Raw genomic sequence first — 63,527 nt, 5'->3', positions numbered from 1 at the left:
AATTACCTAATGGGCAGAGAAGAGGAGAAAAAGAAAGCTATCAGCAGAGGAAAAACAAAGGCCCACCAATGGCAGTTACTTTCACAAACACTAATGACAGAAGATTCCAGAATATGAATGCGGCATCTAAGATGACTTTCTAAAGCATCAATCCAGTCATTACTAATAACAAACATTGTATAGTTTACAGGTCATTAAATACTCTCATAACAGTGGCCTGTGAGGCAGAATCATGAGGGCAGGGCATGGGACCTGGGTAAATGTTTTTTTGTTTTTTTAATTTTAAACCAGACCTCTTTCAAATAAACTACAAGGTAAGTATCTCCATCTGCAAGGCTAGCTTGCAATTCATCAACAAGCACCAAGTTACAGATCTGTTTGTCTTTAGTTTTTAAATTTACTATTATGTCTACTTTAACAACTCATCAAGTACCTTGGTGCTGGCCCTCCTCCAGGCCTAGAGCTTCAGTTCCCATTATCAGGGAGCTAGGAAATTTAAGAGTCCTGGGACTGATACACAACTGAAACCCATCTGTCTTGAACCTTGTGCCCTTGGCCAGATCTCCAGACAGAATCAGAAACTCTCATTCTATTCTTCCCTCCCCAGCTCCTGTCCTGTGGGCCTCCCGTCAGGACACATTTACACACCCCACCCAACCCCTGACGCCCACATCTTCCACACCTGCTCTGAGGTCCTCCCTTCCTTTCTCAGACTTTGGCACGTGGCTTGGGTTCTTGTTCTCCATCCATCATTTGCTAGTTTCCCCCCCAAGTTTCAAGATCTGTGCCAACTGCCTGACACACCCTTCCTGGGACTTCAGGTTGACAATTGTGCTGACCACCCAGATCTCTTCATTACCATAACTCCTATACCTGGAACCCAGCTCCTGGTACAGTTCTTACTCCTTGGGTAGTAATGCCAGTTTTGCTGGCTTCTGTGAGGATGAGTGCTCTGTACAGTGCCTGGTATGTGGGAGACAGTCAGGAAACAACGGGGGAGCACGCTAACCACTGGTTTATTTCTTGCTTCCCTGAACCTTCCAACACACCAAACTATGTCAAATCACATGTCCTCCTCTTTCCCAGGAAGTAAGCCACATGAATGACTGGACGTATAACAAACACAAGTTATTCTGGTCAACCTTCACCTCTAACTTCCAAACATCTAAACCTTTCACTTTTCACATTCTAAGAGCAGTTCTCAACTCTGGCTGCATGTTAAAACCTCTGGGTCGCTTTTAAAACATACTTAAGCAGGATCCACACCCGCAAGAGATTCTGATTTGACAGGTCTGGAGCAAGACCCAGGCGGTTTCACCGTATTAAAAAAAAAAAAAAAAACTTCCCAGGAATACTGGCGGTATAGCTGGGGGTCAGAACCAAGCTTGAGCCCAGCCTTACTCTACACTTGGAAAAACCCCTGCTCCCTGACCTCAGAGTCACATCCGATACAGCATCCTCAACCCCCCTTGTCAAATTTCCTCCCATCACCATCTTTTCCTTCTTAGAGAAGGAAGCCTCCTGCCTCTGTTCGGAAAGCTATCCCCTTAGCTGTGTTAGTTGCTTGGTCGTGCCGGACTCTTTGCGACCCTATGGACTGTAGCCCCCGAGGCTCCTCTGTTCATGGAGATTCTCCAGGCCAGAGTACCCGAGCGGGTTGCCATGTCCTCCTCCAGGGGATCTTCCCCACCCAGGGATGGAACCCAGGTCTCCCGCATTGCAGGCACATTCTTTACCCTCTGAGCCACCAGGAAAGTCTCTTAGAGCCCTAAACCCAAATCTCTCATCGCCTCCGTGTCCTGTCATTGTTAAATCATTCCATTCCCTCCGCTAAATCCCTGTACCACCGTTGGCTTCGTCTGCCGATTTCCAGAGCGTGGAACAGGACAGAGGCCTCGCCGGCAGCATCTCCGCACCACCAGCATACGCACCGACTTCCCCTCGCTGCCTGTGCCCACTCCGGGCGACCCAGGCTCCGCCGCCCCCAGCCCTTCCCCTCGCTCGACCCTCAGGCCCACGACCAGCTGCGCTTTCTCTTCTTTCTTCCCTACCAGCTCGGGGCCAAGGCTTGCGCCCGGGAGTCACGCTGACCAACTGGGAAATGGAAGACGCAGGAACTGAGAGCAACAGTGCGAACGGTCAGTCTCCCGCGCTCCGACCCCAGGGGGCTCGGGAGCCGGGGTCGGGGGCGTCTCGGAGCCCAGTGTACCCGGGGACTACCCCCTTACCCCCAGGACCGTTCCTCCCAAGGGGAAGGGGGGGGGTCCCCCGGCCCCGGCCTCGGAGGAGGGAGGAAAGGTGAGGAAAAGAGGCGCCACGCGGAGCCAGGCCCGAGGCCCGAACCGCGCGGGCCTGGGACACCGACCTGCCGGTCCTGCCGCTGCTTCAGATGCACGCCCGCCACGGTGGCCGCAGTCAGCAGCACCGAGAGGCCCAACACCACCTTGGAGCGTCTCGACATCCCCCTCGCCTGCCTGCCTGCCGACCGCGGCCTCCGCTCCCAACGCCTGAGGCCCGGGGCCGCCGCCGCCGAGTGCGCGTCACCGCCCGGGGCGGGGCCAGGCGCGATGCCTCGAGCGCAGAGCCCGGTCGCCGCTAGGCGCGGGGAGTCGAGCGCCGAGCGCCGTGCTTACTTCGCCGGAGAGCGTGACTTCTGGCGGGGCCTGGGGCGGGGGGGACTTGAGGGACCAGATCATTTCCCTGCCCTGCGGACTGGAGAAGGGACCACTTCCAAGAGGCCCCGCCCAGAGCTGGCCCCGGCATCACCACCCGGGACGGAGTTTGGAGGCCTGAGCCCCCTCCTCTCATCCGCCGTCCTCTGCGGCTGGAGTGTCGGGAGGCAGGATTTCGGGCTTGAGTACCTTGCAGACCCTCCGCCGCGCGTGTCCCCTTGGAGCGTGGGGCGCTGCCACGCCACCATCCGAAAACGCGGCGCTCGTTGCCCCTTGGCGGGGGAGGGCACCAGGAGAGGGAGTTTTTCTGGTGAGACGTGGCAGTCCACCTGCTTCCACCTTGACGCGGTGGGAGGGCGAGGCAGGGTCTGGTTTTTCGTGACGTCGTCGTCGGGAAACCTGGCTGCAGAGCCAGCTCTCCAGGCAGAGGTACCTCTCCTGCTGGTACGAAAGATGCTGTCACCTTGTAGCCAGGTAACCCTTGGGACATCCCGTCTACACCGGTTTCCGCGTTCAGGTGCCCGCGTTACTCAGTTCAGTTCAGTCGCTCAGTCGTGTCCGATTCTTTGCGACCCCATGGACTGCAGCACGCCAGAGTTCCCTGTCCATCACCAACTCCCGGAGTTTACTCAAACTGATGTCCACTGAGTCGGTGATGCCATCCAACCATCTCATCCTCTGTCGTCCCCTTCTCCTGCCTTCAATCTTTCCCAGCATTAGGGTCTTTTCAAATGAGTCAGTTCTTCACATCAGATGGCCAAAGTATTGGAGTTTCAGCTTTAGCATCAGTCCTTTCCTAGTGGCTCAGACGGGAAAGCGTCTGTCTGCAATGCAGGAGACCCGGCCTCGATCCCTGTGTTGGGAAGATCCCCTGGAGAAGGAAATGGCAGCCCACTCCAGTATTCTTGCCTGGAAAACCCCATGGACCGCGGAGCCTGGTAGGCTACCGTCCATGGGGTCACAAAGAGTCAGACACGACTGAGCGATTTCACTTTTACTCTTCCAGTGAATATTCAGGGTCTGGTTTTTCTTGACGTCTTCAGGAAACCTTCTGGCTGCAGAGCAAGCTTTCCAGGCAGCGGATCCTCTTCTGCTGGTATGAAAGACGCTGTCACCTTGTCTCCAGGTAGCCCTTGAGACATCCCCTCTGCACTGGTTTCCGCGTTCAGTTGCCCGCGTTACTAGGGTCAGAAATGATGGAGTGAAGTGGAGAACAGAGAAGCCCAGAAGATACTATGCCCAGCTCACGCAGATGATGTGCTTTCCAAGGAAGAGAGGTATTATGATCAAGAAATGGTTGGATGGCATCACCGACCCAGTGGACATGAGTTTGAGCAAACTTCAGGAGATAGTGAAGGACAGGGAAGTCTGGCATGCTACCGTCTATGGAATTGCAAAGAGTCCGACACAACTTAGCGACTGGACAACAATATTTTTTCCCATTGGAATTCCCAAAGGACAGATTTCCTCCTGTGCAAACAGCTGTGGACACTGTTGATTTGGGCTGAGTCTCACCCTGAGGTTTCTTCCACCTGGATCACTGTAGTGCTTTGCTATTCCAGGGTCTGTTGTGCAGTGTCAGTTGCTTGAAGAGAATGATGCTCTCCAGAAGTGTAATGAGATAAAAGTAACTTTTAAAGTGAAAATAACATTTTCAAATATTTCATCTGCAGCATTTTTCTCTGCAGAAGAGGAAGTACCATTGAGTTGGAGAATAGTGTCCCTGTGTTGACCTTGAAGTTAGAAGCAATTTAATTCAGGGCATATTGGCTTTTTCTCTAAAGAAAAAAAAAAAAGGTGGAGAAGGAAATGGCAACCCACGCCAGTATTCTTGCCTGGAGAATCCCATGGACAGAGGAGCCTGGCAGGCTGCAGTCCATGGGGTCACATGACTGAGCATGTGTGCATGAGGGTGGATGGTGACGGGTTGGTAGCAATAAACTGGTAGGCCTGAAAAAACAAAAACAAAAAAAAGTAGACTACTTTTTACTTGCGGTAGACTCCAGATATTTTCTCCCTCTTAGTGAGCCTTCAGTAAAGCTACATGTCTTTAGAATGTATGTCAGAGTGAGATCATGGAAACGGCAAGAGAGTTCCAGAAAAATATCTATTTCTGCTTTATTGACTATGCCAAAGCCTTTGACTGTGTGGATCACAATAAACTGTGGAAAATTCTGAAAGAGATGGGAATACCAGACCACCTGACCTGCCTCTTGAGAAATCTATATGCAGGTCAGGAAGCAACAGTTAGAATGGACATGGAACGACAGACTGGTTCCAAATAGGAAAAGGAGTACGTCAAGGCTGTATATTGTCACCCTGCTTATTTAACTTATATGCAGAGTACATCATGAGAAACGCTGGGCTGAAAGAAGCACAAGCTGGAATCAAGATTGCCAGGAGAAATATCAATAACCTCAGATATGCAGATGACACCACCCTTATGGCAGAAAGTGAAGAAGAACTAATGAGCCTCTTGATGAAAGTGAAAGAGGAGAGTGAAAAAGTGGGCTTAGAGCTCAACATTCAGAAAACTAAGATCATGGCATCCGGTCCCATCACTTCATGGCAAATAGATGGGGAAAGAGTAGAAACAGTGTCAGACTTTATTTTGGGGGGCTCCAAAATCACTGCAGATGGTGATTGCAGCCATGAAACTAAAAGCTGCTTACTCCTTGGAAGGAAAGTTATGACCAACCTAGATAGCATATTCAAAAGCAGAGATATTACTTTGCCAAGAAAGGTCCGTCTAGTCAAGGCTATGGTTTTTCCAGTAGTCATGTATGAATGTGAGAGTTGGACTGTGAAGAAAGCTGAGTGCCGAAGAATTGATGCTTTTGAACTGTGGTGTTGGAGAAGACTCTTGAGAGTCCCTTGGACTGCAAGGAGATCCAACTAGTCCATTCTGAAGGAGATCAGTCCCAGGTGTTCTTTGGAAGGAATGCTGCTAAAGCTGAAACTCCAATACTTTGGCCACCTCATGTGAAGTGTTGACTCATTGGAAAAGACCCTGATGCTGGGAGAGATTGGGGGCAGGAGAAGGGGACAACAGAGGATGAGATGGCTGGATGGCATCACTGACTCGATGGACGTGAATTTGAGTGAACTCCGGGAGTTGGTGATGGACAGGGAGGCCTGGCGTGCTGCGATTCATGGGGTTGCAAAGAGTCGGACACGACTGAGCGACTGAACTGAACACAGTGAGATGGTCTTTCATTCTACCATGACTGATTTTTCAACTTGTCTTTTTGAAATGGATTGTTATTCTGCTTTTCAAAAGTCCCTCATGGGGATTCACTGGCCTTTCAGGAGTTAGGACTCTGTGCTTTCACTTCCATGTCCCAATTCCTTAACATCCCTCAAGCCTTAAGGTGTGGCCTCCCCCTCACAAAATATACCTTATGAGTTAACAGTGTCAAATTCAGAAATGGATTATCTGTTTGTTTATATATTTATCTGCAACTAAGACCCAACATAGCCAAATAAATAAAAATACTAAAAACTCATCCCCATTTAAAAAAAGAGGGGATATATTTTAAGGTATGCTAATTATGAAAGGAAAGTTATGACCAACCTAGACAGCATATTAAAAAACAGAAACATTACTTTGTCAACAAAAGTCCGTCTAGTCAAGGCTATGGTTTTTCCAGTTGTCATGTATGGATATGAGAGTTGGACTGTAAAGAAAGCTGAGTGCTGAAGAATTGATGCTTTTGAACTGTGGTGTTGGAGAAGACTCTTGAGAGTCCCTTGGACTGCAAGGAGAGCCAACCAGTCCATCTTAAAGGAGATTAGTCCTGGGTGTTCATTGGAAGGACTGATGTTGAAGCTGAAACTTCAATACTTTGGCCACCTGATGCGAAGAACTGACTCATTTGAAAAGATCCTGATGCTGGGAAAGAATGAGGGCAGGAGGAGAAGGGGATGACAGAGGATGAGATGGTTGGATGGCATCACCGACTCAATGAACATCAGTTTGAGTAAACTCCGGGAGTTGGTGATGGACAGGGAGGCCTGGCGTGCTGCAGTTCATGGGATCGCAAAGAGTTGGACACGACTGAGCTACTGAACTGAACTGAATTATGATTTCAATAAAGTTATTAAAAGAAGGCAAAAAATAAAGCTGTTTGTATGTATCAATTCATTTCATTTGCACAATAGGTGCTATTATTATGCCCATTTTACAAAGGAGGAAGGTAACTTGCCCAGAGTCCACCGCCTGAAAGTTACAGAGTAACATAATTGGTTTTTAGTTTTGTTTTCAAAAGACATAAAAGATTAAACTCACCTGGTTTAAAAGTGAACTCACTTGATTTAACAGAGAACTTTTAACTTGAGGTAGTCAACAAGGAAAATGTATATATGTAGACTCTTGCAATTCTGTATTTCAGGTACTTACAGAATGGGAGGAGTGGAAAGAAAGGGAGGCAGTTAAGGCTAGACACGCAGGTGAGAGAAGAGAGAGAAAGAAACAGAAGAGAACAGGAAAGCAATGGACTGCCCATAGGTTCTGAGGTCAGAGCATTGGCCTCTCAGGATGCTCATTTGGCCTCTGACAGCTACACCCCGTTCACATGGGCCTCGAGTTCAGTTTTCGAGTATCCCATTCCTCCCTTTGTGGGAGCCTTGCTGCCCTCTGGCAGGATGTTGTTCTCAGAAAGTGGCCTCAGTGAGTGAAGCTCTACGACAAAGGGCTTCTGGCTTCACTGGGGACAGTCCCTGACCTCCGGGGGCCTCAGTTTCCCCCTCTGTACTGTGGGGACAGTGATATGTCTGCTGCCCCCTGGACATGTTGGTTGAGATGACGAATTAGCAGCGTGACTGCACCAAGTCAGGCATGTGGCAGTAATGCGTGTCATGCTGTGGCAAGTGAGTCTTCAGGGGTCCCCTAGGAGTGGCGAGATGGGGACCCCCTCGGCCCTGAAGGGAGGGGTAATCCTTGTCTTCACAGCCTTGGGAGAAGTCTGTTTATTTGCAGCTCAGAGGGCCTTTCAGCAACATCCCAGCTGGAGGCAGCGCAAGCGTTCTCTCTGCACTTGCCCCAACCGTGATTCAAAATTCTTGGTGTGGCTGGCTGAGTTCCTTTGGATTCAAAATCCAGTCACGTTGTCAGAGAAAAATGTCAACCTTACCAGTTGTTAATGGAAGAAAGGAGCTGTTAGATCCTTTAAAGACAGGCAATTTCGACTGCTGTAAATTTATGAATCATTGTGAAAAAAATAATGGCTTTAACTGACAATACCACGAGTTAGTAAAGACGTAGAACAATTGGAACGCGCTGTGCTCTGGGTGGGAGTGTCTCCTGGAACCACTTCAGCTTAATCTACTGGAGCTGAACTGGTTTAAATCCTGTGACCCAGAACCTTCAACCCCAAATGGAGGCCCCACAGAACTGCATACGTGTGTGCACCCAAAACATGTGCAAGTGTATCTGTGTATATCCCACTCGCAGAAATCTGCAGGTGCTTACCTTACTGGGGGTGGGGGCAGAGTGGGAGAGTATTTCCTGAAAGAACAGAGTGTGAGTGGGTCTTCTGGGATGCTGATGTCATCCTATTTCCCAATCTTTTTTTTTCCCCTTTAATATTTATTTATTTGGCTGTGCCAGTTCCTAGTTGTGGCATGCGAAATCTTGGTTGCAACATGTGGGATCTAGTTCCCTGGCCAAGGATCAAACCCAGGCCCTCTGCAGTGGGAGCTCAGAATCTTAACCACTGGACCACCAGGGAAGTCCCCTGTTTCCTAATCTTGATGCTGCTACTGGGTATTCGTGAGCATGAATCAAGTGGTAATAGATTTTGTGCTCATATTGATATGCATGGCCTATATATATATACAAAATCCTATATAAGGGACATCCTTGGCAGTTGAGCAATTAAGACTTCATGCTTTTACTACTGAGGGCTCCGGTTCAATCCCTGGTTGGGAAACAAGCTGTGGGGCAAGGCAAAAAAAAAAAAATCTTACGTAAAATTATGAACTGAAAAAAAAAATGGCTTCACATTTTATCATTGCCTCTTGCACCAAGAAAGTTTTTTCTCCATGATGACTATCAAGAATTGAGGTCTTATTAAGTGAAGTCAGATAAACACAAATACATGATCTGACTTATATGTAGAATTTAAAAAAAATGTTACAAACGAACTTATTCACAAAACAGAAATAGACTCATAGACATAAAAAACAAACTTGTGGTTTCCAAAAGGAATGGGGGAATAAATTAGGAGCACGGGATTAACATATACATGCTGCTGCTGCTGCTAAGTCGCTTCAGTCGTGTCTGACTCTGTGCGACCCCATAGACGGCAGCCCACCAGACTCCCCCGTCCCTGGGATTCTCCAGGCAAGAACACTGGAGTGGGTTGCCACTTCCTTCTCCAATGCGTGAAAGTGAAAAGTGAAAGTGAAGTCGCTCAGTCATGTCTGACTCTCAGCAACCTCATGGACTGCAGCCTCCCAGGCTCCTCCATCCATGGGATTGTCCAGGCAAGAGTACTAGAGTGGGGTGCCATTGCCTTCTCCAATATACACGCTACTATATACTATATAATATACGTAAAGAACAAGAACCTACAGTATAGCACAGATAACTATACTCAGTATCCTGTAGTGGAAAAGAATTTGAAAAAGCATACACACACACACACACACACACACACACACACACACACATACACACATATATATGTATTTGCTATTGTTTAGTAGCTAAGTCATGTAAGACTTGCAACTCCATGCACTGTAGCCTGCCAGGCTACGAGAATGCTGGAGTAGGTTGCCATCTCCTTCTTCAGGGGATCTGCCCAACCCAGGGATCAAACCCAAGTCTCCTGTGTCTCCTGCATCGGCAAGTGAATTCTTTACCACTGAGCCACCTGGGAAGCCCCTGGTGCGTGATAGTTCTTCCTAAGTAAAACCACTGGGAGACCTAAACACTGCCATCAGATTGAACATACCATTTAAGACAAAAATATGAATCTGACCTTCTCAAAAACCTCCCAATGGCTCCCCATTCCTTAGGATAAAGCTCCAAACTGCTTAGAATAGCAAACTACCCTTTGCCCTTCCCTGCAGTCCCTGCAAAGTAAAAGTGAAAGTCGCTCTGTCATCTCCGACTCTTTGCGACCCTATGGACTGTATGTCCACGGAATTCTCCAGGTCAAAATACTGGAGTGGGTAGCCTTTCCCTCCTCCAGAGGATCTCCCCAACCCAGGGATCGAACCCAGGTCTCCCACATTGCAGGTGGTTTCTTTACTGGCTGAGCCACAAAGTCAAAAACAAGTGCAGCTGGAGATCAGCAGCTTGGAGAAGAACCAAGCAATGGAAATGAAGTGGAGGAAGTACAGCCCCCTCCACATGTTTGAACACGGTGTTCATCAGCACTGGTTCCACCTGCACTCATGCAAGGGTGGGATTTGAAAAAATGCCTTCACCACTGAGTGTAATGTGGCTTCTGTCCTGCAGGTTTGAATCGGGGCCAGGTCCTCGAAGCTATTGTGGGTTTCCAAGTCTCTGGTAATATTAATCATCTCCTCTTATCTAGTAGGTATCCATAGGCAAGCATAGGTTCAAGGTGGAATAAATGGTGGGCAGGAGTGCGCAGGTGAGGGTGGAGGCATAGTGAACTTGAAGGTCATGTGAGGCAGGGCTGAGGAAGAAAGAGGAGGCAGAGAGGCCACTGTTTGTTTAGGAAGAAGGTGGAGGGCATCGCTGAAGTGGCGCCAGTGATCATCTTTTATGCACATGTTCCAATCTCAGCACCAAATGGTTTGGAAACATCACACCACGTGGCACCCCAGATGGCACCATTGCTGCTGCTGCTGCTAAGTCGATTCAGTTGTGTCCGATTCTGTGAGACCCCAGCCCACCAGGCTCTGCCATCCCTCGGATTCTCCAGGCAAGAACACTGGAATGGGTTGCCATTTCCTTCTCCAATGCATGAAAGTGAAAAGTGAAAGTGAAGTCGCTCAGTCATGTCTGACTCTCAGCAACCCCATGGACTGCAGCCTTCCAGGCTCCTCCATCCATGGGATTTTCTAGGCAAGAGTATTGGAGTGGGGTGCCATTGCTTTCTCTGATGGCACCATTGCTACTGCTGCTGCTAAGTCACTTCAGTCGTGTTCAAGTCTGTGAGACCCCATAGATGGCAGCCCACTAGGTTCCTCTGTCCCTGAGATTCTCCAGGCAAGAATACTGGAGTGGGTTGCCATTTCCTTCTCCAATGCATGAAAGTGAAAAATGAAAGTGAAGTTGCTCAGTCAAGCCCGACTCTTAGCGACCCCATGGACTGCAGCCTACCAGGCTCCTCTTTCCATTGGATTTAGGACTGTTTAAAAAGCAAATGTAGGGCCCTGCCTCAAGTATGGCCCTGTGTGGGCCCTAGCAGATAGTTAAGCAATAGGGTCCCATCTTCCTTGAGCTTAGCTTCTCATTTCAGCCATCCATAGTCCAAACTGTCCTTGAAGGAAGGTGGCCTGTTGGAGAAAATTGACTTTCTCTCAGTAGGTCCAAGACAGTCTTCCCTCTAGTGCTGGAATTGATCAATGGAAATGGATCAATGGGAGTTCAACAGAGGAACTATATAATTCTACACTGGAGGTGTGTCTCTTCTCTCCCACTCAGGAAATTATTCAATCATTTATTTATATCAATTTGGACTCATAAATACATGTACAATTTTTTACTTTTCCTTTTTTTTTTTTAGTCACACTGTGAGGCTTCCGGGAAGTTCTTTGACTAAGGATTGAACCCAGGCCCTTAGGAATGAGAGCACGGAATCCTAACCACTGGACCACCAGGAAAGTGCAGAAGATGACCTCTTCTTGAATGGATGTTTGCTTGGTTGCTGCTAACCTTTGCTTGTTTTCTAGAGCTCCTACAGCGTTGACTCAGACAGCTTCTAGTTGTTTTCTCAGTATTTCTATGGTGAGCAAGATTCTTGAAATAAAAAAGTAAAATTCCTAAAGCAAGGCTTCAAGGTTCACAATTTTACTGATACCACTTCCTTCTTCTTTTTGTTGTCTCTTTACACTTTCCTTAATCTCTTGTAGCTCTAATTTATGTTCTTATTTTATAAAGCAGATTTGTTCATTGAGTTTTAGGAGTCATGAGAGAGGCAAATAGCAAAGGAGAAAAGGAAAGATGTAAGCATCTGAATGCTGAGTTCCAAAGAATAGCAAGGAAAGATAAGAAAGCCTTCCTCAGCGATCAATGCAAAGAAATAGAGGAAAACAACAGAATGGGAAAGACTAGAGATCTCTTCAAGAAAATTAGAGATACCAAGGGAACATTTCATGCAAAGATGGGGTCGATAAAGGACAGAAATGGTCTGGACCTAACAGACGCAGAAGATATTAAGAAGAGGTGGCAAGAATACACGGAAGAACTGTACAAAAAAGATCTTCATGACCCAGATAATCATGATGATATGATCACTAATCTAGAGCCAGACATCTTGGAATGTGAAGTCAAGTGGGCCTTAGAAAGCATCACTACAAACAAAGCTAGTGGAGGTGATGGAATTCCAGTTGAGCTGTTTCAAATCCTGAAAGATGATGCTGTGAAAGTGCTGCGCTCAATATGCCAGCAAGTTTAGAAAACTCAGCAGTGGCCACAGGACTGGAAAAGGTCAGTTTTCATTCCAATCCCAAAGAAATGCAATGCCAAAGAATGCTCAAACTACCGCACAATTGCACTCATCTCACATGCTAGTAAAGTAATGCTCAACATTCTCCAAGCCAGGCTTCAGCAATACGTGAACCGTGAACTCCCTGATGTTCAAGCTTGTTTTAGAAAAGGCAGAGGAACCAGAGATCAAATTGCCAACATCTGCTGGATCATGGAAAAAGCAAGAGAGTTCCAGAAAAACATCTATTTCTGCTTTCTTGACTATGCCAAAGCCTTTGACTGTGTGGATCACAATAAACTGTGGAAAATTCTGAAAGAGGTGGGAATACCAGACCACCTAACCTGCCTCTTGAGAAATCTGTATGCAGGTCAGGAAGCAACAGTTAGAACTGGACATGGAACGACAGACTGGTTCCAAATAGGAAAAGGAGTACGTCAAGGCTGTATATTGTCACCCTGCTTATTTAACTTATATGCAGAGTACATCATGAGAAACGCTGGAGAAATATCAATAACCTCAGATATGCAGATGACACCACCCTTATGGCAGAAAGTGAAGAGCAGCTAAAAAGCCTCTTAATGAAAGTGAAAGAAGAGAGTGAAGAAGTTGGCTTAAAGCTCAACATTCAGAAAATGAAGATCATGGCATCCAGTCCCATCACTTCATGGCAAATAGATGGGGAAAGAGTGGAAACAGTGTCAGACTTTATTTTTTTGGGCTCCAAAATCACTGCAGATGGTGACTGCAGCCATGAAATTAAAAGACACTTACTCCTTGGAAGAAAAGTTATGACCAACCTAGATAGTATATTCAAAAGCAGAGACATTACTTTGCCGACTAAGGTCCATCTAGTCAAGGCTATGGTTTTTCCAGTAGTCATGTATGGATGTGAGAGTTGGACTGTGAAGAAGGCTGAGTGCTGAAGAATTGATGCATTTGAACTGTGGTGTTGGAGAAGACTCTTGAGAGTCCCTTGGACTGCAAGGAGATCCAACCAGTCCATTCTGAAGGAGATCAGCCCTGGGATTTCTTTGGAAGGAATGATGCTAAAGCTGAAGCTCCAGTACTTTGGCCACCTCATGCGAAGAGTTGACTCATTGGAAAAGACTCTGATGCTGGGAGGGATTGGGGGCAGGAGGAGAAGGGGACGACCCAGGATGAGATGGCTGAGTCTAAGGGAACTCCGGGAGATGGTGATGGACAGGGAGGCCTGGTTCATGGGGTCGCAAAGAGTCGGACACGACTGAGCGACTGAACTGAACTGAACTGACCATATGTATGGTCAGATTCTCATGTGCTCTTGGGTAACATTTTTCCAGGGAGGGGTCTTCATCTATCTTTTCTTTTTTCTTTTATTTTCCTCAGCTTTTTTTCTTGCAAATAAATTTATAAATTTAATATTTCATCTTTTATTATCATTGTTTTAATTTTTATTATTCCTCTTTGAATGAAGTGAGTTCTTTGTGGTACTATTTGTCACAGAAATGTATGGATGAATCATCAGGACATAATATAGGACTTCCAGGAACTGGAATTCCTTGTCAGGAATTCCACTCACGACATAAAGTTCATAGTTAGTGAATTATTTTAGCCTTTATCTCACCTCAACCAACCAGGATTGACATTGCTCATCCCCTCATTGTCTCCAGCCTCACTGATGGATTGATTCCATAAATAAGAATTCTCTGGTGATTTCTCATTCAGCCTTGTCCCCATTCTTCATTTGTTCATACATTCAACAAATGCTTATTTGTTGCCTAACATGTACCAGATACTGTTTTAGGTACTTGGGAGATATATATATATATCTGTTTATATATATTAACAGACAAAAGACTTGCCTTTAAGTATCCTCATGCAGAAAACAGATAAAGTGAATAGATATAAATATATCACTGGTCTTGTGTGTTAGAAAGTAATAAGAACAGCAGAGCAGAATAGGAGGGTTAGGAGTGCCAGGAGTGGGAGGAAGTCAGATTACAATAAAAATATGATGATCAGAGTGAGCCTCACTGACCATGCAACAGATGAGCAGGGATGGGAGGGAGCTGAGGGCAGAGACATGTGGATTTCCCAGGCGAGAATACTGAAGTGGTTGCCATTTCCTTCTCCAGGGGATCTTCCCGACCCAGGGATCGAACCCATGTCTCCTGCCTTGCAGGTGACTTCTTTACTGTTGAGCCACCAGAGTAGCTTTTCCAGTATGCTGATGCAAAAAAAAAAAAAGCTTATTTTTTAAAGCCCCTTGCTTTTATCCACCACCCTATCCCCAACGCGGCATTTGAGACGAGTTTGATCTACCAAGCCTCTTCCTGCTTGCGCTTGTCTGTCTACTTTCCATCTTTAAAAACAGTGCTGATGTCTCTTTTTTGCTTGTGGTCACTTCTGTCGTCTGTGCCCTAATAGGGTTTGTATGGCTTTTTAAATCTGTATGTGGTTATTTTAGTGAACTCTGGGATGAGTGGAGATAAATACATGTGTTCAGGCCACACGTTAAATCCATGGTTTCCCCTCTCTACTTGAGTAGAACTCAAGGTGATTTAATCTTTTTCTGAATTCTTGCAACATCCTGCGATTTAATTTTGTGGCAAGAAATAGATATGAACTTCAGATAGTTTATACATGAATCTATGAAGTATTGTGATGTTTTCAGATAATTGAAGGAAGAGATGAATGACCAAGACATGGGAAGGAAATAAGCTGGAAAATCTTCACTGAGTGTTCAAAGGTCTCTCTTTTGTCCAGCAGTGCCATCCAGGAGATAGGACATGAGCCACAGGTGTCATCTTATATCTTCTTGTACCATATCAAAAACAAGAAAAGAAAAACAGAAATGAAAAAATAAACAGATGAAATGAACTTTTATATATTTTATTTGACCCAATATATCTGAACTGTCCTTCTAACATGCAATCAATATAAAAATTTATCAATGAGATATTTCACATTTTGTTTTGGTACCTAGTCTTCAAACTGTAATTTACACTTACATATGGTAAGCAGTGAACACTCTTTCCCCATTTGTCCAGATCTTCCCTCCTGCCTTAGGATAACTTCTGTCTTCATTTTGCATGAATCTTCCCAGAGTTTAAGTATATGGAAGCAAATACAAATATTTTCCCTCATTTTTACCAAAAAAGGCAGTAAAACGTACCCACTAATGATGTCATTTTTCCTATCTTGATATCTTTGTAGAAATTTTTCAAAATTCTTATATAGTCAGATGTAGTTTATCTAATTCTTGTATTATTATTATTTAATCTGCCACACCCGAAGATCTCTTCATTCCTGTCATATTTTGAACTCCCGGAGGCAAAAGGTGTATCTTGTGTGTTTCTGACAGCACTTTACCTATTACTGCACTTCCCACATGATCAGTAAAAGTGAGCTAAAGGGCAAAAGAAGATGAACAGATCTTTGCAGAATAAATGAGTTAATATTAGGAAAATGTATGCAACTGTGATCCTTTTCCAGTAGCAGCCAATTTCATAACCAGGTACTTTTAAGATCATTAAAAACTTATGTAGTTGTCTCAGTTTCTTTCTCTTTCGAATGGTTTTTGCTTGTTTGCATTTTAAGGATAAGTTGATAGCATTTGGGAACTTGGAGAAAGAGAAGTACAACAATCGCATCAGAATGTCATTCAAACCTAGCATACGTAAATAACCCCCTCAAAAAAATGAGTTAAGGTTTAGTATTTTTCTTACAAGGGACAGACTAACATTCTTATTTGGGAACTCTCTGTGAGGAACATGAAGACCTCAGGCAAAGAGTGCATAAATCAAACCAACATGGGGACAGAAGAAAGAACGAGATGTGCCCAGGAAGTCTATCGGCAGCTAAATGGCACACAGAGCTCCACGGTCATTCCAGCATGCATTCTGATCTGTGCTCTTCACTGTCCATGGCAAGATCGCTCTTCAGGAGTGGTCTGCAATGTGGAAGGTCTAATCCCCTTCTGATGCCAGGACAGGATTATATGTCCTTTGAAAAACCTTTTTGCTCTTGAAGAAAATGATCACTTTTCTTCTCATGCAGCTGTATTTTCACCAAGCAGGACAAAACGTAATCCTGAATTAGGTGGATTCCAAACACATGCTCCCCTTTGTTAGCAACAGTATTTTGTCTAGGGAGGGACCACGTCTTTGCTTGGTGTCCCTGGAGCCTAGCACAGTGTCCTGTGTTTGTCAGGCTCAGACAAGAAGCCTGCTCCCAAGAAAGTAACAGTGGAGAGTGAATCTTAGCTCCTTGTACACCACCACCTAGTACACAAATCAGATTAAAATAACTTTAAAATCTTAAGCATTTTAAAACATTGGGGAATTATACAAGTAAAAGTGCAAATCTTTTTTTTTTTGGTTGTTGCTGTGAACTATTTTTAAAGAACTGAATTTGTTATAATATTGCTTCTGCTGTATGTTTTAGCTTTTTGGCCATGAGGCACGTGGATCTTTGCTCCCAAAATTTTATCAATAGTTAATAAAGATTAATTAATTTGGTTATTAATTGAGCAAAAATTTATTAATGCGACCCCATGAACTCTACAGTCCATGGAATTCTCCAGGCCAGAATACTGGAGTGGGTAGCCTTTCCCTTCTCCAAGAAATCTTCCCAACCCAGGGATTGAACCCAGGTCTCCTGCATTGTAGGCAGATTCTTTACCAGCTAAGCCACAGGGAAGCCGTTATTAATCAATAATTAAGTTAATTTCATTAAACTTTTCACAACATCCATCTAGCTATTTCTCTCCATAGGAAGTGATTACCCGTGCTTGACATTCAGTAAGTCCTCAGTTAAATTAGTGTTTATGGAGGGCCTGATCCAGGCTCTGAACTGGATGGGGGGTGGGGTGGTGTTTTACAAATATGAGTAATACTTGGGCCTCTCTTCTAAAGACCTGCATGCATGCATACGTTTTTCACTCTACTGGGATTGTTGGTTTGCTGGTTTATCTTGTCCATTAGATTATAGGCTTTTAAAAAATATTTATTTATCTATTTTTGGCTGTGCTGGGTATTTGTTGCTGCACAGGCTTCCTCCAGTTGCAGTGCACAGGCTTCTGATCTTGGTGACTTCTTTTGCTGTGGAGCACAGGCTCTAGGGATACGAGCTTCAATAGTTGCAGCACCTGGGCTTCAGTAGCTGTGACTCACGGGCTTAGTTGCTCTGAAGCAGGTGGAATCTTCCCAGACCGTGGGATCAAACCCATGTCCTCCACATTGGCAGGCAGAGTCTTATCCACTGTACCACCAGGAAAGTCCCATAAGTTTGTTTTCTATATGTGTGAGTCTGTTTCTGTTTTGTTAATAAGTTGATTCGTATCATATTTTAGATTTCACATATAAGTGAAATCATATAGTATTTGTCTTTCTCTGACTTACTTCAGTTAGTATGATAATCTCTAGATCCACCCATCCATCCATGTTGCTGCAAGTGACATTATTTCATTCTTTCTTTTTCCTATTATTATATATTATATTTTACATAATATAAACAAAATCACTAATATAACTAAATATCTGGTAGTTTAAACTACAATGAACTACAGAACAGGTGGAAAATGGGTTTACTTACTGGCAGCAAATAAACATTCTTTCTTATGGCTAAGTAGTATACTGTTTGTGTGTGTGTGTGTGTGTGTGTGTGTGTGTGTGTGTGTGTACCACATCTTTCTTATCCATTTGTCTGTTGATGGACATTTAGGTTGCTTCTGTGTCCTAGCTATTGTAAATAGTGCTGCTGTGAACTTTGGGATACACATATCTTTTCGAATTAGAGTTTTCTCTAGAGAATTAGTTTTCTCTAGATACATACCCCCGGAAAAGGCAATGGCAACCCACTCTGGTACTCTTGCCTGGAAAATCCCATGGACGGAGGAGCTGGTAGGCTGCAGTCCATGGGGTCACTAAGAGTCAGACACGACTGTGTGACATCACTTTCACTTTTCACTTTTCACTTTCATGCATTGGAGAAGGAAATGGCATCCCACTCCAGTGTTCTTGCCTGGAGAATCCCAGGGATGAGGGACCCTGGTGGGCCGCCGTCTCTGGGGTCTCACAGAGTCGGACACGACTGAAGTGACTTAGCAGCAGCAGCAACAGATACATGCCCAGGAGTGGAATTGCTGGGTGCTGGGTCATGTGATAATTCTATTTTTAGTTTTTAAAGGAACCTCCATACTATTCTCCATAGTGGCTGCATCAATTTACATTTCTACCAACAATATAAGAGGGTTCCCTTTTCTCCACATCCTCTCCAGCATTTAGTGTTTGTAGACCATATCTGAGGTTTTTCTCGTGAAGAGGCTGGGGTTATGTGTGTTTGGGAGGCAAAGCACCATTTTCATCATGTCTCATCAAGAGTGCGTATTAGACACACGACTAATCATGGTTGAGGTCCCTCTTGATCATCTAGCTGATAGAGTATTTATTGGGTTTGTCCACTAAAATTACTTTTGTTTTCCTTTCTGTACTGTCCTCTTTGAAAAAATCAGTCACTGTGCGACCCACATTTGAAGATGGAGAGTCGACATCTTAGTCTCCAGACTTGTCAATATGTCTCACAGCAAAGAGGAATGAAGGATGAGGAGGGGTAGTGAGAAGAAGGAAGAATTGGGATGATTATTAGGCTTCCTTTGGGGGCTTCTCTGGTGGCTCAGACGGTAAAGAATCCCATTGCCATGCAGGAGACCTGGGTTTGATTCCTGGGTTGGGAAGATCTCCTGGAGAAGGGAACAGCTACCCACTCCAGTATTCTGGCCTGGAGAATTCCTTGGTCGTACAGTCCATGGGGTCGCACAGAGTCAGACACAACTGAGCAGCTTTCACTTTTTACTTTAGGTTTCCTCTGGGGCTGCTGAATGAATGCTACTTACTGATGGGGAAGTCTGGGGGCAGGGACAGGGGAAGGAGAGATTTTGAGGAAACCTTCAGGACTTTTTCAGACTTACTGGGATGGTTTACAGAGACTCAGAATGGAGACACCAAATAAGCAATTGATCCAGGGGAATCTGAAACTCTAAGGAAGGTGTGGTTTGCACCTATGACTTTGAAGGAATTGAAATTTAACGATAAGAAATGGGTGAGATCTGCTTGGGAAAGAACAAAGGTAGGGAAGATGAAAGGAGCCAGCATCCAGCTCTGAGGACGAGCTGAGAACAACAGTTCAGCTGAAGGAGGAAGAGAGAACAGAAAGTGATGTAGGTACATATTATAGAGCATGTAGTGTGCTTCTCAAACCCCAGTGCTTACCAGAATCACCAGAATCTGGGTAAAGCCCAGATTCCTGGGCACAGAAGTCAAGGACAGTGCCTGGGTTTGCATTTCTAACAAATTTCCAGGTCAGGCTGATGCTACTACCCTGAGGACCACAGTTCAAGACCTGCTGGCAGAATGAACGCTTTTGACTTGAATAGGCATCAGAAAACTGGGGCGGGGTGAGGGGGAGGGGAGAGGGGCCGGGGGATAAAGGAAGGATTTTCAAAGACTGAAGATGAAGGTATTTGCTTGCAGATGGGAGCGACTGATAGAGTGAGGGAGCTGGACCACACAGAAGGGGCAAAGTCCTTGATGATGAAAAAGGGGCTGGATTTGAAGCCTCATGGGGGCTTTGGCCTCTGGTGGAAGCTGGGCATTAACCCCATGCTAGCAAGTGTGCATAGATTTTGTGGATTAGAGGCAGGAGACTGAGGAAGCTTATACCAGGGAGCTTCTATATATTCCACAAAGAATGAAGAGTTGGGATTTCCCTGGTGATCCGGTGGTTGGTTAAGAATCCAGCTTGCAATGCAGGGGACACAGTTTAATCTCTGGTCGGATACTAAGATCCTACATGCTGGATCACAAGTGAGCCTGTGCACCGCAACTACCGAGCCTGAGCCTGAATGAAGATCCCATATGCTGCAACTAAGTCCTGATGCAGCCAAATAAATAATAATAAAGAATGCAGGATTTATCTGGAAGATTCTACACTCTGTATTCTCAGGGAAGAATGAAAGCAGAGTGGAGAAAATGATAGAGGAGTTTTGAGGCAAGGGGGCAATGTATGAACTCGACATCTTGGGGAATGGAAAATCAGTTTTCTAGACGAGCCGAATAGAACTTTTTCCCTGAAATCAGAAAAATGTTCTATAATCTGTGCTGTCCGATATGGTAGCCACTAGCCGCATGAGACCAGTTGTCTTTAATGTAAATAAGAGTAGACATTTATTTCTTTAGACTCACTAGGCACATCTCATGCCTCAGTGGAGAAACAGAGTGGGCTCCAGGTTTGTGAAAGCAGCTGGCCCTGGTTGGTCATTTTTCTTCAGTAAGGCTCCCCAGCTCAGGGACAGGCCCAGAGGAAGGCAGGTGGTACAAGCCTTTCAGCATGGGATTTTTTTCAGATGTGTGCAGCAAAGGCAGAAAGAATCAGAGAATTGAGGGTATTGGGGATGGAGGAGTTACCAGGCAGGTCTATAGAATGTCTGGTGCAGAACACTGAACAAGAGCATTGAAGACAAGAGGACCCTCAAATGTGTCCCCACTGTTGAGATGACCCTTCTAGAACAGGCATTGATCTAACTTTATCTGTAAATTGTATCTCAAAGGTAAATTGTTGACAAGAAGCGTCTCTTTATAGAACACTCCAGCTAATAAAGAAGAAATGATAGGGCTTCCCTGGTGGATCAGTGGTAAAGAATCTGCCTTCCAATGCGGAAGACACAGATTCTATCCCTGGTCCAGGAAGACTACACGTGCTACCGAGCAACTAATCCCATGAGCCAAAAGAAAAAATATGCAAATCACAGCCACAGGAAGATATCTCCTTGCACCTGTCAGAATGATAATCATCGAAAAGTCTACAAATAACAAATGAAGATGAGAATGTGGAAAAAGGGGACCCTTGAGCACTGTTGGTAAGAATGTAAATTGGTGCAGCTGCTATGGAGACAGTATGGAGATTCCTCAAAAAACTAAAAATAGAGCTACCATATAATCCAGCAATTCCACCTCTGGGCATAAGTCCAAAGAAAATGAAAAAAATGAAATTAAAGAAGGGAAGATAGAATAAGAGCATCCACAGTCTATTAATATAAATCCCTAGAGAAATATGGACATAGGTAATACATATCAATGGTGCTAAACCACACAAACGAGGGACAAGATATTTTACATCGCCTGATGGAATAACTCAACACCAACTGATGCATTCTTGCCAAAAAAACCCATTCTGAGTCTGATCGAGCTTCTAGATCCAGCAACCCCCTTGCAGAACATGTTAGTATGGGGGCCAAACAGGGGAAGGGGGATGGAATCAGCACTTCAGAATTGTGGGACATCCCACCAGACACACAACTTGGCTTCTTCGACAAATTAATCGCAAGAGGTGGGGGGAAGAGATGGAGAGAAATCTAAAAGAATCTAAAATTCCACATATAGGGACTTACCTAGTGATCTACTGGTTAAGATCCTGTGCTTCCACTGCACGGGGCAAGGGTTCAATCCCTGGTCAGGGCACTAAGATCCCACATGCAACCTGGCATGGTCCAAAAGAAAAATAAATAAATAAAAGGAAATTTTAACTCAGCCATAAAAAATGAAATTCTGCTATTTGCAACAATGTGAGTAAACATGAAGGGTATTATGCTAAGTGAAATAAGTCAGACAAAGACAAACACTATACGATCTATAGTGTCACTATAGCACAGGGAATTACAGCCATTCTTTTGGAATAATTTACAATGGAATATACTCTGTAAAATTACTGACTCATCATGTTGTACATCTGACATTAATATGATATTATAAATCAACTATACTTCAATTTCAAAAATTAAATAAATAAGATCACATCATCTAATAAAATATAAAAATTGATAAATCAATAAATAGGACATTTCACATCACTACTAGAAAGAGAAAGCCAGTATCACTTTCTTTAATCAGTGGTGAAAATATAGGTCGCAATATGTGGTGCTAGTGGTAAAGAATCCGCCAACCAATGCAGGAGACGGAGACACAGCTCTGATCCCTGAGTTGGAAAGATCCCCTGGAGGAGGAAATGGCACTCCCCTATTCTTGCCAAGAGAATCCCATAGACAGAGGAGCCTGGTGGACTTCAGGCTGTGGGGTCGCAAAGAGTTAGAGGCGACTGAGCATCTGAGCGCATAGCCCAACAGAATGAGGTTGTTAAAGTTTAACCATTTACCACTGGCATGCCTGACAGAAGATCAAAGCCTGAGGTTGGCTTGCTACTTAAAGGGAATCTAGCCAGTATTAGAAAGGTGTTGAAGACTGATTAGCACCAAGCTGAGATTTTCTCCAGGACCTAGTCAGAAGGGTCTCAATTAAAAAGAGAACCACCTTCTCACCTGGGGCATTCCATGTTAATATTTGCCAGAGAGCAGTAAATACACTCCAAACAGCCACAGAGCCTTGCCTGGTTGACAAACAACAATGGTGAGTTCATTATTGGGCAGCCTCGTGGTAGGAAAATTACTGAGATATTTGTATTCTGTTCAAACAGTAATTTTTCTTCCATTCGTACCAACCAGGTAGATGTTCCTTCATGCTTTCTAGTCTTCAGGGAGGTCTGGGTTGAAAATCAAGGGCTTTTGAGGGCATCTCTCTTGCAGTCTATAAAGAAAACCTAAACTCATGAGTTGGGGGGCAGTGGGGTGTGGATGCAGGGAGAGCCGGGAGGTTGCTCAGGCTGGGGAGGGAGGCGGAGGCCCATGATCCAGAAGCAGTGAGGAGATGGGGAGGTGGAAGAGGTGGCTCCATGGCAAACTCACCATTGGGATGGAAGCGTGGAGTCAGGTTAAAGAAGATAAAGTCTTGTGACGTGGTCCCCATACCTGAGTGTGTGGATCTGGATTCATACACAACTGTAAGTCTCTTATGGTGATTAGATCAGTAACTCATAATGATAATCAACTCACTCCCAAGCTTTATATATATATATCTTACATTTCCAACAAGCTTTATTGTAGACATTGACAAGCTGATTCCAAAATTCATATGGAAATGCAAAGGACCTAGAAGAGTCAAAATAGCTATGAAAAAGAAGAACAAAATTGAATGATTTACAGAACTTGATTCCAAGATTCATGAAGCCACAGTAATAAAGACAGTGTGGCATTAAAATACACAAATAAATCAACAGAATAGAATAGGGTCCAGCGATTGACCCACATGTATACAGACGACTGATTTTCAACAAAGGTAACAAAGGTGATTCAGTAGAGACACAATAGTCCTTTCAACAAATGGTACCAGAACAATTGTATATTCATATGCAAAAGCTCGAACTTCAATCCACATCTGTACCATACACAAAAATTAACTCAAAACAGATCATAGACCTAAACTCAAGGCTGTTAAACTACAAAATTTCTAGAAGAAATTTCTGGGAGAAAATGTTCCTAAAATTTTAAGAAAGTCTCAAAATCTAAGAAATTTTTCTTAGATACACATAATACTATAATTCCAAAAGAACAATGGATAAACTGGACTACATCAAATTTAAAAACTGCTCTTCAAAGACATAGCTAAGAGGATGGAAAGACAAGCACCAGACTAGGGAAAATATATATATATCTGATGAATTTTCATATTCAGGGAATTCTCACTAGTCCATAATAAGCAAACAACACCCACAGATAGTCAAAATATCTGAAAAGACACTTAACCATAATGAACATAATTTGTTAAGTCTCCCCTGGTGGCTCAGATGGTAAAGAATGTGCCTGCAATGCAGGAGACCTGGATTCCATCCCTGGGTTGGGAAGATCCTCTGGAGAAGGAAATGGCAACCCACCCCAGTATTCTTGCCTGGAGAATCCCATGGACAGAAGAGCCTGGCAGGCTACCTAGTTTATGGGGTCACAAAGAGTCAAAAGACATGACTGAGTGACTAACACAGACATACATATATACTCATAAATACATTTTTAACCTGGTGGTGAAAAAAGCTCAGGCAATTAGGGAAATGTACATTAAAACCACAATAAAATACCATTCCTCCTATTAGAAGGGCTGAAATTGGCAAACACACACAAGGCAAGCATGTGGAGCAAGTAGAACCATCACTTGCTAGGTAATGCCACTTCTAGGTATTTACCTGGGAGAAATAAAAACATATATCCATACAAAGCTTTTGCAGAAATGTTCATAGCAGCTTATCTATTTATATTTACATGTTTATTAAAAGATAGAAATTAGTTGCTTCCTATGTTCATACTTAGTTTACAGAACCACACCTTCTGTTTCATAGGAGTAAGTGAAAAAGTCATTGCGGGGACTTCCCTGGTGGTCTAGTGTCTAAGTCTCCTCCCTCCCAACTCAGCGGCCCTGGGTTCAATTCCTGGTTAGGGAACTAGATTCCTCATGCCTCAACTGAAGATCCTATGTGCCACAACTAAGACCCAGCTAAGTCAAATAAACAAATAATTGAAAAAAAAAACAACAACAAAAAACATTGTGTCCTGCTGGTCTTTGGAGACCCAGTTTGTGGTTCATGGGTAAGGGATACACTGTCTTTTCTATGACTCACCGGAGAGCAGAGAAGCAAACAAGCGTCATTTTCATTAGGTATTTAGGTGAAACTCTTGGTAGAAAATGACAAAGCACCACTCCCACTGGCTTGAGCAAGAGGGAGAGAGAATTTATTCAGGAGTCCCAGGAGTAGACTTGCTTCAGGCTGGGTTGGATCCAGAACCATCCTGAGCACGCAGGCTGGCTCTCTCCGTCTCTTGGCATTGCCTTCCTCCATGTGGCCGACATTCTCGGGCAGCTGCTGGTTGCCTGCCCTGGGCTTGTGTCATATCCTCCCTCCCCCTCCAGCTGTCCTGGCAACAGCTCCTCCCCAGTGCTGGTTCAGTTTGGATCTCTGCCCCGGAAGCAATCACAGTGGCCAAATCAAAGGGTCTAATTAGCCAGGTTAAGTGCCCACCTGCCCCAGAGGGTAGAGTAAGCCCACCCAGAACTGCATGTTCAGTTACTAGAAGATGGGGAATGGATGCCGGAGGGCAGGTGGAAACACCAGGTGGCCTCCGCAGGTAGAGGTGTCCCTGCCCCAGACACAGGTGCACCCAGGAGCATGGAGAGCTCATTAGTGTAGAAGAGACACTGAGATCTTGTTCTTGGAAGATTTTGAGTGTGTTTACAGACTGAGTAATCCTCAGGCGAAGGGGGGTCCCCCCATAACACATCTCGGGCCAGCTGGGGTCCCTGATGGATACACTGCTCGTTTCTGCTGAGTGCAGGGTGGATGCTCTTGGCAGCTGGTGCTTCCCTAAGAGCAGTGGTCCTTAATCTTTTAAACCTTTGGTTTCCTCACTTGTGAAATGAGTACAAAAAGTTTTTCTCTCCCACAGATGGTTGTTTGGTGAAACAACGTGGCTAGTGCAGGTGACCCAGTGTCTAGATTAGAGAAGGCAATTCAATTAACATTGGTCATTGGTATTTAAACAATAGGAAATGCTTCCAATACGCACGTTCACAAATATGGTCCATTTGATTTTCAGTAACTGTGTGAAGTAGGTAAAAGACACGTTATCATCCCACGTTATGGATAAAGACGCTGTGGCTCAGAGAATTTAAATGACTTTGCATGTCCCTGGAGCATGTCAATGGCAGAGCCATGGTACAAAGCCAAGTCCTTGGTCTTCAACGTGGCCTCCCTGTCAACTACCCCCCCTACCTCGCCCCAAATCACAGTATTGACCAAAAATGTGAGGATGGCAAAGTACAGCCTTCTAGAACTGCACAGGCTCCCCTTGCTGGTCATCAATAGTCTAGACCAGCACTGTCAGATAAAATTATAACTCAAATAACAGAGTAGTGTTAAATTTTCTGAAAATTTAAAAAGCAAAAAACAAAACCAAAACCCTTGAACTATATCTTAATATTTCATTTTATTTGACCCAATATATTCAAACTATTGGGCTTCCCAAGTGGCTTTAGTGGTTAAGAACCTGCCTACCAATGCAGGAGATGTAAGAGACATGGGTTCGATCCCTGGGTAGGGATTACCTGGAGGAGGGCATGGCAATCCACTCCAGTATTCTTGCCTGGAAAATCTTATGGACAGAGGAGCCTGGTGGGCTACAGTCCATAGGGTCACACAGAGCGGAACACGACTGAAGCGACTTAGCATGCATGCATTCAAAGTATTATCATTTCAACATATAAAATGATATACAAAAGTAGTAATGAAATATTTTGTAGTCTTTTTTTCATAGTGTCTTCAAAGTCCAGTGTGTTACACTTAAAGCACATCTCAGTTCAGACCAACCACCTTTCAGGTGCTCAGCAGCTACATGTGACCAGCTGGTGGTTCTCATTTGGGATAGTATGGGACTAGAGGCACACTAGGTGTCTATTTAGGGCAACAGAAAGGGGCTGAGAGAAGAAAGAGAGAGACTTCGCATCCAGGAGTTTAACCAGAATCTTGCAAATTATTCTATAAAGGAGAAATTTTTAAAAAGGATACCTGTTTTGTGGTTTATTGTTTTTATTTTGAATTACAGTCATCTGAGGGTAATGTCCTTGATTGGAAGACAGCCTAATGAAGTCCTGGAGACAACCCCAGTTGCAGCATAGATGACCCAAGATGGCAACAGACTGCACTCTACCTTGTTTAATCAGGAAAATAATTTGTTAAAGATGTTAGGGAGCTCACGAAATCTCCAGGAGACCCTAGAATCTGTCTAGGAAGGGAGCAGCAAGCAAAAGGATGCTCAGACTGCAGTTCCGAGCGTCTCCACTGGGGGCTTTGCCGCGGCCGTCCGGGTGGCCGGGATCCATCCTCGCTGAGCTCAGGACCCGCCTCCAGGACCCTAAAACTCAGGGGTAGATCCCGGGTCACAGGCTTGCACCCAGCCGCACAGGAGTCTGAGAAAGGAATCTCCTGGCTCCCCTGTGACTCTTAAGGGGAGATTACCCAAAAGTGAAGATGTGCACCACATCAGCCATTTGGTTTGTTAAATTTTAAAGAATATTGTCAAATATATTACAGTGACAAGACAGTTTTTAATATGAATACATGATTAAATAACAGCAGCAATTATTCTCGTTTTCCAGGTTGAGTAATACAATATTGCCAGGACTTCGGAACCCCCACCCCTACCCCTGTTTGTGTGCTGTGCTTAGTTGCTCAGTGGTGTCCAATTCTTTGCTACCCCGTGGACTGTAGCCCAGCAGGCTCCTCTGTCCATGAGATGCTCCAGGCCAGAATACTACAGTGGGTTGCCATACCCTCCTCCACGGGATCTTCCCAAGCCAGGGATCAAATCCAGGTCTCCTGCACTGCAGGCAGGTTCCTTACAGACTGAAACACCTGGGCACCCCCTGTTTATCCCTGCCTAATTTTATACCTGCCTCCTGGAAACATGTATGAAGGTTAAGAAGCAACAGATAGAACCAGATATGTAACAGTGGACTGGTTCCAAATTGGGAAAGGAGTATGTCAAGGCTGTATATTGTCACACTGCTTATTTAGCTTATATGCAGAGTACATCATATGAAATGCCAGGCTGGATGAAACACAAGCTGGAATGAAGATCACTGGGAGAAAGATCAATCAGCTCAGATATACTGATGACACCGTCCTTATGGGAGAAAGTGAAGAGGAACTAAAGACCTCTTGATGAAGATGAAAGAGGCTGGCTTAAAACTCAACATCCGAAAAACTAAGATCATGGCATTCAGTCCCACCACTTCATGGCAAATGGATGGGGGAAAAAATGGAAACAGTGACAGACTTTATTTTCCTGGGCTCCACAATTACTCAGGACAGTGACTGCAGCCATGCAATTAAAAAATGCTTGTTCCTTGGAGGAAAAGCTATGACAAACATAGACAGTGTGTTAAAAAGCAGAGATATCACTTCGCTGACAAAGGCCCGTCTAGTCAAAGCTATGGTTTTTCCAGTAGTCATGTATGGATGTGAGAGTTGGACCGTAGAGAAGCCTGAGGGCCCAAGAATTGATGCTTTCAAACTGTGGTGTTGGAGAAGATTCTTGAGAGTCCCTTGGACTGCCAGGAGATCAAACCAGTCAATCCTAAAGGAAATCAATCCTGAATATTCTTTGGAAAGACTGATGCTAAAGCGGAAGCTCCAATACTTTGGCCACCTGATGTAAAGAACACATTGGAAAAGACCCTGATGCTGGGAAAGACTGAGGGCAGGAGGAGAAGCGGGTGACAGAGGATGAGATGGTTGGGTGGCATCATCGACTCAAGGGACATGAGTTTGAGCAGACTCCAGGAGATGGTGAAGGACAGGAAAGCCTGGTGTGCCGCAATCCATGGGGTCATAAAAGAGTTGTAAAGAGTCATCAAGAGACATGACTGAGCCGCTGAACAACAACAACAGTTTTACACCTGGTCTTCTTTCCAAGTGAACAACATTCTGGTGACTTTTGTATTGATCATTTTCTTGCTTTGCCTAGTGTTTTTTTTTTTTTTAATTGTGATGTAATTGACATATAACATTCAATCTGTTTTAGGTGTACAATGCAATGATTTGATACATATATGTGTTGCAAAATGATTACCACAATAAATTTAGTTAATATTCATCACCACACACAATTTTTTTCCTTGTGATGAAAACTTTGAAGATGAACTCTATTGCTGGGCTTCCCTTGTGGCTCAGCTGGTAAAGAATCCACCTGCAGTGTGGGAGACCTGGGTTGGGAAGATCCCCTGAAGAAGGGAAAGGCTACCCACTCCAGTATTCTGGCCTGGAGAATTCAGAGTAGGACACTTTAATTTTGAGATAATACAGTTTCACATGCAGTTGTTTTCCTTTATCCAGTTTCCCCCAATGGTAAGTCATAGAGAACAAGTGAAGTATATTATCAGCAGAATATTGGCATTGAGACAACCCACAGGTCTTTTCCAGACCTACACAGTTTTACTTGTACTCACTGGTGTGTGAGTGGTGGTGGTGGTGTGTGTGTGTTCATTTTATTTATTTTTCTCTTTTTTTTTTTCATTTTATTTTTTTTAAGTCTTTTTTTTGGGGGGTGGGTGGGATGTGGACCATTAATTTTTTTGAGTCTTTATTGAATTTGTTACAATATTGCTTCTATGTTTTGTTTTTTTGGCCAGAAGGCATGTGGGATCTTAGCTTGGAATCCACACTCCCTGCATTGGAAAGTGAAATCGTAACCACTGGACCACCAGGTAAGCCCCTGTGTGTGTGTTCGTGTGCATGAATGCTAAGTTGCTTCAGTTGTGTCTGTCCCTTTTCGATCCTATGGACTGTAGCCCACTAGGCTTCTGTGTCCGTGGAATTTTCCAGGCAAGAATACTGGAGGGGGTGACCATGCCCTACTCCAGAGGATCTTCCTGACCCAGGGATCGAACCCATATCTCTTATGTCTCTCGCATTGGTAGGGAGGTTCTTTACCACTGGCCCCACGTGGGAAGCCTCTGTGTGAGTGTGTGTGTTTAATTCTATAAAACTGTATCATATATGCATGTTGGACTATTAGCTACCACAGGTATGGAGCAGTTCCATCACACAAGAATCCCTCAGGTTACCTATTTACAAATCCTTAACTCTTTGAGAACCACTGATCTTTTCTCCATTTTTATGATTGTGTCATTTCAAGAATGGGAGACCTGGGTTCAATCCCTGGGTTGGGAAGATCCCCTGGCACAGGGAACGGCTACCCACTCCAGTATTCTGGCCTGGAGAATTTCATGGACAGAGGAGCCTGGCGGGCTACAGTCCATGGGGTCTCAAAGAGTCAGATACAACTGAGTGTTACACTTTATGTAGCCCTAGAAAACTAATACAAAATGTAAAACGAATATGAAGGTAGAAAGTTAATTTTTTAAAAAATATAAATTTATTTATTTTAATTGGAGGTTAATTACTTTACGATATTCTATTGGTTTTGCCATACATCAACATGAATCCGCCACAGGTATACACGTGTTCCCCATCCTGAACCCTCCTCCCTCCTCCCTCCCCGTACCATCCCTCTGGGTCATCTCAGTGCACCAGCCCCAAGCATCCAGTATCATGCATCGAACCTGGACTGGCTATTCGTTTCATATATGATATTATACACGTTTCAATGCCATTCTCCCAAATCAAGAAAGTTAATTTTTTAAAAAAGGAAATGACTAATTTTAGTGGGATCAGAGACTGAAGTATGCCCTGAGTCCTCATTTTCCCACATAGGATGTTAAAAGATAATGCACCAAACTCAAGTATACAGAAGTATCACTGTGAACACATTTAGTTTCTGAACTAAACAAGCAAAACTGGAAGAGACGTTGCTGCCTCTAAGAAACTGTCAAGGATTACAACAGTCATAGGCAGGGCCTTTTTCTTTTTTTGAGGGAATTTGGAAAGTATTTTGATTTTTTTAATACTATTTTTATTTATTTGATCCTTACCCGTGGCATGCAGGCTCTAGTTCTCTGACCAGGGATGGAACCTGGGCCCCCTGCATTGAGAGTGTGGAGTCTTAGCCAATGGACCACCAGGAAAGTCATAGGGTCTGTCCTTCTGGTAAACCTACTATAACAATGGACAATCTACCTTCCTGTATATCTTTACTACAAATAGAAGTAGAATAAAATTTAAAAAAGATAAGCAATAAAAAGAATGTTATATACATTCTGGAATCATACAATAGGTAACCTTCGGTATTCGTTGTTTTAAATCAGCCTAGTCTCCAGAGACTCTTCCAAGTCATTGCTTGTTGACTAATGGTTTTAACACATGTCTATTCCTAAACAAGATATGGTTTACTTTGATCTGTTTTTTAAAGTAATTTGAAACTTATAGTACACTTCTTCTGTCACTTGCTTTTTTTCTTTCAACAATATGTTTTGAGACTTACTTTTGTTAATGTGTGTGGCTACGAGCTATTCCTTCTCACTGTACAGATTTATCACCATGTTTTAATCACATCAGTTATTGATGGTTGTTTGGATTGCGTTGAGATTCTTATTTTTCTAAGTATAATAAATGCTGGTATGATGAGTATTTTCGTCTGTGACTCTTGGTACAAAAGTGCAAGACTTTTTCTAGATTTAGAACCTGAAGTGAAATATCTGTGTCATTTAGCATGTGTATGTCCAATCTGACTAGGTAAAGAAAAACTCTTTTCCAAAAAATTTTTTAAAAATGCTTATTTGGCTGTGCCAGGTCTTAGCTGCTGCACTGGGATCTTCAATCTTCAGTCTTCACGTGTAGCATGCGGGAGTTTCTAGCTGTGGTATGTGGGATCAAGTTCCCTAAACAGGGACTGAACCCAGATGCACTGCATTGGGAGCACAGAGTCTTATTAGCCACTGGACTATCAGGGGAAAAAATAAAGGAAATTGAATAATGAAACTGGGAAGCCCCCAAAGTGCTTCCGTGAATGTACATACCTATTAGAAATATTTGACCAATTTCATTTGAGTATTGTCAGACTTAAACATTTTGAAAGTTGGTAGTTTGTTCAGTCGTGTTTGATTATTCGCAATCCCATTGACTGTAGTTTACCAGGCTTCTCTGTCCCTGGACTTCTCCAGGCAAGAACAGTGGATTGGTCAGCCGTTCCCTTCCCCAGGGGATCTTCTAGACCCAGAGACTGAGCCCAGATCTCCTGCATGGCAGGCAAACTCTTTACCATCTGAGCCATCTGAAATCATATTTCGTTGTCATTTTAATTTGTACTTTCCTATTACTAATGAGGCTGAGTATCTTTATATATGTTGATGAACCATTCATGTTTTCTCTTCTGGGAGATGCTTGTCTAAGTCTTTTGCCATCTTTCTATTGTTTGTCTTTTTCACATTCATTCATGAGAGTTCTTTAGATAGTCTGGATTCTAATCATTTGTAAGATAAATGTGTTGCAAAAAGTTCTCTGCTGTTTAGCTTACCATTCTCTTGTGCCTCTTGATACATTTTTTTTTTAGCTAGTAATTTTATTTTATTTTATTTTTATTTTTACTTTATTTTACTTTACATACTGTATTGGTTTTGCCATACATTGACATGAATCCGCCACAGGTGTACATGAGTTCCCAATCCTGAAGCCCCCTCCCACCTCCCACCCCATCTTGATACATTTTTAATTTTTCTGCAGTCAGCCTTATCAACTTTATGATCTATTTCAGCCTTATCAACTTTTGTGGTCTGTTTTTATTTCTTAAGAAATTCTTCTCTACCCTCTGATCATGAATACATTCTTCTACATTATCTATGTATATATATATATATACACATATATGCATATTTCAATGTTTAATCCACTGAAAATTGTTCTGTGTGCACATTATTCAGTTTCCTTTACTTTTTCCCCAAATGGATAACCGGTATTCCAATTTCACCTATTGAATGACATATCTTTCCCCATTGCTGTGCAGTGCCTTCTCTCATAAATCACACGTGTGGGTCTCTTTCTGGGTTCTCTGTTCTGTACTGGCAGTCAGCTTGTACACTAATGTCTACTTATGCACCAATGTCTGTCCGTCCACCAATGCCCAGCTGTGCACCAATGTCTCACACTATTTTAATTACCACTGACGTCTGATACTGCCTGCATACCTTGTTTTTCTTCAGGAGTGGGATGGTTATTCTTTCATATATACTTTACAATAATTTGAGCAGACCCCACAGGTGGCCCAGTGGTAAAGAATCTGCCTACCAATACAGGAGATGCAAGAGACACAAGTTTGATCCCTGGGTCAAGAAGGTCCCCTGGAGTAGGAAACAGCAACCCACTTTAGTATTCTTGCCTGGGAAATCCCACGGACAGAGGAACTTGGTGGGCTACAGACCATGGGGTCTCAAATGAGTTGGACACAACTGAACACAAATGCACAGAAGTGTCTTTTTTTAAAAGTATTTTTAAGAATTGTATTAAATCTACACATGAATTTGGAGATTTTTTACCTCTTTTTCGTGTGGAGTCTAACAATCTGTTAGTATGGTAAATCTTTCCATTGATTAGCATATTCTTTAACACTTTCCAATAAAAGTTTTTGAATTTTATTCACAGGAAATTTGCACAATATTTTTAGAAAATTTATTTTAAGGCTATTTGTATTTTGGTTGCTGTTGTAAGTCACTTTTTAAATTAGGCTTTTAACTTTTCTGACTGTTTACTATGTAGAAATGCAATTGACACAATACATATACACAGATTTTCTATAAACAACTTTGCTAAACTCTCTTATTACTTTTAATAATTTATCTGAAGATTCTCTTGAGTTTTCCACCCAGACAATCATACTGACTACAAATGATGGTTTGTTATTTCCTTTATAACCCTGTACCTTTATTTCTTCTTTTTTGTCTTATTGAACCTATAAGAAAGCTGGTCTATTGTTGAATAGAGCAAGTAGCTTTCTCTTGTTCTGGGGTGCTGATTCAAAGATGAATTCAGTTTGCAAAAAGTTATCAAGCTGTGGACTTATAATTTGTGCATTTTTTTCTAACACTACATTAAGTTGTTGTTCTCTACTAAGTCACCTCTGATTTTTATTTGACTCCATAGACTGTAACCCGCCAGGCTTCTCTGTCCATGGGATTTCCCAGGCAAGAACACTGGACTGGGGTTGCCATTTCCTTCTCCAGGGGATCTTCTCGACCCAGGGATCAAACCCACCTCTCCTGTATTGGCAGGTGGATTTTTTTACCATTGAGCCACCAAGGAAGTCCAACTGTATGTTATATGCTTCAATAAAAAGTTAAAAAAAAAATCTAAGGAATATTTTTCCCAACACCCTAACCTGTCCTCATAACTGTATGCTCTGAGGATGCCACTGAGCAGGTTTGTACCTGTCTATTGCAACTTGACCATACATTACCAGAGAAAAGGAGTCTTAGGAGAGGATAGGGGAGGTGTTTTTTTCCTGGTTTAGAACCAGGGGGAGGGGACGCAGCAGACCCTGAGGACAGAATGGGGAGGGGAGGTAGAAATGCGGGGAAACAGATTTCCATAAAATGGAAGGAAAAGCTTTCTAACAGCAGTGTTGTCAAAATGGAACATGGGCTGCTATTTTGGAAAAACGAGCTTCACAGCTCTGGAGGTATTCAAGCAAGGCTGACTACACACCTAACGAGGGGGGCCACCTCCTCCCCCTAATACTGGGTGAGCTCTGGACCACTCTTCCAACTCCAAACTTTTGAGATTTTTCAAAGAATAAAGTTCATTTCTTTCTTTTTTTTTTCATTTCTTATCCTACTTTGAGGTGATGCTCCATCAATACCTCTCACAAAACTTAGAATACTGACGTTACACAAGAGAGAAGTCAACAAGGCAAAACTGATTCTTTGAAAATGTTAATAATACTGTTGATAAACCCATCTGGTCTGATCACACACAAAAGAAAGATAACATCAGAATTCCTTTCTTCCAAAGAGATATCCAGTAAATGTAAGATTAGGTGTGCATCCAACATGGTCAAATGAAAGTGTGATTAAACCTGTTATCCTCCCCCCTTAACGCCCTAAGTATTGAGCTACATTTTGAGATTTCTTGCCTTAGATCCTGTCATTCTACAGTGTTTCCAAATAATGAACAGAGTGGATCAGATACTCAGTGATTTGAAATCCACTGAAAGAAAAAAGAAAAAAAACTGCTCTGTTAATGGGTTTTTTCTTTTCTTTTTTTTTTTTTTTGTAAAATAAGGAATTTTGAAAAAAAGTGAAGTTTTTAAGGTTTTTATGAGATGGGGCATACTTCAATGATTTCACAGTTTTACTCTATTTTTACTTTCATTCAACCAAGCGTCTTCTTTCTAATCAGGCTCCAGTTTGTTGGTAGATAAAAATACACTCGCAGAGGCTCCCAGAAGCTGCGCCATCGGCCTCGGACGAGAAAGAAGCCTGGTCTCCTCGTGCCGCTATGGAGATGTCTTCCTCTTCCTCCCCCGGGTTCCCTCCGCTCCAAGTTTTTTTCCTTCTGCATTGATCGTTCGCAGAGAAAATCTGGGGTCCAGACAGGGATGAGCCCGGAGAGGGGTAGCCCTTGAGGGCAGCCCCGGAGGCGGGGGGCGTCTGTCCCCGGCAGTCGGGGCTGAGCTGCGCCCCTCTCCGAGCACCCGGAGTGTTGCCGCCGAGCCGAGAAATCCGTTACCAGGCTGCTGTGTCCCCAAGGGCCATTCCAGGGCGGAAGAGGACGAGGAAAACCGCTGTGTTGATTCTCCCGCCCTGTGGGCAGGTCGCACTGCGGGTCAGGTTACAGACAGGTGAGTCCGGCGGTTGGGCGAGTGGCTGGCGCCAGGGCACCCCGGGCCGGCCGCGCCCCCGCAGCCCCCGGAGCTGGAACGTGTCTGATCCCCAGGAAGGGGGTGACCCTGCGGCCGTGGAGGCGGTGCCCTGCACCCCTGGGCACATTCGAGCAGGGGCGTGGGACCGGCGGCGGGCCCTCTATCCCCCAAAGCGGGTACAGCTGTTCTTAGAACTTGGCATCTTTTTCTTACCATCTCCCCTTCCTTCTCCCCTCCCCGCCATCCCTGGCCCTCCAGGTATAAAGGTAGATTAAAACAAAAACAAAAACCCATACAAAACAAAACCCAAACCCCAAACCTAAATTAAACCCTAAGCTATCCAGCCAAGCTCCCAGTAGGGGCGGTAAGGGGAGGTAAACCCATCTTGACTGGCTTCCTGGAAAGTATTTCCCAGCCTCAGAATTTGGGGAGCAAATGGTTGGGGGAGCAATCATGGGAGTGCGCGAGGATAAGAAAATTGTTTTGAAGCTGCGTTTGCATAACTAGCACTTGGCTTTTTTTTCCAGAGTGTTTATTTAGGGGTGAGAAGGTTCGCAGGATGGAAGGGGCTTGGGGAGGAAGCAAACGGACTGGTTTTTCTTAGATTGTATTGCCCAAAATAACGTGTTCTAAAGATGCTGAATTTAAAAAAAAAATTTTTTTTTTTTACTGTGTTTACTGGGGGAAGGGGGAGCTGTTGTAGATGAAGGGGAACCGAAGCCCCCAAGTTCCCTCTTTACCGGATCAGAATCCCGGGCGTCTCCCCGCGGCCTCCACAACCGAGACTTCAACAAACCCAGGAATGATCCACAAGGTCCAAAGGAGCTGAGCCATTTTCTGGCTTGCTTGTCGGAGACGAATCCACGGGTGGGGGCCGGGGGGCGGGCACTAGCGGGAGGCCCCAGCTCGATGCCCCGGGAAGCGCGCGCCGGGTTTCGTTCCAGGAGATCGCCCTCAAGTGCCTGCGGTGCGGCATGGGGCAGGGGGTTCAGAGAGAAGCGTCTTTCCCTTTTTACAAAGGGGAGGGGGGAGAATCAGACGTTAAATTCTTTTGCAAACATTCATGCCTAAGGAAGGGCTGGAACAGGCAGCCCCGGCCGCCGGAACCGGTCGGACAGGTAGCGAGCTTGTTGACACCGTTATGTTGCAGGGCGCATGCTCAATCCCAAGTTTCCTGGTGCCTTTTCTATTCCACCTTATGAAACTTTTTTCCTCGGCGTGGTCTCACCCGCGATTTCAGGCAGAGGTGTCGTTGAGCCCGGAGGCTGGAAGTCTCCCGGCGTGCGGGGGAGAGGCCCGGCCGCGCGGCGGCGGTGGGGGGCGGAAGGAAGGGGCAGGCGGGGCGGGAAGGTGGGCTTCGGCCGCGGGGAGCCGGGGACCAAGCCGCCGCCGCCGCCTTTAGCGGGGAGCAACCGGGACTAGGGGCCCGCAGTCCGGGGAGAGGGCCCCCACGATGCCCAAAGTCTTCCTGGTGAAGAGGAGGAGCCTGGGGGTCTCGGTCCGCAGCTGGGATGAGCTCCCGGACGAGGAGAGGGCAGACACCTACATCCCAGGTGAGCGCCGCGCGGGGGCCGGGCCTGGGCGCCGGGTTCCTGGGGTGGGGGCAGGGGTGGCCGGGTCCCCTCTACTCCACGACCCGGGCTGGACTCCCTCCGTCCCCCATGCCCCTCCTTTGGGGGAGGGGGAAGGAAGTTACTGGGGCGCGAGAGGACCGAGAGTTAGAGGCTGGGAACCCCAGACGCCCTGCACCCCCTCCCCCCTAGTGGACGCCTTTAATTGCCCGGCGGCGGGACCGTTGGCTGCTGCGGGCAGAGGTGGCCCAGGAGGGGGACTGGGGGCCACAAAGGGGCAACCTCAAACCCACGTTCTCGTGAGGTTGCACAGGGATGGGTCAACCTCTCTGGGGCTAGGTGGCTCGAGATCCGGTCCCCCCATCAGCGTCCCAGGGAGTGGAAATTTGGCGCGCGGTGTCCCCAGCCGCGCTTGGCCCTCGAACCTCGTGGGCACGGGAACTGGGAACGAGGAGCGGACGTCCCCCCACGCCACCCAGGACTCCGAGCTTGCTCGGGAGGCCGAGTCGGGGGCTCGCTTGCCCACCCCCGCGGCGTTGCCCACTTGGCGAGGTGCCCAGGTCCGGGGAGGGGCGGCGGCGGCACCGCCCGCAGGTCAAACTGCCGCGGGCGCCCGGGCCTGACGCCGCGTGTCTGTGTGTCGGGGCGCGGCCCTCGCTCCGCAGTGGGCCTGGGCCGTCTGCTCCACGATCCCCCAGAGGACTGCCGCAGCGACGGCGGCAGTAGCACCGGCGGCGGCAGCAGCAGCGCGGGGGAGCCGGGCGGCGCAGAGAGCAGCTCGTCCCCGCGCGGCCCGGAGCGCGAAACCCCAGAGCCCGGCGACGGCGAGGGCCCGGATGGACACCTGGCGGCGAAGCAGCGCCCGGTCGCCAGGTCGAAAATCAAGGTACGGAGTCGACTCTGCCCCCGCCGCCACCTGCACCACGCCCTGGCGTCGGGCTCCCGAGGCCGGCGCCCCTCCCTGCCGCGCCCGCCCGCGCGCCCGGGCACCGGTGCACCCTGCGCGCCCGCTGCGCCGCTCCTGCACCTGCCCTTGGGCCGCGGCCAGGGCGCCTCCGCGTGTCCTCCTGCTTGCCGGCTAGCAGGCCGCTGCGCCCGGAAGACCCGCTCCCCGCGCGGGCACAGCCCTCCCGCGTGGCCTCTGGAGCTGCCCAAAGCGCTCAGGCACAGCCTCCTTCCCCCTTTCTGGGCATAGAGCCTGAAGCACAACCAGGCCGTTGGAGTTCTGAGGGTGGGAAAGGAGGGACCCCAGGCCCTGGGATCCCCTCCTCTGGGGCGCAGTTCCCAGCGCTGTTTGAACTCGAAGGGAGTTCCGCCCGGTTCCTTGTGTTCCGGAGACAGTCGTGGGAGCTTGGCACACAGTAGGTCTTTCACAGTAACAACTATTCCCGGTGCCAGTTATGAAGTGCCCATTAGACACGAGGTCTGTGCCGGGCACTTTTAAACTGGTGTTTATCAAATCTTCTTGAATCATATTCACGGATAATCGGATTCAACTGCAAATTGCCCCATGGCCCCGCCCGCACTGGCTTGCAATGTTTGTTTCCCTCTGTTCTCTCGATTTACTCCCCACCCCGCCACCCAGCCTCTTGGAATTGTAGGCCACAGTTTATCACGACGCCCATCTGCGCTTTCCTGGGTGGAACTTCCAAGACTGCCTGCTCAAAGGTATCCGCTACCTCCAAGATTAAGTCCCATTCAACTGACTCACAGCCAGTCGGAGCCAGGGAGTGGTGTTTTTAGGAATCATATGACCCCAGCTCCTAGCCAGGTGGGCCTTAATACGAACTTTTGCGGGCTCCAGTCCCTCGGTGTAAGTGTTAATTCTCGGGCGCTCCTGGGCGGTCCCAAAGCGCCCCCTGCCCAGGCCGGGGGATGGGGAGGAAGCCCTAGAACACTGTGGATTGGGAAAACTTCCGTTACTTTTGGTGGGAGGGGGTCTTCCCTCCCCCGTGCATATTCCTGGCTCCTGGGGCTTGGCTCCGGGATGGGCAGGGGTGATTTGGTTATGAATTGAGGCTAGATGCTGGAGCTGGGAATCCTTAGGAAAGATGGCTTTAAAGGATGCTGCCGACTGGGTGTGGGCATCCTGCTTGGAAAGGTTCAAAGTCAGCTGGTGGGAGGCTTTTCTGGGCTTGGTGGGGTTAAGTGGGAGGGACAGTTTGCCTGAGGCTGCTACCTCTGCCCTCCAGGAAATTCTACAAAGTGTCCCACTTGCATATTTATCACCTGGCTGGAAGGACAATTGAAACGTTGTTTTGGGGATGGTCCTTAGCTAGTTTAAACCTCTATCCCCCAACTGCCCACATTGCCTGGAAAGAAAGTGGCAGGGGAAAATTATCCAGTCCCTTAACCACCGTTTTAGGAGATCTCTGATGCCCCGGGCCAACAGCTCCACTGGGGCCCTGGATTAAGGGGATGAAACTGATCTTATTCCCAGGATCCTTGTCTTTGTGCTGCCCCCAGGGCTGGGAGTGGAGTGTAGTTTGCTCCTCAACCGTTACTAAATTTCCAGGGGAGTTTTTGTTTGTTTACTGAGGCCGAAGTTCAGGTTCCTTCTCCTCTCTGCTTCCACTCAAAACTAGGAGACATCTTGGTGTCAAGATGCTCCAAGATTATAGAATTATCAGCCATGGTATGGTCCATTTTCAAATGACTGGTCAAACCTCCCTTGCCTTAGCACGTGGTGTAACTTTAGAGTTCTGTGCAAAGTACAACAAACGGTCTAAGAGGGGGAAGCCACTTGAGCAAGATGCATTTTTTTCAATAACTGGAAGGCACTCATTAAACAGTTGGTTCTTAGAACCAGAGAAGGGCAGAGAGAAGCTCCATCCACGGCATTTAGTGCCTGCTGTACGTAAGGCAGCCAGGAGATAAAGTTGCGCCACCCTTGTGTTTCAGAACCATCTGACAGTAATGGTTAGGGTTCTACGCTCTGGCTTTTGCAAGGAAATGGCAATCCACTCCAGCACTCTTGCCTGGAAAATCCCATGATCGGAGGAGCCTGATAGGCCACAGTCCATGGGGTCGCAAAGAGTCGGACATAACTGAGTGACTTCACTTTCACTTTCAAACCTTCCAGACTTCAGTTTCCTCATCTGTAAAGTGGGAATATTAATAGTAATGACATTTGCCTCATAGAGTAGTGAGGATAAATGAGTCAATCAGAAAACATGGTAGGTGCCCAGTAACTCCAGCTAGGATTCTTTGGGTTGGTGGAGAGACACAAATACTATATTAATTATTAACACTATTACAGGAAAGTGAACGCTCAACCAGAAGCATGAGGAAAGATGCAATACATTCTTAGCAGAGGGAGGTTTCTTGGTGTGGATTCGAGGGCAGTGAGAGAGTGAGAAGAGGCAGGCTTTAGGGCTGAGCCTGAAGCTTGAGTAAGAACAGGACTCAGAGCTGAAGGGAGGATGGGAAACGGGCCTGGGGTCAGGGAGAGTCAGGGTGAGGAGCTGGAAATATAGCTGGGATAGGCTGAGATGGTAAAGGGGCCAAGCCAAGAAATGTGGATGCTCCCGTGGGGACAGATGCGGGGCCGTGGGAGAAGGAAAACCTCATTTAGGTCCATCTCACCAGCTGTGCTTGGAGATATGTTATCTGTTCTGAGCCTCAGTTCCCTGATCTGTAAAATGGAGAAATAATAGAATGGGCCTCTCAAGCATTGGGGTAGACAGTGGATACAAAATGCTAAGCGATTTTCTTAGTGTATAAACTGCCCAGTGGGGAGTTAGCCAATAGTGACCTGTGGCAGATTTTGTTAACATCCAATATTTTGTTGCCCCCAGCAAGGGCAAGGGACTTACCAACTGGATTGGCTGGATTTAAGTGTTATTTGGAAAAGATACACCCATCTGATGTTTGGAAGGCAACATAAGCCTCATCCCTAACTCCTTGCCTGTTGACTTCAGTCTCCCAAGACAGAATTGGAAGCTCCAACCTTATAACTTACCATCTCCTTGGCTAACCAGACTCCTCTTCTTGACTCTAGAGCCACCAAAGGCAGGAACATTCCTAGTGGGCTCATATTTCCAGCAGCTGGTACAGTAATGCCTGACTCATAGGAGGACGTAAGTCAACATGGAAGAGAAATACAGGCAGGGAAGGAGGAGTCAACAGTTCCTAGATATAAGTGACAGTGTTTGGGGAAAAACAGGAAGGAAAAAGGGGGAAATGCTTGGAATGGATACTTGAAAAAGCTTAAATTAATTTAAAGGGGGAAAAGGAGAAATAGGAGAACAACGTGTGAGCTGCAGATGATGGTTAATTATGGGGCATTTAATGGGGTAAGTCTTTCCTGGTGGCTCAGATGGTAAAGAATTTGCCTGCAATGCAGGAGACCTGGGTTTGATCTCTGGGTCAGGAGAAGGAAATGGCACCCCACTCCAGTATCCATGCCTGGAGAATTCCATGGACAGAGGAGCCTGGGGGGCTATAGTCCATGGGGTTGCAAAAAGTCGGACACGACTGAGCGACTAACACTTCCTTTCAAATTGGGATAAAGAGAGACCAGGCTGAGCTCCCAGGAGTGACTCCCAGAGCCACACTGCAGAGCTGGGCTGCCCAGGGAGCTGCTGCGGTGGCCACTATGGCTGCTATTTGCCCATCATGATTCTTCTGCTAATGCAAGGTGTAAAAAAATTGCTGCACACTTGCCTCGGCTCAGTTAACTCAGGCCCGCCTGAAGTCCAGTCTCCAACAATGCATGTAACTGGTGGAACCCAGGTTACATCTAAAGACCACAGCTGCAAGGGATTCTGGGAAATGTTGCATCGCGCTTTCTAGCCTCTCCTATGCAGGATGGTCCACCTCAGAGTGGGGACAGAGGCTGAGCCTGTCCACCCACAGGATCTACTCAAGGACCCAGATGTGGTCCAGTCTCCTCATATTTTTGGGGAGAAAGATAAAGCTAGAGAGGTTGTTTTGAGTCCCTCACAGGTGGCAAAGCCCAACCCAAGGCTCCTTATTCTTTAGTATATTGTGCTGTCGTTGTGGTGTGTAGTTGCTGTTGTGTAGTTGTGTTGTTGTGCTATCACCTTAGGCACTAGTGTGACATGAGGGAACCTGAAGCAGTTTCTACCACATGACAGGAAACAAAGCACAGGGTTATCCCTCCCGCTCCCACACGTCATGCCCAGACCCATGGGCCTGTCCCTGGGAACTGTAGGCACACATTTTGCAGACTGCAAGCCCCATCAAAATGTCAGTGTGGGCACCTGCAAGTGTTTTAGCCCCTGTTTCTTCTGGATGATAAGGATATGTTCCCTTCAGCATCTCTGCATTTGGGAAGACTGCATTCTGCCATGTAGTGGAATTGTGATGCTTAAGGATGCAGGAGGGGTATTTTTATCCCAAAGAAATTGGGGAATTACACTTACCATGTTTTGAGCACTCAGACATAAGCAGATGTGTCAGTGGCAATCTTGTCCACATGGCCATGGAAGGTAGCCTACTGCAGGAAATAGGTTCATTAATTTAAGGAACTTGTCTGGTGGAAGCATCCACAGAAAATAAAGGATTTTTTTTTTTTCCTTTAGAAGTTGACAGGTAAGTGACCTTAGCCAGCTTTGAAGTTGATCAGAGGGCCAGCCCAAGTCCCCACCTCCCCGGACGCTCCTGGAGTCTTCCGTAGCTCTGATACAATGATGGGTTTGTTTCTGCTGCAGAGGACTATTTTTCAAAAGAACTAGAAGGGAATTTTGTGTGTATTTTAAAACGAAAGCCGAGATCCTGAAGAAAACAGGACCGCGTAAGAAAGTGCCAAGCTGCAGGGTTGTGGAATTAACTGTCTCTCTTCATCTTTCTGGCCGTGAGCTAATCACCAATTAGTTAATGAATCTCCAGACTGATGTCACCTCCCACCCTCCATGGTAGCTTCCCCACTTCAGTGCTGAGCCTTTCGGAGAGTTAATTTTGGATTAAGGGTGAGACTATTAAACTTTTTCAGAAGATGACACTGTATCTGGAGCAGTACCCTGTAATTGCACAAATTAATAATTTCTATATCGAAGCATGAATATTGACACCAGATGGTAGCTTCTGGTTTTGTTGCCAATGGAGATAAGAGAGAATGTTGGTTTTTGGAACTTTTTCGATTTCAGAATTGCAGATGAAGGACTAGGGTCTAGTGACCCACACTGAAGGTTAGTTCCCTTTTTCTTCCATCAGTGAGAGGAAAACTCAAAAGACAGGTGGAGAAACAAGAGGTCTTGTTACGTTTTATTTAGGATCATAGGACGCAAGAACTTGTCAAACTCTAAGAGTTAGGATTTACTGGGGAACTAGTATTCCTTAACAATCCCAAGAGGCAAGTATCGTTATTGCCCACATTTTATGGGGGGAGGGGTGTGAAATTACCCTTAGAGAGGTTGAGTAACTTTGCCTACTTCCCAGACTGTGAATGGTAGAGCAGGATTTGAATTTAAGAAAAGAGCTCATCTAATCCCATTTGGGGCTTCCCCTGGTGTCTCAGTGGTAAAGAATACACCTGCAGTGCAGGAGCTCCAGGAGACAGGGGTTTGATCCCTAGGTCGGGATGACCTTCTTGGAAGAGGGCATGGCAACCCACTCCAGTATTCTTGCCTGGAGAATCCCATGGACAGAGGAGCCAGGCGGGCTACAGTCCATGGGGATGCAAAGAGCTGGACATAACTGAAGCGACTTAGCACTCACGAATATGGTGGTCTTAAGAGAATGTGATACATCTATTACCATTCCAGTGATCTGCTGCTGCTTCACAGACAACACCAGATTTAGTAGCTTGGTATAGTGTGATATCTTCTAGTTCTGTGACTTGACTGTGCTCAGCTGGGTGGGTGTTGCCTGGGGTCTCTCTTGTGGGTGCAGTCGGATGCCAGTGGGACTGGAGTCTCCTGGAGGTTGACTGGGCGGGATAATTTCAAAAGGAACTGTTTAGGCTGAACAAGCGCAAGAATACTGGAGTGGGTAGCCTATCCCTTCTCCAGGGGATCTTTCTGACCCAGGAATTGAACCGGGGTCCCCTGCAATGCAGGCGGATTCTTAACCAGCTGAGCTACCAGGGAAGAGTACACATAGTAAGCCTCCAGGAGGGCTTACTCAGGTGGCTGGTAGTCAGTCTTCTGTCTTTTTTGCTAGCTGCTTTTGTTATATGATCCTACCATCTTTTTAAATTTTGTAACAAATCCCTATTGATGGACATGTAGGTAGTTTTCCCGCCTTTTGCTATCCAGACCAAATTTCCAGGCATATGTGAAGTGTGCTCTGTGGGATAAATTTCATCTTTAGAAATTTATCCTCTGAATGTTTTTCTGCAGAATTCTTGGGGGATTTTTCCTTTTTTTTTTTTTAATTGATGTATAGTTGATTTACAATATTATGTTAGTTTGACAGGTACAGCAAAGACATTCTGTTATACATATATATATATATATATTTTTTTTTTTTTTTCTGATTCTTTTCCTTTATAGGTTACTACAAGATATTGAATATCTTCCCTGGGCTATACTGTAAATCCTTGTTGGTTATCTGTTTTATAGGTAGTAATGTGTATCTGTTAATCCCATACTCCTAATTTACCCCTCTTCCCCTCCTTCTTTCCCCTGTGGTAACTATGTTTGTTTTCTATATCTGTGAGTCTATTTCTGTTTCATAAATAAGTTCATTTGTATTATTTTTTAGATTCTACATTTAAGTGATATCATGTAGTATTTATCTTTCTCTGACGTCACTTGTATGGTCATCTCTAGGTTTGTCTATGTTGCTACAAATGGCAATATTTCATTCTTTCTTATGGCTGACTAATAAGGCATCTCTCTTTTCTTTCTGATGAAGCAATTTTTCCTTCCCCTTTGCCATTAAAAAATTTTTTTTTGGCCGTTCAGCATGTGGGATCTGATTTTCCAACCAGGAATTGAATGCGCACCCCCTGCACTGGAGTTTGGAGTCTTAACCAGTGGACCGCCAGGAAAGTCCTATGCTTTCTTTCTGACAAGTGAACTAGTTTGGCAGAAGCTGGCTTTATCAGCCATGATCTTTTGCCTTTTAATTAAGCCTACATCTTTCAAAGAGAGACTCTCTTTAGAGGCTCTGGATACAATTCATCAGTGTCTGGGACTGGACTGCTCAGGACACATTTACAGGCAGCAGGTGGTCCTTTCTGGGGATTCTCTGGATAAGCATTTAGCGGTAACTCCATTTTCCATATTGTGAAATGGGGATGCGCATAAATGTGGAGAAATGGGAACCCTTCCTTCGTTGAGGCTCATGGGAGAACTTTTCCTTTGGCTCTGGGAAGACCAGGGGGAAGCTCCCTGAGAATGAGGTGCCCTCCCTCTGGAGCCCCCTCGCTCCTCTTTGCTTCCCAAGGTTAGAAAGAAAGCTGTCTATATCTTGCTCCGTCAGATGGCCCGCTGGCTCTGCACCACATTCAGTGGTTACTGACCCCCTCCCCTCTGCCCTCAGCATTTTCTTCTTTTCAAACCAAAAAGTGCCACTGATATGAGATTTCCACCCTGGACAGTATACTGTCCCACCCTGGACAGATACTTCCAGTACAGGAAGTATCTATGTTGCATGCAGAGCACTTTTAAAATAGGAATTTACTGAGAGGTTTACAGTAAGTAAGAGTCCAGGTTGGAGCTGTGGTCGGCACACTCCCTGGGCACGTTGATGTGGGGCTTTCAGAAGACAACTCTCCCTTTCTTCGCGTTTCTAATCAGAATGACCAGGGTCATTTGCCTGTGTTCTATTTTATTAGCTGTGTGACCTCTCAAATGACCTTCCTGTATAGACTTGGCTTTGAGAAGCTCCAAGTACCCTTTGCCAAGATTTGGGCTATATTTAGTCTTTTTCACATCCCTTCAATGGAGGCAGTGACCAGAATGGGGACTTGGGCACTGTGGACGAGGAGGAGACCACTACCTGTCCTGGTGATGGGAGAGCCTTGGGCACAGCGGAGTTGCCCGCAGGCTCTGTCACATCCCACCACCTCAGCGGACACAGGGCAGAGGTGGGGTATGAGGCAGGAAGGTCTTTAGACTCAAGCCCCGTGGTCCTCTTGTATCTTCCAGTGTGCCCCACCTCCCACCTCCCACCTCCCTCTGACAGTCCAGTTCATCAGGGACCCGAGGTAGAGCCCTGCCCTTCTCCACTTCTCTGCTTCCTCGGCTCTCTTCATCAGCTGCTCTCCAGGGCTCAGGCTAGCCAGGCTGGACCCAACACAGCTCCTGTTTCCCAGCCCTCTCCTGAATCTTCTTTGCCCTTCCCCCGTCTTCTTCCTCCTCTGTGGCTGAGACACTCAGTTCCCTAGAAGCATGTTATCTTGCACCAGGACATGCCCCACCCCCACCCCCGTCTGGGGGTTAGGTGCCCCTCTGAGCAGCCTCTTGCACCCTGGACTTCCTGGATGGCAGTGGCCTGTGCCTAGACCAGCCTCTTCTTGGGGACAAGCCATCCTGGTGATGGGGCACCCTCCAGCTCAGAGCACAGGCTCTGTCTGCGATTAGGCACACATTAATGTCGGCTGAGACTAAGATGGAACAGTTGAGAATGAACCACTGGAGGGGGCCGATTGAAAAGCCCTGCTCTGAGGTCTTCACATTCTGCCACCTGTGAGTCATCACCCAGAAACTCTTTCTGACCTGCATGGTGCAGGGCTGCCATCTAGGCTTGGGGTATGGGGGCTGGAACCTGCACAAACACTTGCTGAGTTCCACCAGGCATTTAGTTGAGGAAAACAGGTGAACCCTGAGGAAATGCTTCTGTGTGATGGAAGCCTCTGGAATGAGTTGGAATAAAGTGCTAAACCATCTGAAGGCCAGTCCTTCATGTCTCAAGTGTGGTCTGTGGACTGCACAGTGGTGTCTCCTGGGAGCTGGCTAGAAATTCAGACCCCAGCAGACCTCCTGAATCAGAAGTTGCGTTTTAATAAGACCCCCAGAGGATTCATGTGCACACCGGGGTTTGAGAGGCTCTGGTATTAGGGATATTGGGACCAGTTTGGGCAGGCATTGCAGAGCCTGGAGAAGTTTATCTGGGAGGGAACAGGTGAGTTGGGGCTTGGTGGAGGTGGTACCTCGGGTGGATGAAAGGAGGATGTTTGAGACATGGAAGGTGTTAAGCCAGGAAAGGACCAAGTCTTCTTGTGAATTGACACTTGTCTGAAACAAGTTTTTCACTGACTCGATGGATGTGAGTCTGAGTGAACTCCGGGAGTTGGTGATGGATAGGGAGGCCTGGCGTGCTGCGATTCATGGGGTCGCAAAGAGTTGGACACGACTGAGCGACTGAACTGAACTGAACTGAACTGATGAATAGAATTTTGGCAGAACAATTAGATCCATCTTCTAAAGGATCTAGGAAACCTTTGATGAACATAGCAGATCTGGTGTTTTTCATCACATAGAGATTCTGTTTTCTTCCTTTGAGGCAGCAAATGCAGTTGAAAGAATGGAGTGGACCGTTCAGAACCTGGGATTTGATTATGGTTTTTCTGGTAATGAAGCTGTGGGATTCTGACCAAGTCTCTTCGGAAGCCAACTGTCATTTGTTCATGATTCTGGGTCAGGAGCTGGGGCATGGTTGGGCTAGACAGTTCTCCTCTAGGCCTGTTTGTTCACCCAGCTGGTGGTAGTCCTGGGTGGGCCGGAAGGTCCAGTGGCCACTTATCCACACCTGGCACCTCACTGCTCCTCTGCCGAGCTGCTTGGGCTTCCTTACAGCATGGTGTGCTCGGGCTTCTTGGTGGCCTCTGGCTTCCAAGAGGGAGGAGGGAGAAAAGCCGCTGCTAGGTCTCTTAAGATCTGGAAGTGACAGAGGCTCTGCCAGATCCAGGGGGTGAGGAGACAGTCCATTTTGATGGATTCAACCTCGGTGCAGGCCCAGAAGGAAGGAATTGACTATGGCTGTCTCTGGGGTCTCTGGGATGTTATCAGACCTACACTCCTCTCTTTCTCCCTTCCATCTTCAGCACTCGCTTCCCCCTCAGGGTCCAAGGTGGCAGCTGGAGCTCTAGCAAGGAGGAAGGACTAAGGCCGGGAAGGGCACCATCCTCCCCCTTCCAGAGAGTGTATCCCACTAGGCTGGTGGTCCCACCCCCACTTGCTGGGGGCGGGGCACCGCTGGAAATATGAGCATGGATGTAGGGGGAGCTGCCCTGTTCCACCTGGCTGCCCAAAGCCTACACATGTTGGGAATTTTTAGTGGGAGGCGGGGCAGCCCAAGCCAGGGCCAACCCCTCCCCTCCCCTCGCCCCCCCCACTCTGCACTGGACCTCACGCCCCTCTCTGCCCCAGTTCACCACAGGCACCTGCGGCGATGCGGCCCTGCATAGCTGCGACCTGTGCGGCAAGGCCTTCCGTCTGCAGCGCATGCTCAACCGGCACCTCAAGTGCCACAGCCAGGTGAAGAGGCACCTGTGCAGCTTCTGCGGAAAGGGCTTCAACGACACCTTCGACCTCAAGCGGCATGTGCGCACGCACACAGGTGAGGGGCGCGGCGTGAGCTCCTGCGTCAAGGAGGGAGCCCTGAGCAGAGCCGTGTTTCTGGAAGGATAGCGGAGCAGGGGTGAGGGGAGCTGAGGGAGGGCCATTTGGAGCCAGGCCGCCTGCAGCAGTGCCCCCTGGGGCCCGCGACCACCCACCCCTGCCCCTTCCCCCCCGCCCCCGCCGCAGACTGGTCTCGTCCCCAGTGAGATGCGGTTGAAGGCAAGTCACTGGTTGGAAGTGCCCTGGGATGCCCACTCGGAGCATCCGGGCGTCAGGTGCAGCCACTGGGCCGGGCTGACGCTGGAACGCGGTTCCTGTGGTCCCTCAGCAGATATTTTGTGCTTCTCTCTCGGGAAGTGATCCTGTCTCAAAATAGCATCACGTTGGTTCCTCCTGGGAGCTCAGAAAAAGAAAACACTCAGCAGACTTAGCACACTCCAAGCCTTCTGCGGGGGTGGGGAGGAAGGGTCCTGTGTGGCAGGTCAGGCGGCGGGCCTGCCCTCCACAGCCTTCCTCAGCGCCCCCTTCTTGTGCAGCGGGTCTGTGTCCCCACCATCTCCTTCCACAGACAGCCCTAGGGGGTACTTGCTCGCCGGTCTGCCAGCACCTCTGATTGCTGGTAGCTTCCGTAGTTTTGTGTAGGAGATGTCTGGTCTGCAGGCTTCTTGAGGACCACACCTTTGCCAGAGAGATCCCTTGAGAATTCTAAGATGCCATTTCCCAGCTTAAAAAAAAAATCTCCAACTCTGGGCAGGATGAAAATCAAAGTCTCCATCTTGCTGGGTTCCATATAAAGCCCCTCTCGGTCTGGCTCCCATCTTCAAATCTGCCTCCTGTCCCAGCCCCTCGGAACCCTCACGCACCCCACTGGGCTCCATCCTCTCATCCCATCCTGACCAGCAGTCTTATGCGGGTCCCTCTCTCTCTCCCTACAGTTCTTAGAATTTGTTATAGTCCTGCTGATCCCTCAGGCCCTTTCAGGGTTCAGGGTTTCCGCCCCCTCTGGCATTTTGGGGGTGGGAAAATGTCCACTCCTCTCTCTCAGTGGGGCTCCCAGCTCCCCAAGCCCCACACAGGGCCCTTCTCAGATCCTTGCTATTGAGATTTCCTTTATAGACTCTGTCACACATTTTGTTCTTAGGGTACTAGCTGTGAGCTCCTTCCTGGCCTCAGAAGGGTGTCCTTCACCCCAAAGAGTGGTCTGGCATGCTAAAAGTTTTTCTTTTTTCCTTTAAAAAAACTTTACTAAAGTGAAATTTTCATTTAAAATTTCATTTAAAAGTAACAATGCATCCAGAAGAGCACACATGTCATAAGAGCAGTTTGAGAATGTAGGAGTTTCTACAGAGTGAACACACCCATCTAACCAGCTGGAGTGTTGACAGACCCTGTGAGTCACTGCCCTGCCCCGAACCCCCTCTGGTCACTGTCAGTTTACCCCCGAGAGGCACTGTTAGCCTGACTTCTGGCAGCAGCACTGACTGTTGTCTGGCTTTGAATGTGATGAAAGTGGAATCAGTAGAGGATACTCTCTAGGGTCTAGCTTTAATACTTTCATTTCAGTCCTGAACATGAGAGAACCTGTAAAAGTTTGACCTCTGTGTGGCCTGCCTTGGGTTGAGGCAGGAGGAATGCTTCGGGAGTGGCTGGTGGTAGGGTAACTGTGGAGGGTCCTAAATAGGGTGAAGGGTCCTGTAGGTGGTAGATGGTCCTATGAAAGTTGGAGGGGTTCTGTGGTTGATGGGGCAGCCCCAGCTATCAGTGGACCCAACAAGTAGCTACAAAGCTGGTTTAACAGGCAACTAACCCAAGAGGTTAAGAAACTGGGGACCGGTTGCCCAGTCATTTGTCGTTGGTTGTCCTGGAGAGTTCCTCAGCTTTGCATCTTTTTCTGAAGATGTCGTAGAAGGCATGGCCTATTTCTTCTGCAGCTCCTTGCCTGGTGGGTTCTCTGGCCACTCCCTGATCCTGGGGCCTGGCCTTTAAGACAAAGTGAAGGGGGCTCGGGGAGCACTGTGGGCTGCTGGTACGGTCAGTCGGAGTAAACATGGAGCTGCCTCATCTGTGACTGACTTAATTCTTCGTTAGTAGAAATATGAGGGACTGACCACTCTCAGGGAAGAGTTTGCAAGTTGAATCAGTCACATAGTGGTTAAGAAATCCAGATCTGAGCTAGCTGTCTGTGCAGGCTTGTCCAAATTACTTTTTCTTTTTTGCTTTAGTTTGTCCATCTCTAAAGTGGGCATGGGGTTTAAATACCTGTCACCTAAGTGAGGGCTGTGAGATTTCAGGGCAATAATGGTGTATAAAGTGCTTCACACTCTGTAAGCACTTAGTAAATATGAGCTGTTAGAGGTGGTAAACATTGAAATAGTTGGCAGAGTTTTCCTGAGGCCTGAAGACTCACCTCTGTGCTTCCAGAGACCTCAGCCCACATAGGGAGAAAGAACCCAAACCCTGGACTCCCCGAGAAAGCCAGTGGGTGTGCCAGACAGAAGAGAAAGTGGCATCAGGGAGGCTTCTCGGAGGAGGTGTCCTCTTGGTTGAGCCCTGAAAGAGGAGCAAGAAAGACCTCTAGTGACTACGAAAGGAGAGGCCGAAAATCCCTGGGATCCCACAAGCTAGGTGGTACAGCCCTCCCACCAAAAAAAAATCATGAACTATAAAACTACAAAGTGACTTGAATTTTTTTTTTGCTGTACCATGCAGCATGTGGGATGTCCCTGACCAGGGATTGAACCCTCACCCCCTGCAGTGGAAGAACAGAATCATAACCACAGGACCTCTGGGAAAGTCCAAGTGATTTGCATTTGAGTCTCTATTGGACAGTTCTTAGATCATTGAATCTATAGATAATGATTTTAATATTTTTAATCATAATTTTAACTCTTAAAGTGACTCCTCCTTAAGCTTCTTAAGGGGCCCAGAGCCAGTTCTAGACCTCTGGTCTTCTGATGCTCAGCCGTGTCCAACTCTTTGTGACCCCATAGACTGTAGCCCGCCAGGCTCCTCTGTCCATGGGATTTCCCAGTTAAGAATACTGAAGTGGGTTGCTATTTCTGCCTCCAGATCTTCCTGACCCAGGGATCAAACACACATCTCCTGCATTGCAGGTAGATTCTTTATGGTGGTTAACAAAAAGTATTAAGGAAATGTCTTGAACCTGTTTTCCCTGCTCTGGTTTATTTTCCGATGGAGACTTGCCTCCAGGTAATGATGAACCAGAGAGAGGAGTCAAGGGCTTGTTGACAAATTAACTGCTGGCAGATCAACAAAAGGCCACCAACTGCGGTGAGGCTGCTGAGCAGGAGCTGGAGGGACAGACTTGGCCTCCTGGCTCGAGAGGCCTGCCCTGTAAGCTCTGAGCTCTACGCCAAAGGGATAATCGGTAAGAAGAGCAAAGTCTTGGGGGTCTTCTGACCTTGTAGCTCATGTGAACCACCTCACTAGCTCCAAAGAGCTCACCAGAATTCTGTGAACTTGGCTTTGCCTTTGATTGAGACGCAGATGCTGGATTTTTGCTCTGGATAGTGACAGGTAAATGTTGTATTTGGACCAGAAGCAAAGATGTGGACTCTGTTTCCCCAAGTACAGTAGCTAGTTCAATGAAGGTTACGATTGCTCCCAGTCCAGTTGGGCCGGTCCATGATTAATGTAAAAACTTACCTAAGATCTCTGGACCCTTGTTTTGAGAATTGGAGGGACAGTGTTGAGAGGTGGACAGAGCTGGGTGGGGCCCAAAAAGCAGGATGAATCCCCTCCCCCTCATCTCCTCCTCCACTCTGCAGCCCCGGAGAGAACAGGGCATCTAAGGAAAGACTCAGAACAGGAGGAAACATCTTGGAAAAGACCCAGGGAAACCGGAGCCTGGAAATGTCTGACCTTAATATCCAAGTAGATGAAAGAAAAGATTAGACTTCTCTTTTGGATATGACTTCACCAAAGAAAGAGTAGATCGGGGGTGTACTAGTGAGATGGAGGGTTGGGAGGAGTAGCCACATGACATCTGACTCCAGGTTGAAAGAAACTGGACTAGAAAGAAGCAGCTCTGTTACCATCTTGTGAAAATATATTGGCAAACGAGTGGCTATTTTCAATCCAGATGGTTTTAGGTTGGGTTCCCTACAAGCAGTTTCTGAGATGGTGATTCTTTTTCTTTTTTTTAAAATAATTACTTTTATTTTTAGTTATTTGGCTGTGCCGGTCTTAGTTGTGGCATGCGGGATCTTTAGTTCTCTAACCAATTGAACCCGGGCCCCCAGCATTGGGAGCGCATAGTCTCAGCCACTGGATGACCAGAGAAGTCCCTGAGATGGTGATTCTTATAAACCAATGTATTGAAGGGTGGCTCTTGGGAGAAGCCTGCGAGGCAGCGGGGAGCTGCACAGTGTAGCAGGGATGTGGCCTTAGCCTGATCCCACCGGGGTCTTGGGTGGGACTGGCTCTATAGGCCTGTCCTGCCCCAGGCAAGTGGGGGCCCACTCAAGGGGGTCCGGTTGGGGACCCCCCCCAAGAACACTCACTGCACACAGAATAGAGGGATTTGCTCTGTTTGAGAGGAGGTGACAGGGTCACTGAGGCCAGCATCAGGTCAAAATGAGACAGTGGATGGAGGGGGGGCGTGGGGGAGAGCTTTCAAGAAAGGAATGTATATTCAGTTCACAGCCCATGAAAAATGTCATGGGTCTGTTTTTAGAGAATATTCTTTTGGCTTTGTTTAAATCTTTTAGGTTGAACCAGCTGGCCATCCATGGAAGGAGACGGTTTGGTTTTTTGGTCGGGGGAGATCTATCATTTAGAGTAGAATGTAGCAACCAGCATGGGCCAGACTCGGTACTCACCGTCTCTGCCCTCGATGCCTGGGGACCCTGAGCACCGCTGGCGCCAGGGGGCGAGAGGAAATGCCGAGTCACGTCTGCGGAGGTGTCAGGTGTGTGGTCTGGGTGTTGTTCGTCACTGTGACCAGATGTGCCAGGCTCATCAGACAAATATGGCTTTAATTGAAAGCATTTTATTTTCCTTATTTGTACAAGTGACTACTTTTGTGTGAAAAACTTCAGTCAACATAGAAGCTATAAAGGAGAAAGCATAGCTGCTGCAACCAGCTGAAAAGGGCACACGTGTCTGGGGTCACCCGCTCAGTTAGTGGGAGGCTCCAGAGCGCTTAACCCATGTTGGTTATACCTTTACAACTCTGGCTAGAATGAAAGAGCCAGTTCGAGGTGCTTGTCATTCCTGTGGAAGCTTCTGAGTGCCATGGGGGGAGACTGAGGAATTCAGGTTGGAGGTCACTTGAGGGAACGGGGGATGATACTGTTGACCAGAGCAGTTGCCCCGACCGCCACCCCAGCCCCCAAGGGGCCCCCTGGCCTTATCTTCCATCTGGGCCACATTGAAAAAGAAAGGCCAACAAATCCCGTCTTGATTGAAGAGGAGGAAACGATGGTGTTGTTTGTTTGGAGGCGAAAGGAAAGGAGTGGAGAGATTGGATTGGGAGAAGCACAGGCTGGGAGAGGCTTGAGTGGGGTGCGTGGGGGAACAGTAGAGTTACCTCCACCCCTCCCAGCCCAGGGAGCTGAGGAGCAGAACACAGACTCCTTCACTCAACAAGCTCTCCCCTCTTTGATTTTCACTTACTTTTTAGCTACAAAAAATCATATGAAAGGGAAAGAATGAAAGAAAGAAAAAAAAAAAAGAAGCCTCCTCTCCACACCAAGCCCTATTTCCACTCTTGAAAGCAAAGTGAAGTCATGTCCAACCCCATGGACCGTAGTCTGCCGCACTCCTCTGTCCATGGGATTCCCCAGGCAAGAATACTGGAGTGGGTTGCCATTTCCTCCTCCAGGGGATCTTCCCAACACAGGGATCGAACCCAGGTCTCCCACACTGCAGGCAGACTCCTGACCATCTTGAGCCACCAGGGAAGCCCCTCCTGAAAGCAAACTACCATTTAATTTTTTTCCCCAGAAACTTTTAGTACCCACTGCGTTTTCATGTACTGTCTATCTGGGAGACTGTTTCCTACCTGCATTGGTGGAGGTGTCTCACTCTGTTGAATGGGTGTCAGAGCGTTTCTTATTGTGAGATGATGATGTAATTTCAAATATGGAGGCACTGTCATTTGTTTTTTCTTGCTCCAGTTGTAACACTGTCTTTCATTTTCAGGGTTTTTTTCCCTTTCCTCCCTTCCCTATTTCTTTTGTTTCTCACCCTCTCTTCTAATTTTAGAGAACACAATCACAAATCTTATATATCCTTTGCCTACTTGTGTTAGTCTTCCTGCAAATAATCTCCCTGAAGCTGGCTGAAGGGTAGACCGCTTCTGATGTTTATTTATGGGCGTGGTCACATTGCCTCTTGTGGATGTTGCCCTAAATGTCCACTCCCAGGAGGAGGCCTGCAGAGAGCTTTTCGAGGAAGCCCACTTTTGAATAAAGTTCAGTAAAGGAGATTTAGATACAGTAAGCAGAACAAAAACAGATATTGCTAGTAACAAAGACTTTTCTTTGGGGATATGTGAGATGAAGCTTGATTTGGCAGTAGAAATAGAACATTTGAAAAGAAGGAACCCTTTGTGATATCCCACACACAGTATTTTCTGGACCAGGTGATACAGGCCCACAGCACAGCACTGAACGTGGTTGGGGAAGGAAGTCTGTTCCTGCCTCTCTCCACCAGCTGCCTAGGGACCACATTTTATTATTATATATATATTGCCATGCCACGTGGCATACAGGATCTTTGTTCCCCAGCTAGGGATCGAACCCAAGCCCCATGCAGTGGAAACATGGAGTCCTAACCACTGCCAGTGAAGTCCCTAGGGACCACATTTTAAAATGTTATCCTTTTTTAAAAATTTTGATTTTTTTATAACTGTTTTAATGCTTTCTAAAAAATTTCATCACATGTCTGTTCCATAATGCTTTTTAACAAATGCGTTTTTTTTTTTTCAGTCACTAACATGCTTTTATTTTTGTCATTGACAAATGATACTGTGATTGAATCATTGCTTTGGCTCCTTAAATATCACTTAGGTGTACATTAAAAATATATGTTTACATTTAAGAAATGTAACACATTAAAGAAGTCCTCCGTAAATATTGTTGTTTTATCACTAAGTCGTGTCTGACTCTTTTGTGAGTAGGAAATTGCAATCCACTCCAGTATTCTTGCCTGGAAAATCCCACGGACAGAGGAGCCTGGCAGGCTACAGTCCATGGGGTCCCCAAAAAGACATGACTTACCAACTGAACAACAAGAAATGCTAAAGAGTGTCTTTGCGTTCTTTTGACCTGGATTATAGGCACTTGAGACTGCATCCCGTTGAGTTTTTACTGTGTGCTGGATCCTTGGCTCATGAGATCTCAGTTACTCCTCAGAGCAGCCTTACGAGGGGGTATTAATTATTGTCCCCATTTTACAGGTGAGGAAACTGAGGCATGGACTGGGTTGATGAGTGGCTGATGGGTAATGCCTGGGTTTCCAGTGGCCCTGGACTCTGTTACTGTCTAGGTGTCGGGGATGGTGTCTCTCAGTTCTGGAACCCCACTCCCAGCACAGGCACGATTAGCCATTATTCAAGAGCACTCGTGTCCAAGACAGGGAGACCCTGACATTGGTCTCCCTCACCTGGGCTCCTTCCTGGCCATCTTCTTTGCCGACCTCTGAGTCTGTAGGGGAACGGAGGACTCCAGGAGGCAGGAACTTGTTCCCAGGCCCAGAGTCACCGAGAGGCAACTGCTATGTGACAGGGTCTGCTTGCTCCAGTGAGTGAGGGGTGAATGTGGTCATGGGGTGGGGGGAGCAGGTTTGCAGAAGGCAGGATTAACTGCAGTAACAAGGTGTGGGGGCCTTCTGTCTCCCCCTCCCCGCCTCTGTCATCCACACAACGCAGGCTTCCGATACCCTCTCGCCCTTGCCATCCACTCTGCGCTGGGTGTGGCGCCCATACGATTCAGCTGAGCAGCTGGATGAGAGAGGAAGGAGACATGACTCTGCCTGTGGACTTGTCCGAGGGGAAGGGCTCGGGACAAGCAGTGCAGCCCCGTCCGCCCCCATTCTCAGGCCACCATGGGGTGGGGCCCTCCGGGAGCAGGGTGGGAAAAGCACCCACTTCCAGAATCCAGGAGTCATTGCTCCAGGTTAAAGCTGGTGGAAGTGTGCTGGTTTCCCCACCGGCTGAGTTTGGATGTTTTAAAATAGTTGTGGGCTGTTTCCGATCCCTCCTGAAAGGAGCAGCTGGTCTCTCGGTGAATTTGTCTTGATGAGCTTCAGGTTTAAAATCAGGGTGATTCTTGATTAGCCAGAGGTAGTAGAAGCCAGCTGCCATGTGGGCCCAGAGGCCTGGGTAGCCCAAAGCCCCTTGTGGCCCAAACATGCAACCTACATGGTGTATTCCTTTGGGGCAGATCTCCTCATAGCCCCTACGTTTGTAGAAAACTGGCCCCCAAGATGTGACTGACCTCTCCTTTCCTGCGCCAGTAGGGCTCATTCATTCATTCATTGAAAGATGATTGACAGTGACAGTGTCTGTTGCTCAGTTGTGTCTGACTCTTAGCGACCCCATACTGTAGCCTGCCAGGCTCCGCTGTCCATGGGATTCTCCAGGCAAGAATACAGGAGTGCGTTGCCATTTCCTCCTCCAGGGGATCTTCCTTTCTTTTGCTGGGCCAGGAGGGTTCATTCATTCTTTCAAAAGTGATTTACTGAGCACCTATTATATGCCAAGTGCTGAGCATTATAATGAAGTTTCTTTTGGCAGTTTTTCTGGAACCAGCAGAATATAATACAGGCCTGCCTTCTGCTTGGCTGGGCTGGAGGAACACCCCACCACAACACTGAGCTGATGGGACTTTTCTCACACTGAGTGTAGAGGCAATGATGGAGGCTTCTGGATGTGGAAGAATAGTGGAAGCCATTCAGTTTGTTCAGGTGGTTGAGTGAGGGTGAGGAGTTTTTTTGTTTTGTTTTTTTCCATTTTGACTTCCTTTATCATCTGTGTAACTTCATAAACAGATATAGCTCTCCAGGAAGCACCAGTAAGGAACTGGGGACTTGGAACCTTGGGGAAAAGACTGGGGTGCATGTCTGCCTCAGACACCCCAAGTGCTTTCCTATGGCTTCATCTGGCATTGCTTCAGACCTCAGCATAAGTAGCCTCAGCATCGCCTGGGAACCAGCTAGAAAATACAGGTTCTTGGCCCCACCCCAGAACCAGGATTGCCAGTGAGGGTGGGGGCCCGTAATCTGTGTTTTGATAAGCCCTCTATCTAGGTGATTCTGTTTTGGACTCAGATCTGAGAACCACTGCTTTCGCTTGAATCAGGAGGTCTAGGGTGGGGGCTCGAGGCTCTGCACTTCCAGCAAGCTCTTAGGTGATGTGATGTGGGGTGTACCACATCTTAGTACCAGGTTGCACAAGGCAGCACGATGTGCCGCGAGAGTGTGGGCTGGTCTTTAAAAGATGGGCTTTGGGTACAGCTGAGCAACAAAACGCTGTGGTGCTGCTAAAAAGGGATGGAGTCAGGCTGTAAACACTACCATGGTGAACTCTCCAGGACTATTTACTTATTTTTATTTTTTATTGAAGTATAGTTGTTTTATAACGTTGTATTAATTTCTGTTGTATAGCAAAGTGACTTAGTTATACATATATGTTCTTTTTTTTGGCTTCCCTGGTGGCTCAGATGGTAAAGAATCTGCTGGCAATGCAGGAGTCCTGGGTTCGATCCCTGGGTTGGGAAGATCCCCTGGGGAAGGAAATGGCAACCTACTCCAGTATTCTTGCCTAGAGAATCCCATGGACAGAGGACCCTAGTGGGCTACAGTCCGTGGGGTTGCAAAGAGTCAGATACAACTGAGTGACTTTAACTATATGTTCTTTTTAGATTCCACATATAAGTGATATCATATGATATTTGTCTTTGTCTGACTTATTTCACTTACTGTGAACATCTCTACTTGCATCCATGTTGCTGCAAATGACATCCATTATTTCATTCTTTTTACCAGCTGAGTAGTATTCCGTTGTATATCTGTACCATATCTTTAGCCATTCATCTGTTGATGGACATTTAGGTTGCTTCCATATCTTGACTATTGTAAATAGTGCTGCTGTGAACATTGGTGTGCATACATTTTTCTGAATTATAGTTTTGTCTGAATATATGCCCGGGGGTGGGATTGCTGGGTCATATGGTAACTCTATTCTAGGTTTTTGAGGAACCTCCATACTGTTCTCCATAGTGGCTGCACCAATTTACATCCCCACGGTTAGTGTAGAAGGGTTCCCTTTTCTCCACACCCTCTGTAGCATTTATTTGTTGACTTTTTAATGATTGCCATTCTGGCTGGTACCCTAGGAATATTGTTAAGCAAAAAAAGTAGATTTTTGAAGATATCTTTTAATAGTTTGCTTCCATTAAAGCTAGGATAGTAAAATCGTAATAAATTTCATTGTTGTATAAGTCAAATAAGCACTTTAGAGTGTGAATTTTAATTTTCACTATTTTTTTCAGCAACTCAAACAACTTTTGCTTTTTTTGGCTGCACCATGGGGCATGCAGGATCCTAGTTCCCCTACCTGAGATCAAACCCATGTCCCCTGTGGTGGAAGTGCAAGTCCTAACCACTGTACCAACCAGGAAGTCCTTGAAAATACTTATCTTGATTGATGGTTTTGCATACTCTTAAATTTTGAGCCTAAAGCTTTGGGGATTCCTGTGGGAAGTGGTCCTCCTGGCCACCAGGCCCTGAGATGGTCTAACTACTCGCAGCCTCCTCTCTGCTCCATGGACCTCTCTGGACTTCTAGAAGCTCCATCTCACCCAGTGGGGTACCCGTGGGGGAATGGGGGTGACTGTCATTTGATTGCTGAGCTTCTTGCTCTGTATGGTACCTGTGGCTTCTCCAGCCAGGAGGCAGGCCCCACTGATAGTAGACCAGATTTAAAGTCAGCATGAGATCTAGGTTGGAGATGCTTTCCTGACTGTAGCTGATGCCATCAGTGCCCTGCCCCTGCCCCTGTCCCTTGTCACTTCTGAGCATATCTGTCCACGTCGAAGCTGACCACTATGGGTGTTCTTGCTGGAGGCCCCCCACCCCCACCTCCAGGCAGGCGGGACCTGCTGGGGAGAGAGAGCCCCACCCACCAAGGGCACTCTCCAGGGTGCTGCCTGAGCAGAGGGACAAAGACCCCAGCTCCCAAGGGGCAGGGTGACTTGGAGGTGTGTGTTCTCCTCTGTCGCCTACCTTGCTTGACCAGTTGAACTCTGGTTGCCCACTGACTGGATGACCTCCCCCTCAACCACCACCTTGTCATCTTCTCCCTGCTCTGAAGGTGGGGAGTCACCTCACACTGTTCCTGGGGTCTCCCTTCCTGGAGGCACCTTCTAAATACCTCCTTTTCCAGGAAAACCCAGACTAAAATAAAAAGCACGGTTTACTCTGCCCACTCTGAAACCCAAACATTAAGGCAGGCAAGTGAGAAGATTAGAGTACCTCGTCTTAAAGCCAGGTGGTAGTTTTGCTGTTTGTGTCTGTTTTTATCATGTTTGCGCTGTGGACAGTTTTGTCTCCTGCCTTAACCATTTTCCTCATATTCTTCATCCTTGGTTATGGTGATTCTTTTTTTCTCCCTATTTCCCCAACCCAGGAGCCCCTGACAAGTGTGTTTCTCTTGTTTCTCGGGGGAGTTGGACTTTACTGCATCTAAGTGATGCCACACGCTATCTGTCTTCCTCTGTATGGCTCATCTCACTGAATATAATGTCCTCAAGTGCATCCACATTGTTGCAAATGGCAGGATCTCCTCCTCTGTCCTGGCTGAATGAGTCTCTGTTGCAAATACATGCCATATCTCCTTTATCCATTCATTTGTTGAGGGGCACTTAGGCTGTTTCCATGTCTTGGCTGTTGTGAATAACGCTACGGTGAACATGGGTGTGGAGATAGCTTCCTGAGATCCTGTTTTCACTTTCTTTGGATAAATATGGATAGTGGGATTCCTGGATCATATGGAAGGTCTGTCTTTACGTTTTCAAGGAACCTCCAGCCTGTTCTCCACAATGGCTGCACCAATCTACATTCCCACCAACAGTGCATGAGGGTACCCTTTTCTCCACACCTTCTCCAGCATTTGTTACCTCTTGTCCTGTTGATAATAGAAATTCTGACAGGTGTGAGGTGATTTCTCCTATCTTGTTCAATTGCTGACTCATGTCTGACTCTTTGTGACCCCATGGACTGCAGCATGCCAGCCTCCTCTGTCCTCCACTATCTCCTAGAGTTTGCTCAAACTCATATCCTTTGAGTTGGTGATGCTATCTAACCATCTCATCCTCTGCTACCCTCTTCTCCTTTTGCCTTCAATTTTTCCCAGCATCAGGGTCTTTTCCAATGAGTTGGCTCTCCTACCTGTGTGGTGGCAATTTGTACTTTTCTGATGATTGGTGTTGCTGGGCATCTTCCCTTCTGTCTCTGAGCCCTTTGTATGTCTTCTTTGGAAAAATGCCTATTCAGTTCCTTTGCCTGTTTTTTGAATCGGATCATTTGGGGGGCTTTTTGCCATTGGGTTGTATGGGATGACTTTTAATGGCCTCATAGGTGGGAGGCTCTGGCTTGGCCTTGACCCACTGGTTCTGTGTCTGCCCCTCGCCCCTGCAGGCATTCGCCCCTACAAGTGTGACGTCTGCCACAAAGCCTTCACCCAGCGCTGCTCCTTGGAGTCCCACCTGAAGAAGATCCACGGGGTGCAGCAGCAGTACGCCTATAAGCAGCGCCGGGATAAGCTGTACGTCTGCGAGGACTGCGGCTACACGGGCCCCACCCAGGAGGACCTGTACCTGCATGTGAACGGTGCCCACCCCGGCAGTGCGTTCCTCAAAAAGACATCCAAGAAACTGGCAGCTCTCTTGCAAAACAAGATGACGTCCTCGCTCCAGGGAAACGCCAACCTGAGCGAGGAGGAGGAGAAGTAGGAGAGGGGCGTGGATGCCAACTCTGCCACGTGTCCACGGATTCCTGGTCTTGTAGGTCCCCTGCCCCACATGCTTTTCCAGAGTCCAAGTGGTCCGTTCATCTCTCTGTCCTGGGGGCCTCAATGGGGGCTCCGTGCCAATACTGTCATTGATAACAGTGGCATTAGGCCCCTGCTGGAACTGGCTGCTGGGCCCTCAGGAACGCTATCACACTAATGGAAGCTTGTGGAGGGCTGTGATCACCGTCTGGGTCTAGTTTTTGTTTATGTTTTGTTTTTAGGATTTTCACACATGGAGGCAGGGGTGTTCTGAGAGAAACACCCTTGGAGAGATTGATATGGTGCCTTGAAATAAAAGTACTTCCACTTGAAATGCTACTCCAGCAAGGAAAACGAATTCTGTTATTCTGAAAGCATTGGCCGGAATTATTCTAATAAAGGGAATATCCTTGTGGAATTATCCGGCTCAGAATGCAGCAGGAGAGTGCTGACCTGGTGCTCCCTGTCTAGGGCTTATTGCAGGACCTTTGACTTCAGGTTGTTTGGGGGTTGATGTTTTATACTAGTGGGTGGGTTTGAAGAAGCGAATCTTGAGCACTGGGTAAAGGTAAACACATGCCTGGTGAGCTGGGCAGAGGTGCTGGGCTCGACTTGGACGGGCTCACAGACACTCTTGGTGGCCAGGGCGTTCCCATGGAGATGCTCTGGCCTCCGGGGTCAGGCCTGCTGGCTGAAGGCCGTCGTCCACCCTCCTTGAGTCTGGCATTGGGGCCAAGGCTGGAGCATGAAGAGCCCTGGAGCATACTTAGTGCCCCTGAGTGGTGGTGGGGGACAACGGTGGCATCAGTATCTCCTTCGCGGTCTGTGAGTGCTGAGCGCAGTGACCTTCAGCCACCTACACGTCCTCACCTGGGACGTTAGCGAGAAAATCACCCTGAGACTGAGATGGAGCAAAAGGGAAGCTGGAGGGGAGGGAGTGTGGGGTGGTTTTCAGGGTCCCCTCCATGCCTGGAGGGGTGAGAGGAAGGACCCGGATCTCCCCAGAGCCACTGTGGCGGGAGAGGTTTACCCCAGTCCCAGGAGCTGCCGGAACCAAGCAGGAGGTCTGATCCACAGCACCTCGCTGCCCCTTGACCCCTAGGCACTGGCTGAGTGCACAGGTTCATTCCCTCTCTGGAAAGTTAAGAAAACCTCGGCTTTGGGGCTGGTCTGGGAACGTTTCGATGGCATGGCCATTTCTTCTTTTCTCCCTGCCACATCATCCTCCCCTTCTTCCCTCCCCCGTAGCTTCCACCTTCTCTCGCCCATTTCCTTCCCCCACCCCCAACACTGTGGTCAGACTTCAGGCTACAGTCTGGTTTAAGTGGTACATCCTATAACTCAACACTTCTCTGTGGAGTCAGCAGCACTTTTCTTCAGAAGGAAGGAAGGAGGAAATAAATTCTCTTTTCACACCTATGATGCACCAGGCACCAAGCCAAGCATGACGTTCTCTGGTCGCTCCTATAGGGTCAGCATCTCTATGCCTGGAGCTGCGGTTGGAACTGGCTGCTGGAGGAAGTGTCCAGGGATCCTAAATCTGGTCAGAACTCCTTTCCCCCCGTCTCCCCACCATCCCTTCAGAAGGGAAAGACGAGGCCTCAGGTTCAACATTGGCTGCACCTGAGGCTGGTGTGAGGCGAAGGCAAGCTTTGAGGGGTCCTCACCATCTGTGTCATTGCCCCAGGGCAGTGGTGAAGGGCAAGACCGCACCGCGGGGCCACATGGGTCCTCTCGACTGCAGCTCTGGCTATTTGGGCCGAGACTGCGGTGCCGTGTGGTCTGAACAGTGCATTTGAGCATCAGCCATGGCAGGGTCGCCCTTGGGACCCATGGCAGCATGTGGGGTGGGGTGGGGTGGTTGCCAGGTGCAGCCTCCTGGGACAGAGCCAGTGCTGAGGGCTCAACCCTGGCTCCAATGGGCGAGTGGCGTTGAGTCTCAGCACTT

The 63,527-nt window shown here is 46.9% G+C and overlaps 1 protein-coding gene across 1 annotated transcript; it reads left to right on the top strand.

Moving 5' to 3' along the window:
• The first annotated feature begins 36,972 nt into the window (after nt 1-36,972).
• Nucleotides 36,973-61,541, top strand: OVOL2 (ovo like zinc finger 2). The gene is made up of 4 exons (XM_068987789.1): nt 36,973-37,072; nt 37,756-37,976; nt 48,373-48,562; nt 61,228-61,541. The coding sequence occupies exons 1-4, from the start codon at nt 36,973-36,975 to the stop codon at nt 61,539-61,541; spliced, it is 825 nt and encodes a 274-aa protein (XP_068843890.1).
• The last annotated feature ends 1,986 nt before the right edge of the window (nt 61,542-63,527 follow it).

Source organism: Capricornis sumatraensis, chromosome 15, assembly GCF_032405125.1.
Source record: "Capricornis sumatraensis isolate serow.1 chromosome 15, serow.2, whole genome shotgun sequence".
Taxonomy (NCBI): Eukaryota; Metazoa; Chordata; class Mammalia; order Artiodactyla; family Bovidae; genus Capricornis; species Capricornis sumatraensis.
The sequence above is the reverse complement of the archived record's forward strand: the minus strand, read 5'-3'. Positions and strand labels throughout refer to the sequence as shown.

Bases quoted from the DNA above. Each gene is read 5' to 3' on its own strand.
- OVOL2 (XM_068987789.1), top strand. From the start codon at position 36,973: ATGCCCAAAGTCTTCCTGGTGAAGAGGAGGAGCCTGGGGGTCTCGGTC. The intron at 37,977-48,372 runs GTACGGAGTCGA...TCTCTGCCCCAG, and splicing joins TCGCCAGGTCGAAAATCAAG to TTCACCACAGGCACCTGCGG. The intron at 48,563-61,227 runs GTGAGGGGCGCG...TCGCCCCTGCAG, and splicing joins GCATGTGCGCACGCACACAG to GCATTCGCCCCTACAAGTGT.